Source organism: Osmia lignaria, unplaced genomic scaffold (genome assembly GCF_051020975.1).
Source record: "Osmia lignaria lignaria isolate PbOS001 unplaced genomic scaffold, iyOsmLign1 scaffold0002, whole genome shotgun sequence".
In the NCBI taxonomy this organism is placed as follows: Eukaryota; Metazoa; Arthropoda; class Insecta; order Hymenoptera; family Megachilidae; genus Osmia; species Osmia lignaria.
This window is the reverse complement of record NW_027478159.1, coordinates 29,541,832-29,613,920: the sequence shown is the minus strand read 5'-3', so window position 1 is coordinate 29,613,920 and position 72,089 is coordinate 29,541,832.

The following is a 72,089-nucleotide window of genomic DNA, read 5'->3' as shown; positions in this document are numbered from 1 at the left end:
TCCGTCAGGCCCCTTCCCTTGAGATAAATATGCAAATATCTCGGAAACGAAGCGAGCTATGGCAAAATGTTAAGAGACCGTTGTTGTAGAGAATTAAGTTTCCTACTTTTTATGTTCTATGATATTTTTTGATCAGACGCGTAGTTCTCGAGATATATCAAGATATTTAAAAGTTCCGATGCCGCACCAACATAATAGAGATACAGAAACACCGTGGCCCCTTTCTTTGAGATAACTCTGCACTATTGCGAGCTGCAAATGCCACTTCCAGCTTAGCTGTGCAGAAGAAGAACAACAAGAAGAAGAAATATCTCGAAATATGTCCGTCAGGCCCCTTCCCTTGAGATAAATCTGCAAATATCTCGGAAACGAAGAGAGCTATCGCAAAATGTTAAGAGACCTTTTTTGTAGAGAATTATGTTTCCTACAATTTATGTTCTATGATATTTTTTGATCAGAAGCGTAGTTTTCGAGATATATCGAGATATTTAAAAGTTCCGAAGCCGCACCAACATGATAGAGATACAGAAACACCGTGGCCCCTTTCTTTGAGATAACTCTGCACTAGTGCGAGCCGCAAATGCCACTTCCAGCTTAGCTGTGCAGAAGAAGAACAACAAGAAGAAGAAATATCTCGAAATATGTCCGTCAGGCCCCTTCCCTTGAGATAAATCTGCAAATATCTCGGAAACGAAGCGAGCTATGGCAAAATGTTAAGAGACCTTTTTTGTAGAGAATTAAGTTTCCTACTTTTTATGTTCTATAATATTTTTTGATCAGATGCGTAGTTCTCGAGATATATCAAGATATTTAAAAGTTCCGAAGCCGCACCAACATAATAGAGATACAGAAACACCGTGGCCCCTTTCGTTGAGATAACTCTGCCCTAGTGCGAGCCGCAAATGCCACTTCCAGCTTAGCTGTGCAGAAGAAGAACAACAAGAAGAAGAAATATCTCGAAATATGTCCGTCAGGCCCCTTCCCTTGAGATAAATCTGCAAATATCTCGGAAACGAAGAGAGCTATGGCAAAATGTTAAGAGACCTTTTTTATAGAGAATAATGTTTCCTACAATTTACGTTCTATGATATTTTTTGATCAGAAGCGTAGTTCTCGAGATATATCAAGATATTTAAAAGTTCCGAAGCCGCACCAACATAATAGAGATACAGAAACACCGTGGCCCCTTTCTTTGAGATAACTCTGCACTAGTGCGAGCCGCAAATGCCACTTCCAGCTTAGCTGTGCAGAAGAAGAACAACAAGAAGAAGAAATATCTCGAAATATGTCCGTCAGGCCCCTTCCCTTGAGATAAATATGCAAATATCTCGGAAACGAAGCGAGCTATGGCAAAATGTTAAGAGACCGTTGTTGTAGAGAATTAAGTTTCCTACTTTTTATGTTCTATGATATTTTTTGATCAGACGCGTAGTTCTCGAGATATATCAAGATATTTAAAAGTTCCGATGCCGCACCAACATAATAGAGATACAGAAACACCGTGGCCCCTTTCTTTGAGATAACTCTGCACTATTGCGAGCTGCAAATGCCACTTCCAGCTTAGCTGTGCAGAAGAAGAACAACAAGAAGAAGAAATATCTCGAAATATGTCCGTCAGGCCCCTTCCCTTGAGATAAATCTGCAAATATCTCGGAAACGAAGAGAGCTATGGCAAAATGTTAAGAGACCTTTTTTGTAGAGAATTATGTTTCCTACAATTTATGTTCTATGATATTTTTTGATCAGAAGCGTAGTTTTCGAGATATATCGAGATATTTAAAAGTTCCGAAGCCGCACCAACATAATAGAGATACAGAAACACCGTGGCCCCTTTCTTTGAGATAACTCTGCACTAGTGCGAGCCGCAAATGCCACTTCCAGCTTAGCTGTGCAGAAGAAGAACAACAAGAAGAAGAAATATCTCGAAATATGTCCGTCAGGCCCCTTCCCTTGAGATAAATATGCAAATATCTCGGAAACGAAGCGAGCTATGGCAAAATGTTAAGCGACCTTTTTTGTATAGAATTAAGTTTCCTACTTTTTATGTTCTATGATATTTTTTGATCAGATGCTTAGTTCTCGAGATATATCAAGATATTTAAAAGTTCCGAAGCCACACCAACATAATAGAGATACAGAAACACCGTGGCCCCTTTCTGTGAGATAACGCTGCACTATTGCGAGCTGCAAATGCCACTTCGAGCTTAGCTGTGCAGAAGAAGAACAACAAGAAGAAGAAATATCTCGAAATATGTCCGTCAGACCCCTTCCCTTGAGATGAATCTGCAAATATCTCGGAAACGAAGCGAGCTATGGCAAAATGTTAAGAGACCTTTTTTGTAGAGAATTAAGTTTCCTACTTTTTATGTTCTATGATATTTTTTGATCAGAAGCGTAGTTTTCGAGATATATCGAGATATTTAAAAGTTCCGAAGCCGCACCAACATAATAGAGATACAGAAACACCGTGGCCCCTTTCTTTGAGATAACTCTGCACTAGTGCGAGCCGCAAATGCCACTTCCAGCTTAGCTGTGCAGAAGAAGAACAACAAGAAGAAGAAATATCTCGAAATATGTCCGTCAGGCCCCTTCCCTTGAGATAAATATGCAAATATCTCGGAAACGAAGCGAGCTATGGCAAAATGTTAAGAGACCTTTTTTGTAGAGAATTAAGTTTCCTACTTTTTATGTTCTATGATATTTTTTGATCAGATGCCTAGTTCTCGAGATATATCAAGATATTTAAAAGTTCCGAAGCCGCACCAACATAATAGAGATACAGAAACACCGTGGCCCCTTTCTGTGAGATAACGCTGCACTATTGCGAGCTGCAAATGCCACTTCGAGCTTAGCTGTGCAGAAGAAGAACAACAAGAAGAAGAAATATCTCGAAATATGTCCGTCAGACCCCTTCCCTTGAGATGAATCTGCAAATATCTCGGAAACGAAGCGAGCTATGGCAAAATGTTAAGAGACCTTTTTTGTAGAGAATTAAGTTTCCTACTTTTTATGTTCTATGATATTTTTTGATCAGAAGCGTAGTTTTCGAGATATATCGAGATATTTAAAAGTTCCGAAGCCGCACCAACATAATAGAGATACAGAAACACCGTGGCCCCTTTCTTTGAGATAACTCTGCACTAGTGCGAGCCGCAAATGCCACTTCCAGCTTAGCTGTGCAGAAGAAGAACAACAAGAAGAAGAAATATCTCGAAATATGTCCGTCAGGCCCCTTCCCTTGAGATAAATATGCAAATATCTCGGAAACGAAGCGAGCTATGGCAAAATGTTAAGAGACCTTTTTTGTAGAGAATTAAGTTTCCTACTTTTTATGTTCTATGATATTTTTTGATCAGATGCCTAGTTCTCGAGATATATCAAGATATTTAAAAGTTCCGAAGCCGCACCAACATAATAGAGATACAGAAACACCGTGGCCCCTTTCTTTGAGATAACTCTGCACTATTGCGAGCTGGAAATGCCACTTCCAGTTTAGCTGTGCAGAAGAAGAACAACAAGAAGAAGAAATATCTCGAAATATGTCCGTTAGGCCCCTTCCCTTGAGATAAATCTGCAAATATCTCGGAAACGAAGCGAGCTATGGCAAAATGTTAAGAGACCTTTTTTGTAGAGAATTAAGTTTCCTACTTTTTATGTTCTATGATATTTTTTGATCAGAAGCGTAGTTTTCGAGATATATCGAGATATTTAAAAGTTCCGAAGCCGCACCAACATAATAGAGATACAGAAACACCGTGGCCCCTTTCTTTGAGATAACTCTGCACTAGTGCGAGCCGCAAATGCCACTTCCAGCTTAGCTGTGCAGAAGAAGAACAACAAGAAGAAGAAATATCTCGAAATATGTCCGTCAGGCCCCTCCCCTTGAGATATATCTGCAAATATCTCGGAAACGAAGCGAGCTATGGCAAAATGTTAAGAGACCTTCTTTGTAGAGAATTAAGTTTCCTACTTTTTATGTTCTATGATATTTTTTGATCAGATGCGTAGTTCTCGAGATATATCAAGATATTTAAAAGTTCCGAAGCCGCACCAACATAATAGAGATACAGAAACACCGTGGCCCCTTTCTTTGAGATAACTCTGCACTAGTGCGAGCCGCAAATGCCACTTCCAGCTTAGCTGTGCAGAAGAAGAACAACAAGAAGAAGAAATATCTCGAAATATGTCCGTCAGGCCCCTTCCCTTGAGATAAATCTGCAAATATCTCGGAAACGAAGCGAGCTATGGCAAAATGTTAAGAGACCTTTTTTGTAGAGAATTAAGTTTCCTACTTTTTACGTTCTATGATATTTTTTGATCAGATGCGTAGTTCTCGAGATATATCAAGATATTTAAAAGTTCCGAAGCCGCACCAACATAATAGAGATACAGAAACACCGTGGCCCCTTTCTTTGAGATAACTCTGCACTACTGCGAGCTGGAAATGCCACTTCCAGTTTAGCTGTGCAGAAGAAGAACAACAAGAAGAAGAAATATCTCGAAATATGTCCGTTAGGCCCCTTCCCTTGAGATAAATATGCAAATATCTCGGAAACGAAGCGAGCTATGGCAAAATGTTAAGAGACCTTTTTTGTAGAGAATTATGTTTCCTACAATTTATGTTGTATGATATTTTTTGATCAGAAGCGTAGTTTTCGAGATATATCGAGATATTTAAAAGTTCCGAAGCCGCACCAACATAATAGAGATACAGAAACACCGTGGCCCCTTTCTTTGAGATAACTCTGCACTAGTGCGAGCCGCAAATGCCACTTCCAGCTTAGCTGTGCAGAAGAAGAACAACAAGAAGAAGAAATATCTCGAAATATGTCCGTCAGGCCCCTTCCCTTGAGATGAATCTGCAAATATCTCGGAAACGAAGCGAGCTATGGCAAAATGTTAAGAGACCTTTTTTGTAGAGAATTGAGTTTCCTACTTTTTATGTTCGATGATATTTTTTGATCAGATGCGTAGTTCTCGAGATATATCAAGATATTTAAAAGTTCCGAAGCTGCACCAACATAATAGAGGTACAGAAACACCGTGGCCTCTTTCTTTGAGATAACTCTGCACTATTGCGAGCTGCAAATGCCACTTCGAGCTTAGCTGTGCAGAAGAAGAACAACAAGAAGAAGAAATATCTCGAAATATGTCCGTCAGGCCCCTTCCCTTGAGATAAATATGCAAATATCTCGGAAACGAAGCGAGCTATGGCAAAATGTTAAGAGACCGTTGTTGTAGAGAATTAAGTTTCCTACTTTTTATGTTCTATGATATTTTTTGATCAGATGCGTAGTTCTCGAGATATATCAAGATATTTAAAAGTTCCGAAGCCGCACCAACATAATAGAGATACAGAAACACCGTGGCCCCTTTCTTTGAGATAACTCTGCACTACTGCGAGCTGGAAATGCCACTTCCAGTTTAGCTGTGCAGAAGAAGAACAACAAGAAGAAGAAATATCTCGAAATATGTCCGTTAGGCCCCTTCCCTTGAGATAAATCTGCAAATATCTCGGAAACGAAGCGAGCTATGGCAAAATGTTAAGAGACCTTTTTTGTAGAGAATTAAGTTTCCTACTTTTTATGTTCTATGATATTTTTTGATCAGAAGCGTAGTTTTCGAGATATATCGAGATATTTAAAAGTTCCGAAGCCGCACCAACATAATAGAGATACAGAAACAACGTGGCCCCTTTCTTTCAGATAACTCTGCACTAGTGCGAGCCGCAAATGCCACTTCCAGCTTAGCTGTGCAGAAGAAGAACAACAAGAAGAAGAAATATCTCGAAATATGTCCGTCAGGCCCCTTCCCTTGAGATAAATATGCAAATATCTCGGAAACGAAGCGAGCTATGGCAAAATGTTAAGAGACCTTTTTTGTAGAGAATTAAGTTTCCTACTTTTTATGTTCGATGATATTTTTTGATCAGATGCGTAGTTCTCGAGATATATCAAGATATTTAAAAGTTCCGAAGCCGCACCAACATAATAGAGATACAGAAACACCGTGGCCCCTTTCTTTGAGATAACTCTGCACTAGTGCGAGCCGCAAATGCCACTTCCAGCTTAGCTGTGCAGAAGAAGAACAACAAGAAGAAGAAATATCTCGAAATATGTCCGTCAGGCCCCTTCCCTTGAGATAAATCTGCAAATATCTCGGAAACGAAGCGAGCTATGGCAAAATGTTAAGAGACCTTTTTTGTAGAGAATTAAGTTTCCTACTTTTTACGTTCTATGATATTTTTTGATCAGATGCGTAGTTCTCGAGATATATCAAGATATTTAAAAGTTCCGAAGCCGCACCAACATAATAGAGATACAGAAACACCGTGGCCCCTTTCTTTGAGATAACTCTGCACTACTGCGAGCTGGAAATGCCACTTCCAGTTTAGCTGTGCAGAAGAAGAACAACAAGAAGAAGAAATATCTCGAAATATGTCCGTTAGGCCCCTTCCCTTGAGATAAATATGCAAATATCTCGGAAACGAAGCGAGCTATGGCAAAATGTTAAGAGACCTTTTTTGTAGAGAATTATGTTTCCTACAATTTATGTTGTATGATATTTTTTGATCAGAAGCGTAGTTTTCGAGATATATCGAGATATTTAAAAGTTCCGAAGCCGCACCAACATAATAGAGATACAGAAACACCGTGGCCCCTTTCTTTGAGATAACTCTGCACTAGTGCGAGCCGCAAATGCCACTTCCAGCTTAGCTGTGCAGAAGAAGAACAACAAGAAGAAGAAATATCTCGAAATATGTCCGTCAGGCCCCTTCCCTTGAGATGAATCTGCAAATATCTCGGAAACGAAGCGAGCTATGGCAAAATGTTAAGAGACCTTTTTTGTAGAGAATTGAGTTTCCTACTTTTTATGTTCGATGATATTTTTTGATCAGATGCGTAGTTCTCGAGATATATCAAGATATTTAAAAGTTCCGAAGCTGCACCAACATAATAGAGGTACAGAAACACCGTGGCCTCTTTCTTTGAGATAACTCTGCACTATTGCGAGCTGCAAATGCCACTTCGAGCTTAGCTGTGCAGAAGAAGAACAACAAGAAGAAGAAATATCTCGAAATATGTCCGTCAGGCCCCTTCCCTTGAGATAAATATGCAAATATCTCGGAAACGAAGCGAGCTATGGCAAAATGTTAAGAGACCGTTGTTGTAGAGAATTAAGTTTCCTACTTTTTATGTTCTATGATATTTTTTGATCAGACGCGTAGTTCTCGAGATATATCAAGATATTTAAAAGTTCCGATGCCGCACCAACATAATAGAGATACAGAAACACCGTGGCCCCTTTCTTTGAGATAACTCTGCACTATTGCGAGCTGCAAATGCCACTTCCAGCTTAGCTGTGCAGAAGAAGAACAACAAGAAGAAGAAATATCTCGAAATATGTCCGTCAGGCCCCTTCCCTTGAGATAAATCTGCAAATATCTCGGAAACGAAGAGAGCTATGGCAAAATGTTAAGAGACCTTTTTTGTAGAGAATTATGTTTCCTACAATTTATGTTCTATGATATTTTTTGATCAGAAGCGTAGTTTTCGAGATATATCGAGATATTTAAAAGTTCCGAAGCCGCACCAACATAATAGAGATACAGAAACACCGTGGCCCCTTTCTTTGAGATAACTCTGCACTAGTGCGAGCCGCAAATGCCACTTCCAGCTTAGCTGTGCAGAAGAAGAACAACAAGAAGAAGAAATATCTCGAAATATGTCCGTCAGGCCCCTTCCCTTGAGATAAATATGCAAATATCTCGGAAACAAAGCGAGCTATGGCAAAATGGTAAGAGACCTTTTTTGTAGAGAATTGAGTTTCCTACTTTTTATGTTCGATGATATTTTTTGATCAGATGCGTAGTTCTCGAGATATATCAAGATATTTAAAAGTTCCGAAGCTGCACCAACATAATAGAGGTACAGAAACACCGTGGCCCCTTTCTTTGAGATAACTCTGCACTAGTGCGAGCCGCAAATGCCACTTCCAGCTTAGCTGTGCAGAAGAAGAACAACAAGAAGAAGAAATATCTCGAAATATGTCCGTCAGGCCCCTTCCCTTGAGATAAATCTGCAAATATCTCGGAAACAAAGCGAGCTATGGCAAAATGTTAAGAGACCTTTTTTGTAGAGAATTAAGTTTCCTACTTTTTATGTTCTATGATATTTTTTGATCAGATGCGTAGTTTTCGAGATATATCAAGATATTTAAAAGTTCCGAGGCCGCACCAACATAATAGAGATACAGAAACACCGTGGCCCCTTTCTTTGAGATAACTCTGCACTAGTGCGAGCCGCAAATGCCACTTCCAGCTTAGCTGTGCAGAAGAAGAACAACAAGAAGAAGAAATATCTCGAAATATGTCCGTCAGGCCCCTTCCCTTGAGATAAATATGCAAATATCTCGGAAACGAAGCGAGCTATGGCAAAATGTTAAGAGACCTGTTTTGTAGAGAATTAAGTTTCCTACTTTTTATGTTCTATGATATTTTTCGATCAGATGCGTAGTTCTCGCGATATATCAAGATATTTAAAAGTTCCGAAGCCGCACCAACATAATAGAGATACAGAAACACCGTGGCCCCTTTCTTTGAGATAACTCTGCACTAGTGCGAGCCGCAAATGCCACTTCCAGCTTAGCTGTGCAGAAGAAGAACAACAAGAAGAAGAAATATCTCGAAATATGTCCGTCAGGCCCCTTCCCTTGAGATAAATCTGCAAATATCTCGGAAACGAAGCGAGCTATGGCAAAATGTTAAGAGACCTTTTTTGTAGAGAATTAAGTTTCCTACTTTTTATGTTCTATGATATTTTTTGGTCAGATGCGTAGTTCTCGAGATATATCAAGATATTTAAAAGTTCCGAAGCCGCACCAACATAATAGAGATACAGAAACACCGTGGCCCCTTTCTTTGAGATAACTCTGCACTATTGCGAGCTGGAAATGCCACTTCCAGTTTAGCTGTGCAGAAGAAGAACAACAAGAAGAAGAAATATCTCGAAATATGTCCGTTAAGCCCCTTCCCTTGAGATAAATCTGCAAATATCTCGGAAACGAAGCGAGCTATGGCAAAATGTTAAGAGACCTTTTTTGTAGAGAATTAAGTTTCCTACTTTTTATGTTCTATGATATTTTTTGATCAGAAGCGTAGTTTTCGAGATATATCGAGATATTTAAAAGTTCCGAAGCCGCACCAACATAATAGAGATACAGAAACACCGTGGCCCCTTTCTTTGAGATAACTCTGCACTAGTGCGAGCCGCAAATGCCACTTCCAGCTTAGCTGTGCAGAAGAAGAACAACAAGAAGAAGAAATATCTCGAAATATGTCCGTCAGGCCCCTTCCCTTGAGATAAATCTGCAAATATCTCGGAAACGAAGCGAGCTATGGCAAAATGTTAAGAGACCTTTTTTGTAGAGAATTAAGTTTCCTACTTTTTATGTTCTATGATATTTTTTGGTCAGATGCGTAGTTCTCGAGATATATCAAGATATTTAAAAGTTCCGAAGCCGCACCAACATAATAGAGATACAGAAACACCGTGGCCCCTTTCTTTGAGATAACTCTGCACTATTGCGAGCTGGAAATGCCACTTCCAGTTTAGCTGTGCAGAAGAAGAACAACAAGAAGAAGAAATATCTCGAAATATGTCCGTTAAGCCCCTTCCCTTGAGATAAATCTGCAAATATCTCGGAAACGAAGCGAGCTATGGCAAAATGTTAAGAGACCTTTTTTGTAGAGAATTAAGTTTCCTACTTTTTATGTTCTATGATATTTTTTGATCAGAAGCGTAGTTTTCGAGATATATCGAGATATTTAAAAGTTCCGAAGCCGCACCAACATAATAGAGATACAGAAACACCGTGGCCCCTTTCTTTGAGATAACTCTGCACTAGTGCGAGCCGCAAATGCCACTTCCAGCTTAGCTGTGCAGAAGAAGAACAACAAGAAGAAGAAATATCTCGAAATATGTCCGTCAGGCCCCTTCCCTTGAGATAAATATGCAAATATCTCGGAAACGAAGCGAGCTATGGCAAAATGTTAAGAGACCTTTTTTGTAGAGAATTAAGTTTCCTACTTTTTATGTTCGATGATATTTTTTGATCAGATGCGTAGTTCTCGAGATATATCAAGATATTTAAAAGTTCCGAAGCTGCACCAACATAATAGAGGTACAGAAACACCGTGGCCTCTTTCTTTGAGATAACTCTGCACTATTGCGAGCTGCAAATGCCACTTCGAGCTTAGCTGTGCAGAAGAAGAACAACAAGAAGACGAAATATCTCGAAATATGTCCGTCAGGCCCCTTCCCTTGAGATAAATATGCAAATATCTCGGAAACGAAGCGAGCTATGGCAAAATGTTAAGAGACCGTTGTTGTAGAGAATTAAGTTTCCTACTTTTTATGTTCTATGATATTTTTTGATCAGACGCGTAGTTCTCGAGATATATCAAGATATTTAAAAGTTCCGATGCCGCACCAACATAATAGAGATACAGAAACACCGTGGCCCCTTTCTTTGAGATAACTCTGCACTATTGCGAGCTGGAAATGCCACTTCCAGTTTAGCTGTGCAGAAGAAGAACAACAAGAAGAAGAAATATCTCGAAATATGTCCGTTAAGCCCCTTCCCTTGAGATAAATCTGCAAATATCTCGGAAACGAAGCGAGCTATGGCAAAATGTTAAGAGACCTTTTTTGTAGAGAATTAAGTTTCCTACTTTTTATGTTCTATGATATTTTTTGATCAGAAGCGTAGTTTTCGAGATATATCGAGATATTTAAAAGTTCCGAAGCCGCACCAACATAATAGAGATACAGAAACACCGTGGCCCGTTTCTTTGAGATAACTCTGCACTAGTGCGAGCCGCAAATGCCACTTCCAGCTTAGCTGTGCAGAAGAAGAACAACAAGAAGAAGAAATATCTCGAAATATGTCCGTCAGGCCCCTTCCCTTGAGATAAATATGCAAATATCTCGGAAACGAAGCGAGCTATGGCAAAATGTTAAGAGACCTTTTTTGTAGAGAATTAAGTTTCCTACTTTTTATGTTCTATGAGATTTTTTGATCAGATGCGTAGTTCTCCAGATATATCAAGATATTTAAAAGTTCCGAAGCCGCACCAACATAATAGAGATACAGAAACACCGTGGCCCCTTTCTTTGAGATAACTCTGCACTATTGCGAGCTGGAAATGCCACTTCCAGTTTAGCTGTGCAGAAGAAGAACAACAAGAAGAAGAAATATCTCGAAATATGTCCGTTAGGCCCCTTCCCTTGAGATAAATCTGCAAATATCTCGGAAACCAAGCGAGCTATGGCAAAATGTTGAGAGACCTTTTTTGTAGAGAATTAAGTTTCCTACTTTTTATGTTCTATGATATTTTTTGATCAGAAGCGTAGTTTTCGAGATATATCGAGATATTTAAAAGTTCCGAAGCCGCACCAACATAATAGAGATACAGAAACACCGTGGCCCCTTTCTTTGAGATAACTCTGCACTAGTGCGAGCCGCAAATGCCACTTCCAGCTTAGCTGTGCAGAAGAAGAACAACAAGAAGAAGAAATATCTCGAAATATGTCCGTCAGGCCCCTTCCCTTGAGATAAATATGCAAATATCTCGGAAACGAAGCGAGCTATGGCAAAATGTTAAGAGACCTTTTCTGTAGAGAATTAAGTTTCCTACTTTTTATGTTCTAAGATATTTTTTGATCAGATGCGTAGTTCTCGAGATATATCAAGATATTTAAAAGTTCCGAAGCCGCACCAACATAATAGAGATACAGAAACACCGTGGCCCCTTTCTTTCAGATAACTCTGCACTATTGCGAGCTGCAAATGCCACTTCCAGCTTAGCTGTGCAGAGGAAGAACAACAAGAAGAAGAAATATCTCGAAATATGTCCGTCAGGCCCCTTCCCTTGAGATATATCTGCAAATATCTCGGAAACGAAGCGAGCTATGGCAAAATGTTAAGAGACATTTTTTGTAGAGAATTATGTTTCCTACAATTTATGTTCTATGATATTTTTTGATCAGATGCGTAGTTCTCGAGATATATCAAGATATTTAAAAGTTCCAAAGCCGCACCAACATAATAGAGATACAGAAACACCGTGGCCCCTTTCTTTGAGATATCTCTGCACTAGTGCGAGCCGCAAATGCCACTTCCAGCTTAGCTGTGCAGAAGAAGAACAACAAGAAGAAGAAATATCTCGAAATATGTCCGTCAGGCCCCTTCCCTTGAGATATATCTGCAAATATCTCGGAAACGAAGCGAGCTATGGCAAAATGTTAAGAGACATTTTTTGTAGAGAATTATGTTTCCTACAATTTATGTTCTATGATATTTTTTGATCAGATGCGTAGTTCTCGAGATATATCAAGATATTTAAAAGTTCCAAAGCCGCACCAACATAATAGAGATACAGAAACACCGTGGCCCCTTTCTTTGAGATATCTCTGCACTAGTGCGAGCCGCAAATGCCACTTCCAGCTTAGCTGTGCAGAAGAAGAACAACAAGAAGAAGAAATATCTCGAAATATGTCCGTCAGGCCCCTTCCCTTGAGATAAATATGCAAATATCTCGGAAACGAAGCGAGCTATGGCAAAATGTTAAGAGACCTTTTCTGTAGAGAATTAAGTTTCCTACTTTTTATGTTCTATGATATTTTTCGATCAGATGCGTAGTTCTCGAGATATATCAAGATATTTCAAAGTTCCGAAGCCGCACCAACATAATAGAGATACAGAAACACCGTGGCCCCTTTCTTTGAGATAACTCTGCACTAGTGCGAGCGGCAAATGCCACTTCCAGTTTAGCTGTGCAGAAGAAGAACAACAAGAAGAAGAAATATCTCGAAATATGTCCGTTAGGCCCCTTCCCTTGAGATAAATCTGCAAATATCTCGGAAACCAAGCGAGCTATGGCAAAATGTTGAGAGACCTTTTTTGTAGAGAATTAAGTTTCCTACTTTTTATGTTCTATGATATTTTTTGATCAGAAGCGTAGTTTTCGAGATATATCGAGATATTTAAAAGTTCCGAAGCCGCACCAACATAATAGAGATACAGAAACACCGTGGCCCCTTTCTTTGAGATAACTCTGCACTAGTGCGAGCCGCAAATGCCACTTCCAGCTTAGCTGTGCAGAAGAAGAACAACAAGAAGAAGAAATATCTCGAAATATGTCCGTCAGGCCCCTTCCCTTGAGATAAATATGCAAATATCTCGGAAACGAAGCGAGCTATGGCAAAATGTTAAGAGACCTTTTCTGCAGAGAATTAAGTTTCCTACTTTTTATGTTCTAAGATATGTTTTGATCAGATGCGTAGTTCTCGAGATATATCAAGATATTTAAAAGTTCCGAAGCCGCACCAACATAATAGAGATACAGAAACACCGTGGCCCCTTTCTTTGAGATAACTCTGCACTATTGCGAGCTGCAAATGCCACTTCCAGCTTAGCTGTGCAGAGGAAGAACAACAAGAAGAAGAAATATCTCGAAATATGTCCGTCAGGCCCCTTCCCTTGAGATATATCTGCAAATATCTCGGAAACGAAGCGAGCTATGGCAAAATGTTAAGAGACCGTTGTTGTAGAGAATTAAGTTTCCTACTTTTTATGTTCTATGATATTTTTTGATCAGACGCGTAGTTCTCGAGATATATCAAGATATTTAAAAGTTCCGATGCCGCACCAACATAATAGAGATACAGAAACACCGTGGCCCCTTTCTTTGAGATAACTCTGCACTATTGCGAGCTGGAAATGCCACTTCCAGTTTAGCTGTGCAGAAGAAGAACAACAAGAAGAAGAAATATCTCGAAATATGTCCGTTAAGCCCCTTCCCTTGAGATAAATCTGCAAATATCTCGGAAACGAAGCGAGCTATGGCAAAATGTTAAGAGACCTTTTTTGTAGAGAATTAAGTTTCCTACTTTTTATGTTCTATGATATTTTTTGATCAGAAGCGTAGTTTTCGAGATATATCGAGATATTTAAAAGTTCCGAAGCCGCACCAACATAATAGAGATACAGAAACACCGTGGCCCGTTTCTTTGAGATAACTCTGCACTAGTGCGAGCCGCAAATGCCACTTCCAGCTTAGCTGTGCAGAAGAAGAACAACAAGAAGAAGAAATATCTCGAAATATGTCCGTCAGGCCCCTTCCCTTGAGATAAATATGCAAATATCTCGGAAACGAAGCGAGCTATGGCAAAATGTTAAGAGACCTTTTTTGTAGAGAATTAAGTTTCCTACTTTTTATGTTCTATGAGATTTTTTGATCAGATGCGTAGTTCTCCAGATATATCAAGATATTTAAAAGTTCCGAAGCCGCACCAACATAATAGAGATACAGAAACACCGTGGCCCCTTTCTTTGAGATAACTCTGCACTATTGCGAGCTGGAAATGCCACTTCCAGTTTAGCTGTGCAGAAGAAGAACAACAAGAAGAAGAAATATCTCGAAATATGTCCGTTAGGCCCCTTCCCTTGAGATAAATCTGCAAATATCTCGGAAACCAAGCGAGCTATGGCAAAATGTTGAGAGACCTTTTTTGTAGAGAATTAAGTTTCCTACTTTTTATGTTCTATGATATTTTTTGATCAGAAGCGTAGTTTTCGAGATATATCGAGATATTTAAAAGTTCCGAAGCCGCACCAACATAATAGAGATACAGAAACACCGTGGCCCCTTTCTTTGAGATAACTCTGCACTAGTGCGAGCCGCAAATGCCACTTCCAGCTTAGCTGTGCAGAAGAAGAACAACAAGAAGAAGAAATATCTCGAAATATGTCCGTCAGGCCCCTTCCCTTGAGATAAATATGCAAATATCTCGGAAACGAAGCGAGCTATGGCAAAATGTTAAGAGACCTTTTCTGTAGAGAATTAAGTTTCCTACTTTTTATGTTCTAAGATATTTTTTGATCAGATGCGTAGTTCTCGAGATATATCAAGATATTTAAAAGTTCCGAAGCCGCACCAACATAATAGAGATACAGAAACACCGTGGCCCCTTTCTTTCAGATAACTCTGCACTATTGCGAGCTGCAAATGCCACTTCCAGCTTAGCTGTGCAGAGGAAGAACAACAAGAAGAAGAAATATCTCGAAATATGTCCGTCAGGCCCCTTCCCTTGAGATATATCTGCAAATATCTCGGAAACGAAGCGAGCTATGGCAAAATGTTAAGAGACATTTTTTGTAGAGAATTATGTTTCCTACAATTTATGTTCTATGATATTTTTTGATCAGATGCGTAGTTCTCGAGATATATCAAGATATTTAAAAGTTCCAAAGCCGCACCAACATAATAGAGATACAGAAACACCGTGGCCCCTTTCTTTGAGATATCTCTGCACTAGTGCGAGCCGCAAATGCCACTTCCAGCTTAGCTGTGCAGAAGAAGAACAACAAGAAGAAGAAATATCTCGAAATATGTCCGTCAGGCCCCTTCCCTTGAGATAAATATGCAAATATCTCGGAAACGAAGCGAGCTATGGCAAAATGTTAAGAGACCTTTTCTGTAGAGAATTAAGTTTCCTACTTTTTATGTTCTATGATATTTTTCGATCAGATGCGTAGTTCTCGAGATATATCAAGATATTTCAAAGTTCCGAAGCCGCACCAACATAATAGAGATACAGAAACACCGTGGCCCCTTTCTTTGAGATAACTCTGCACTAGTGCGAGCGGCAAATGCCACTTCCAGTTTAGCTGTGCAGAAGAAGAACAACAAGAAGAAGAAATATCTCGAAATATGTCCGTTAGGCCCCTTCCCTTGAGATAAATCTGCAAATATCTCGGAAACCAAGCGAGCTATGGCAAAATGTTGAGAGACCTTTTTTGTAGAGAATTAAGTTTCCTACTTTTTATGTTCTATGATATTTTTTGATCAGAAGCGTAGTTTTCGAGATATATCGAGATATTTAAAAGTTCCGAAGCCGCACCAACATAATAGAGATACAGAAACACCGTGGCCCCTTTCTTTGAGATAACTCTGCACTATTGCGAGCTGCAAATGCCACTTCCAGCTTAGCTGTGCAGAGGAAGAACAACAAGAAGAAGAAATATCTCGAAATATGTCCGTCAGGCCCCTTCCCTTGAGATATATCTGCAAATATCTCGGAAACGAAGCGAGCTATGGCAAAATGTTAAGAGACATTTTTTGTAGAGAATTATGTTTCCTACAATTTATGTTCTATGATATTTTTTGATCAGATGCGTAGTTCTCGAGATATATCAAGATATTTAAAAGTTCCAAAGCCGCACCAACATAATAGAGATACAGAAACACCGTGGCCCCTTTCTTTGAGATATCTCTGCACTAGTGCGAGCCGCAAATGCCACTTCCAGCTTAGCTGTGCAGAAGAAGAACAACAAGAAGAAGAAATATCTCGAAATATGTCCGTCAGGCCCCTTCCCTTGAGATAAATATGCAAATATCTCGGAAACGAAGCGAGCTATGGCAAAATGTTAAGAGACCTTTTCTGTAGAGAATTAAGTTTCCTACTTTTTATGTTCTATGATATTTTTCGATCAGATGCGTAGTTCTCGAGATATATCAAGATATTTCAAAGTTCCGAAGCCGCACCAACATAATAGAGATACAGAAACACCGTGGCCCCTTTCTTTGAGATAACTCTGCACTAGTGCGAGCGGCAAATGCCACTTCCAGTTTAGCTGTGCAGAAGAAGAACAACAAGAAGAAGAAATATCTCGAAATATGTCCGTTAGGCCCCTTCCCTTGAGATAAATCTGCAAATATCTCGGAAACCAAGCGAGCTATGGCAAAATGTTGAGAGACCTTTTTTGTAGAGAATTAAGTTTCCTACTTTTTATGTTCTATGATATTTTTTGATCAGAAGCGTAGTTTTCGAGATATATCGAGATATTTAAAAGTTCCGAAGCCGCACCAACATAATAGAGATACAGAAACACCGTGGCCCCTTTCTTTGAGATAACTCTGCACTAGTGCGAGCCGCAAATGCCACTTCCAGCTTAGCTGTGCAGAAGAAGAACAACAAGAAGAAGAAATATCTCGAAATATGTCCGTCAGGCCCCTTCCCTTGAGATAAATATGCAAATATCTCGGAAACGAAGCGAGCTATGGCAAAATGTTAAGAGACCTTTTCTGCAGAGAATTAAGTTTCCTACTTTTTATGTTCTAAGATATTTTTTGATCAGATGCGTAGTTCTCGAGATATATCAAGATATTTAAAAGTTCCGAAGCCGCACCAACATAATAGAGATACAGAAACACCGTGGCCCCTTTCTTTGAGATAACTCTGCACTATTGCGAGCTGCAAATGCCACTTCCAGCTTAGCTGTGCAGAGGAAGAACAACAAGAAGAAGAAATATCTCGAAATATGTCCGTCAGGCCCCTTCCCTTGAGATATATCTGCAAATATCTCGGAAACGAAGCGAGCTATGGCAAAATGTTAAGAGACATTTTTTGTAGAGAATTATGTTTCCTACAATTTATGTTCTATGATATTTTTTGATCAGATGCGTAGTTCTCGAGATATATCAAGATATTTAAAAGTTCCAAAGCCGCACCAACATAATAGAGATACAGAAACACCGTGGCCCCTTTCTTTGAGATATCTCTGCACTAGTGCGAGCCGCAAATGCCACTTCCAGCTTAGCTGTGCAGAAGAAGAACAACAAGAAGAAGAAATATCTCGAAATATGTCCGTCAGGCCCCTTCCCTTGAGATAAATATGCAAATATCTCGGAAACGAAGCGAGCTATGGCAAAATGTTAAGAGACCTTTTCTGTAGAGAATTAAGTTTCCTACTTTTTATGTTCTATGATATTTTTCGATCAGATGCGTAGTTCTCGAGATATATCAAGATATTTCAAAGTTCCGAAGCCGCACCAACATAATAGAGATACAGAAACACCGTGGCCCCTTTCTTTGAGATAACTCTGCACTAGTGCGAGCGGCAAATGCCACTTCCAGCTTAGCTGTGCAGAAGAAGAACAACAAGAAGAAGAAATATCTCGAAATATGTCCGTCAGGCCACTTCCCTTGAGATAAATCTGCAAATATCTCGGAAACGAAGCGAGCTATGGCAAAATGTTAAGAGACCTTTTTTGTAGAGAATTAAGTTTCCTACTTTTTATGTTCGATGATATTTTTTGATCAGATGCGTAGTTCTCGAGATATATCAAGATATTTAAAAGTTCCGAAGCTGCACCAACATAATAGAGGTACGGAAACACCGTGGCCTCTTTCTTTGAGATAACTCTGCACTATTGCGAGCTGCAAATGCCACTTCGAGCTTAGCTGTGCAGAAGAAGAACAACAAGAAGAAGAAATATCTCGAAATATGTCCGTCAGGCCCCTTCCCTTGAGATATATCTGCAAATATCTCGGAAACGAAGCGAGCTATGGCAAAATGTTAAGAGACATTTTTTGTAGAGAATTATGTTTCCTACAATTTATGTTCTATGATATTTTTTGATCAGATGCGTAGTTCTCGAGATATATCAAGATATTTAAAAGTTCCAAAGCCGCACCAACATAATAGAGATACAGAAACACCGTGGCCCCTTTCTTTGAGATAACTCTGCACTAGTGCGAGCCGCAAATGCCACTTCCAGCTTAGCTGTGCAGAAGAAGAACAACAAGAAGAAGAAATATCTCGAAATATGTCCGTCAGGCCCCTTCCCTTGAGATAAATATGCAAATATCTCGGAAACGAAGCGAGCTATGGCAAAATGTTAAGAGACCTTTTTTGTAGAGAATTATGTTTCCTACAATTTATGTTCTATGATATTTTTTGATCAGAAGCGTAGTTTTCGAGATATATCGAGATATTTAAAAGTTCCGAAGCCGCACCAACATAATAGAGATACAGAAACACCGTGGCCCCTTTCTTTGAGATAACTCTGCACTAGTGCGAGCCGCAAATGCCACTTCCAGCTTAGCTGTGCAGAAGAAGAACAACAAGAAGAAGAAATATCTCGAAATATGTCCGTCAGGCCCCTTCCCTTGAGATAAATATGCAAATATCTCGGAAACGAAGCGAGCTATGGCAAAATGTTAAGAGACCTGTTTTGTAGAGAATTAAGTTTCCTACTTTTTATGTTCTATGATATTTTTCGATCAGATGCGTAGTTCTCGAGATATATCAAGATATTTAAAAGTTCCGAAGCCGCACCAACATAATAGAGATACAGAAACACCGTGGCCCCTTTCTTTGAGATAACTCTGCACTAGTGCGAGCCGCAAATGCCACTTCCAGCTTAGCTGTGCAGAAGAAGAACAACAAGAAGAAGAAATATCTCGAAATATGTCCGTCAGGCCCCTTCCCTTGAGATAAATCTGCAAATATCTCGGAAACGAAGCGAGCTATGGCAAAATGTTAAGAGACCTTTTTTGTAGAGAATTAAGTTTCCTACTTTTTATGTTCTATGATATTTTTTGATCAGATGCGTAGTTCTCGAGATATATCAAGATATTTAAAAGTTCCGAAGCCGCACCAACATAATAGAGATACAGAAACACCGTGGCCCCTTTCTTTGAGATAACTCTGCACTAGTGCGAGCCGCAAATGCCACATCCAGCTTAGCTGTGCAGAAGAAGAACAACAAGAAGAAGAAATATCTCGAAATATGTCCGTCAGGCCCCTTCCCTTGAGATAAATATGCAAATATCTCGGAAACGAAGCGGGCTATGGCAAAATGTTAAGAGACCTGTTTTGTAGAGAATTAAGTTTCCTACTTTTTATGTTCTATGATATTTTTTGATCAGAAGCGTAGTTTTCGAGATATATCGAGATATTTAAAAGTTCCGAAGCCGCACCAACATAATAGAGATACAGAAACACCGTGGCCCGTTTCTTTGAGATAACTCTGCACTAGTGCGAGCCGCAAATGCCACTTCCAGCTTAGCTGTGCAGAAGAAGAACAACAAGAAGAAGAAATATCTCGAAATATGTCCGTCAGGCCCCTTCCCTTGAGATAAATATGCAAATATCTCGGAAACGAAGCGAGCTATGGCAAAATGTTAAGAGACCTTTTTTGTAGAGAATTAAGTTTCCTACTTTTTATGTTCTATGATATTTTTTGATCAGATGCGTAGTTCTCCAGATATATCAAGATATTTAAAAGTTCCGAAGCCGCACCAACATAATAGAGATACAGAAACACCGTGGCCCCTTTCTTTGAGATAACTCTGCACTATTGCGAGCTGGAAATGCCACTTCCAGTTTAGCTGTGCAGAAGAAGAACAACAAGAAGAAGAAATATCTCGAAATATGTCCGTTAGGCCCCTTCCCTTGAGATAAATCTGCAAATATCTCGGAAACCAAGCGAGCTATGGCAAAATGTTAAGATACCTTTTTTGTAGAGAATTAAGTTTCCTACTTTTTATGTTCTATGATATTTTTTGATCAGAAGCGTAGTTTTCGAGATATATCGAGATATTTAAAAGTTCCGAAGCCGCACCAACATAATAGAGATACAGAAACACCGTGGCCCGTTTCTTTGAGATAACTCTGCACTAGTGCGAGCCGCAAATGCCACTTCCAGCTTAGCTGTGCAGAAGAAGAACAACAAGAAGAAGAAATATCTCGAAATATGTCCGTCAGGCCCCTTCCCTTGAGATAAATATGCAAATATCTCGGAAACGAAGCGAGCTATGGCAAAATGTTAAGAGACCTTTTTTGTAGAGAATTAAGTTTCCTACTTTTTATGTTCTATGATATTTTTTGATCAGATGCGTAGTTCTCCAGATATATCAAGATATTTGAAAGTTCCGAAGCCGCACCAACATAATAGAGATACAGAAACACCGTGGCCCCTTTCTTTGAGATAACTCTGCACTATTGCGAGCTGGAAATGCCACTTCCAGTTTAGCTGTGCAGAAGAAGAACAACAAGAAGAAGAAATATCTCGAAATATGTCCGTTAGGCCCCTTCCCTTGAGATATATCTGCAAATATCTCGGAAACCAAGCGAGCTATGGCAAAATGTTAAGAGACCTTTTTTGTAGAGAATTAAGTTTCCTACTTTTTATGTTCTATGATATTTTTTGATCAGAAGCGTAGTTTTCGAGATATATCGAGATATTTAAAAGTTCCGAAGCCGCACCAACATAATAGAGATACAGAAACACCGTGGCCCCTTTCTTTGAGATAACTCTGCACTAGTGCGAGCCGCAAATGCCACTTCCAGCTTAGCTGTGCAGAAGAAGAACAACAAGAAGAAGAAATATCTCGAAATATGTCCGTCAGGCCCCTTCCCTTGAGATAAATATGCAAATATCTCGGAAACGAAGCGAGCTATGGCAAAATGTTAAGAGACCTTTTCTGTAGAGAATTAAGTTTCCTACTTTCTATGTTCTAAGATATTTTTTGATCAGATGCGTAGTTCTCGAGATATATCAAGATATTTAAAAGTTCCGAAGCCGCACCAACATAATAGAGATACAGAAACACCGTGGCCCCTTTCTTTGAGATAACTCTGCACTATTGCGAGCTGCAAATGCCACTTCCAGCTTAGCTGTGCAGAGGAAGAACAACAAGAAGAAGAAATATCTCGAAATATGTCCGTCAGGCCCCTTCCCTTGAGATATATCTGCAAATATCTCGGAAACGAAGCGAGCTATGGCAAAATGTTAAGAGACCTTTTCTGTAGAGAATTAAGTTTCCTACTTTTTATGTTCTATGATATTTTTCGATCAGATGCGTAGTTCTCGAGATATATCAAGATATTTCAAAGTTCCGAAGCCGCACCAACATAATAGAGATACAGAAACACCGTGGCCCCTTTCTTTGAGATAACTCTGCACTAGTGCGAGCGGCAAATGCCACTTCCAGCTTAGCTGTGCAGAAGAAGAACAACAAGAAGAAGAAATATCTCGAAATATGTCCGTCAGGCCACTTCCCTTGAGATAAATCTGCAAATATCTCGGAAACGAAGCGAGCTATGGCAAAATGTTAAGAGACCTTTTTTGTAGAGAATTAAGTTTCCTACTTTTTATGTTCGATGATATTTTTTGATCAGATGCGTAGTTCTCGAGATATATCAAGATATTTAAAAGTTCCGAAGCTGCACCAACATAATAGAGGTACGGAAACACCGTGGCCTCTTTCTTTGAGATAACTCTGCACTATTGCGAGCTGCAAATGCCACTTCGAGCTTAGCTGTGCAGAAGAAGAACAACAAGAAGAAGAAATATCTCGAAATATGTCCGTCAGGCCCCTTCCCTTGAGATATATCTGCAAATATCTCGGAAACGAAGCGAGCTATGGCAAAATGTTAAGAGACATTTTTTGTAGAGAATTATGTTTCCTACAATTTATGTTCTATGATATTTTTTGATCAGATGCGTAGTTCTCGAGATATATCAAGATATTTAAAAGTTCCAAAGCCGCACCAACATAATAGAGATACAGAAACACCGTGGCCCCTTTCTTTGAGATAACTCTGCACTAGTGCGAGCCGCAAATGCCACTTCCAGCTTAGCTGTGCAGAAGAAGAACAACAAGAAGAAGAAATATCTCGAAATATGTCCGTCAGGCCCCTTCCCTTGAGATAAATATGCAAATATCTCGGAAACGAAGCGAGCTATGGCAAAATGTTAAGAGACCTTTTTTGTAGAGAATTATGTTTCCTACAATTTATGTTCTATGATATTTTTTGATCAGAAGCGTAGTTTTCGAGATATATCGAGATATTTAAAAGTTCCGAAGCCGCACCAACATAATAGAGATACAGAAACACCGTGGCCCCTTTCTTTGAGATAACTCTGCACTAGTGCGAGCCGCAAATGCCACTTCCAGCTTAGCTGTGCAGAAGAAGAACAACAAGAAGAAGAAATATCTCGAAATATGTCCGTCAGGCCCCTTCCCTTGAGATAAATATGCAAATATCTCGGAAACGAAGCGAGCTATGGCAAAATGTTAAGAGACCTGTTTTGTAGAGAATTAAGTTTCCTACTTTTTATGTTCTATGATATTTTTCGATCAGATGCGTAGTTCTCGAGATATATCAAGATATTTAAAAGTTCCGAAGCCGCACCAACATAATAGAGATACAGAAACACCGTGGCCCCTTTCTTTGAGATAACTCTGCACTAGTGCGAGCCGCAAATGCCACTTCCAGCTTAGCTGTGCAGAAGAAGAACAACAAGAAGAAGAAATATCTCGAAATATGTCCGTCAGGCCCCTTCCCTTGAGATAAATCTGCAAATATCTCGGAAACGAAGCGAGCTATGGCAAAATGTTAAGAGACCTTTTTTGTAGAGAATTAAGTTTCCTACTTTTTATGTTCTATGATATCTTTTGATCAGATGCGTAGTTCTCGAGATATATCAAGATATTTAAAAGTTCCGAAGCCGCACCAACATAATAGAGATACAGAAACACCGTGGCCCCTTTCTTTGAGATAACTCTGCACTAGTGCGAGCCGCAAATGCCACTTCCAGCTTAGCTGTGCAGAAGAAGAACAACAAGAAGAAGAAATATCTCGAAATATGTCCGTCAGGCCCCTTCCCTTGAGATAAATATGCAAATATCTCGGAAACGAAGCGGGCTATGGCAAAATGTTAAGAGACCTGTTTTGTAGAGAATTAAGTTTCCTACTTTTTATGTTCTATGATATTTTTCGATCAGATGCGTAGTTCTCGAGATATATCAAGATATTTAAAAGTACCGAAGCCGCACCAACATAATAGAGATACAGAAACACCGTGGCCCCTTTCTTTGAGATAACTCTGCACTATTGCGAGCTGGAAATGCCACTTCCAGTTTAGCTGTGCAGAAGAAGAACAACAAGAAGAAGAAATATCTCGAAATATGTCCGTTAGGCCCCTTCCCTTGAGATAAATCTGCAAATATCCCGGAAACGAAGCGAGCTATGGCAAAATGTTAAGAGACCTTTTTTGTAGAGAATTAAGTTTCCTACTTTTTATGTTCTATGATATTTTTTGATCAGAAGCGTAGTTTTCGAGATATATCGAGATATTTAAAAGTTCCGAAGCCGCACCAACATAATAGAGATACAGAAACACCGTGGCCCCTTTCTTTGAGATAACTCTGCACTAGTGCGAGCCGCAAATGCCACTTCCAGCTTAGCTGTGCAGAAGAAGAACAACAAGAAGAAGAAATATCTCGAAATATGTCCGTCAGGCCCCTTCCCTTGAGATAAATCTGCAAATATCTCGGAAACGAAGCGAGCTATGGCAAAATGTTAAGAGACCTTTTTTGTAGAGAATTAAGTTTCCTACTTTTTATGTTGTATGATATTTTTTGATCAGATGCGTAGTTCTCGAGATATATCAAGATATTTAAAAGTTCCGAAGCCGCACCAACATAATAGAGATACAGAAACACCGTGGCCCCTTTCTTCGAGATAACCCTGCACTATTGCGAGCTGCAAATGCCACTTCCAGCTTAGCTGTGCAGAAGAAGAACAACAAGAAGAAGAAATATCTCGAAAAATGTCCGTCAGGCCCCTTCCCTTGAGATAAATCTGCAAATATCTCGGAAACGAAGCGAGCTATGGCAAAATGTTAAGAGACCTTTTTTGTAGAGAATTAAGTTTCCTACTTTTTATGTTCTATGATATTTTTTGATCAGAAGCGTAGTTTTCGAGATATATCGAGATATTTAAAAGTTCCGAAGCCGCACCAACATAATAGAGATACAGAAACACCGTGGCCCCTTTCTTTGAGATAACTCTGCACTAGTGCGAGCCGCAAATGCCACTTCCAGCTTAGCTGTGCAGAAGAAGAACAACAAGAAGAAGAAATATCTCGAAATATGTCCGTCAGGCCCCTTCCCTTGAGATAAATCTGCAAATATCTCGGAAACGAAGCGAGCTATGGCAAAATGTTGAGAGACCTTTTTTGTAGAGAATTAAGTTTCCTACTTTTTATGTTGTATGATATTTTTTGATCAGATGCGTAGTTCTCGAGATATATCAAGATATTTAAAAGTTCCGAAGCCGCACCAACATAATAGAGATACAGAAACACCGTGGCCCCTTTCTTCGAGATAACCCTGCACTATTGCGAGCTGCAAATGCCACTTCCAGCTTAGCTGTGCAGAAGAAGAACAACAAGAAGAAGAAATATCTCGAAAAATGTCCGTCAGGCCCCTTCCCTTGAGATAAATCTGCAAATATCTCGGAAACGAAGCGAGCTATGGCAAAATGTTAAGAGACCTTTTTTGTAGAGAATTAAGTTTCCTACTTTTTATGTTCTATGATATTTTTTGATCAGAAGCGTAGTTTTCGAGATATATCGAGATATTTAAAAGTTCCGAAGCCGCACCAACATAATAGAGATACAGAAACACCGTGGCCCCTTTCTTTGAGATAACTCTGCACTAGTGCGAGCCGCAAATGCCACTTCCAGCTTAGCTGTGCAGAAGAAGAACAACAAGAAGAAGAAATATCTCGAAATATGTCCGTCAGGCCCCTTCCCTTGAGATAAATCTGCAAATATCTCGGAAACGAAGCGAGCTATGGCAAAATGTTGAGAGACCTTTTTTGTAGAGAATTAAGTTTCCTACTTTTTATGTTGTATGATATTTTTTTATCAGATGCGTAGTTCTCGAGATATATCGAGATATTTAAAAGTTCCGAAGCCGCACCAACATAATAGAGATACAGAAACACCGTGGCCCCTTTCTTTGAGATAACTCTGCACTAGTGCGAGCCGCAAATGGCACTTCCAGCTTAGCTGTGCAGAAGAAGAACAACAAGAAGAAGAAATATCTCGAAATATGTCCGTCAGGCCACTTCCCTTGAGATAAATCTGCAAATATCTCGGAAACGAAGCGAGCTATGGCAAAATGTTAAGAGACCTTTTTTGTAGAGAATTAAGTTTCCTACTTTTTATGTTCGATGATATTTTTTGATCAGATGCGTAGTTCTCGAGATATATCAAGATATTTAAAAGTTCCGAAGCTGCACCAACATAATAGAGGTACGGAAACACCGTGGCCTCTTTCTTTGAGATAACTCTGCACTATTGCGAGCTGCAAATGCCACTTCGAGCTTAGCTGTGCAGAAGAAGAACAACAAGAAGAAGAAATATCTCGAAATATGTCCGTCAGGCCCCTTCCCTTGAGATATATCTGCAAATATCTCGGAAACGAAGCGAGCTATGGCAAAATGTTAAGAGACATTTTTTGTAGAGAATTATGTTTCCTACAATTTATGCTCTATGATATTTTTTGATCAGAAGCGTAGTTTTCGAGATATATCGAGATATTTAAAAGTTCCGAAGCCGCACCAACATAATAGAGATACAGAAACACCGTGGCCCCTTTCTTTGAGATAACTCTGCACTAGTGCGAGCCGCAAATGCCACTTCCAGCTTAGCTGTGCAGAAGAAGAACAACAAGAAGAAGAAAAAGCTCGAAATATGTCCGTCAGGCCCCTTCCCTTGAGATAAATATGCAAATATCTCGGAAACGAAGCGAGCTATGGCAAAATGTTAAGAGACCTGTTTTGTAGAGAATTAAGTTTCCTACTTTTTATGTTCTATGATATTTTTCGATCAGATGCGTAGTTCTCGAGATATATCAAGATATTTAAAAGTTCCGAAGCCGCACCAACATAATAGAGATACAGAAACACCGTGGCCCCTTTCTTTGAGATAACTCTGCACTAGTGCGAGCCGCAAATGCCACTTCCAGCTTAGCTGTGCAGAAGAAGAACAACAAGAAGAAGAAATATCTCGAAAAATGTCCGTCAGGCCCCTTCCCTTGAGATAAATCTGCAAATATCTCGGAAACGAAGCGAGCTATGGCAAAATGTTAAGAGACCTTTTTTGTAGAGAATTAAGTTTCCTACTTTTTATGTTCTATGATATTTTTTGATCAGAAGCGTAGTTTTCGAGATATATCGAGATATTTAAAAGTTCCGAAGCCGCACCAACATAATAGAGATACAGAAACACCGTGGCCCCTTTCTTTGAGATAACTCTGCACTAGTGCGAGCCGCAAATGCCACTTCCAGCTTAGCTGTGCAGAAGAAGAACAACAAGAAGAAGAAATATCTCGAAATATGTCCGTCAGGCCCCTTCCCTTGAGATAAATCTGCAAATATCTCGGAAACGAAGCGAGCTATGGCAAAATGTTGAGAGACCTTTTTTGTAGAGAATTAAGTTTCCTACTTTTTATGTTGTATGATATTTTTTGATCAGATGCGTAGTTCTCGAGATATATCAAGATATTTAAAAGTTCCGAAGCCGCACCAACATAATAGAGATACAGAAACACCGTGGCCCCTTTCTTCGAGATAACCCTGCACTATTGCGAGCTGCAAATGCCACTTCCAGCTTAGCTGTGCAGAAGAAGAACAACAAGAAGAAGAAATATCTCGAAAAATGTCCGTCAGGCCCCTTCCCTTGAGATAAATCTGCAAATATCTCGGAAACGAAGCGAGCTATGGCAAAATGTTAAGAGACCTTTTTTGTAGAGAATTAAGTTTCCTACTTTTTATGTTCTATGATATTTTTTGATCAGAAGCGTAGTTTTCGAGATATATCGAGATATTTAAAAGTTCCGAAGCCGCACCAACATAATAGAGATACAGAAACACCGTGGCCCCTTTCTTTGAGATAACTCTGCACTAGTGCGAGCCGCAAATGCCACTTCCAGCTTAGCTGTGCAGAAGAAGAACAACAAGAAGAAGAAATATCTCGAAATATGTCCGTCAGGCCCCTTCCCTTGAGATAAATATGCAAATATCTCGGAAACGAAGCGAGCTATGGCAAAATGTTAAGAGACCTGTTTTGTAGAGAATTAAGTTTCCTACTTTTTATGTTCTATGATATTTTTCGATCAGATGCGTAGTTCTCGAGATATATCAAGATATTTAAAAGTTCCGAAGCCGCACCAACATAATAGAGATACAGAAACACCGTGGCCCCTTTCTTTGAGATAACTCTGCACTAGTGCGAGCCGCAAATGCCACTTCCAGCTTAGCTGTGCAGAAGAAGAACAACAAGAAGAAGAAATATCTCGAAATATGTCCGTCAGGCCCCTTCCCTTGAGATAAATCTGCAAATATCTCGGAAACGAAGCGAGCTATGGCAAAATGTTAAGAGACCTTTTTTGTAGAGAATTAAGTTTCCTACTTTTTATGTTCTATGATATTTTTTTATCAGATGCGTAGTTCTCGAGATATATCAAGATATTTAAAAGTTCCGAAGCCGCACCAACATAATAGAGATACAGAAACACCGTGGCCCCTTTCTTTGAGATAACTCTGCACTAGTGCGAGCCGCAAATGCCACTTCCAGCTTAGCTGTGCAGAAGAAGAACAACAAGAAGAAGAAATATCTCGAAATATGTCCGTCAGGCCCCTTCCCTTGAGATAAATATGCAAATATCTCGGAAACGAAGCGAGCTATGGCAAAATGTTAAGAGACCTGTTTTGTAGAGAATTAAGTTTCCTACTTTTTATGTTCTATGATATTTTTCGATCAGATGCGTAGTTCTCGAGATATATCAAGATATTTAAAAGTTCCGAAGCCGCACCAACATAATAGAGGTACGGAAACACCGTGGCCTCTTTCTTTGAGATAACTCTGCACTATTGCGAGCTGCAAATGCCACTTCGAGCTTAGCTGTGCAGAAGAAGAACAACAAGAAGAAGAAATATCTCGAAATATGTCCGTCAGGCCCCTTCCCTTGAGATAAATATGCAAATATCTCGGAAACGAAGCGAGCTATGGCAAAATGTTAAGAGACCGTTGTTGTAGAGAATTAAGTTTCCTACTTTTTATGTTCTATGATATTTTTTGATCAGACGCGTAGTTCTCGAGATATATCAAGATATTTAAAAGTTCCGATGCCGCACCAACATAATAGAGATACAGAAACACCGTGGCCCCTTTCTTTGAGATAACTCTGCACTATTGCGAGCCGCAAATGCCACTTCCAGCTTAGCTGTGCAGAAGAAGAACAACAAGAAGAAGAAATATCTCGAAATATGTCCGTCAGGCCCCTTCCCTTGAGATATATCTGCAAATATCTCGGAAACGAAGCGAGCTATGGCAAAATGTTAAGAGACATTTTTTGTAGAGAATTATGTTTCCTACAATTTATGTTCTATGATATTTTTTGATCAGATGCGTAGTTCTCGAGATATATCAAGATATTTAAAAGTTCCAAAGCCGCACCAACATAATAGAGATACAGAAACACCGTGGCCCCTTTCTTTGAGATAACTCTGCACTAGTGCGAGCCGCAAATGCCACTTCCAGCTTAGCTGTGCAGAAGAAGAACAACAAGAAGAAGAAATATCTCGAAATATGTCCGTCAGGCCCCTTCCCTTGAGATAAATATGCAAATATCTCGGAAACGAAGCGAGCTATGGCAAAATGTTAAGAGACCTTTTTTGTAGAGAATTAAGTTTCCTACTTTTTATGTTCTATGATATTTTTTGATCAGATGCGTAGTTCTCGAGATATATCAAGATATTTAAAAGTTCCGAAGCCGCACCAACATAATAGAGATACAGAAACACCGTGGCCCCTTTCTTTGAGATAACTCTGCACTATTGCGAGCTGGAAATGCCACTTCCAGTTTAGCTGTGCAGAAGAAGAACAACAAGAAGAAGAAATATCTCGAAATATGTCCGTTAGGCCCCTTCCCTTGAGATAAATCTGCAAATATCCCGGAAACGAAGCGAGCTATGGCAAAATGTTAAGAGACCTTTTTTGTAGAGAATTAAGTTTCCTACTTTTTATGTTCTATGATATTTTTTGATCAGAAGCGTAGTTTTCGAGATATATCGAGATATTTAAAAGTTCCGAAGCCGCACCAACATAATAGAGATACAGAAACACCGTGGCCCCTTTCTTCGAGATAACCCTGCACTATTGCGAGCTGCAAATGCCACTTCCAGCTTAGCTGTGCAGAAGAAGAACAACAAGAAGAAGAAATATCTCGAAAAATGTCCGTCAGGCCCCTTCCCTTGAGATAAATCTGCAAATATCTCGGAAACGAAGCGAGCTATGGCAAAATGTTAAGAGACCTTTTTTGTACAGAATTAAGTTTCCTACTTTTTATGTTCTATGATATTTTTTGATCAGAAGCGTAGTTTTCGAGATATATCGAGATATTTAAAAGTTCCGAAGCCGCACCAACATAATAGAGATACAGAAACACCGTGGCCCCTTTCTTTGAGATAACTCTGCACTAGTGCGAGCCGCAAATGCCACTTCCAGCTTAGCTGTGCAGAAGAAGAACAACAAGAAGAAGAAATATCTCGAAATATGTCCGTCAGGCCCCTTCCCTTGAGATAAATATGCAAATATCTCGGAAACGAAGCGAGCTATGGCAAAATGTTAAGAGACCTGTTTTGCAGAGAATTAAGTTTCCTACTTTTTATGTTCTATGATATTTTTCGATCAGATGCGTAGTTCTCGAGATATATCAAGATATTTAAAAGTTCCGAAGCCGCACCAACATAATAGAGATACAGAAACACCGTGGCCCCTTTCTTTGAGATAACTCTGCACTAGTGCGAGCCGCAAATGCCACTTCCAGCTTAGCTGTGCAGAAGAAGAACAACAAGAAGAAGAAATATCTCGAAATATGTCCGTCAGGCCCCTTCCCTTGAGATAAATCTGCAAATATCTCGGAAACGAAGCGAGCTATGGCAAAATGTTAAGAGACCTTTTTTGTAGAGAATTAAGTTTCCTACTTTCTATGTTCTATGATATTTTTTGATCAGATGCGTAGTTCTCGAGATATATCAAGATATTTAAAAGTTCCGAAGCCGCACCAACATAATAGAGATACAGAAACACCGTGGCCCCTTTCTTTGAGATAACTCTGCACTATTGCGAGCTGGAAATGCCACTTCCAGTTTAGCTGTGCAGAAGAAGAACAACAAGAAGAAGAAATATCTCGAAATATGTCCGTTAGGCCCCTTCCCTTGAGATAAATCTGCAAATATCCCGGAAACGAAGCGAGCTATGGCAAAATGTTAAGAGACCTTTTTTGTAGAGAATTGAGTTTCCTACTTTTTATGTTCTATGATATTTTTTGATCAGAAGCGTAGATTTCGAGATATATCGAGATATTTAAAAGTTCCGAAGCCGCACCAACATAATAGAGATACAGAAACACCGTGGCCCCTTTCTTTGAGATAACTCTGCACTAGTGCGAGCCGCAAATGCCACTTCCAGCTTAGCTGTGCAGAAGAAGAACAACAAGAAGAAGAAATATCTCGAAATATGTCCGTCAGGCCCCTTCCCTTGAGATAAATATGCAAATATCTCGGAAACGAAGCGAGCTATGGCAAAATGTTAAGAGACCTGTTTTGTAGAGAATTAAGTTTCCTACTTTTTATGTTCTATGATATTTTTCGATCAGATGCGTAGTTCTCGAGATATATCAAGATATTTAAAAGTTCCGAAGCCGCACCAACATAATAGAGGTACGGAAACACCGTGGCCTCTTTCTTTGAGATAACTCTGCACTATTGCGAGCTGCAAATGCCACTTCGAGCTTAGCTGTGCAGAAGAAGAACAACAAGAAGAAGAAATATCTCGAAATATGTCCGTCAGGCCCCTTCCCTTGAGATAAATATGCAAATATCTCGGAAACGAAGCGAGCTATGGCAAAATGTTAAGAGACCGTTGTTGTAGAGAATTAAGTTTCCTACTTTTTATGTTCTATGATATTTTTTGATCAGACGCGTAGTTCTCGAGATATATCAAGATATTTAAAAGTTCCGATGCCGCACCAACATAATAGAGATACAGAAACACCGTGGCCCCTTTCTTTGAGATAACTCTGCACTATTGCGAGCCGCAAATGCCACTTCCAGCTTAGCTGTGCAGAAGAAGAACAACAAGAAGAAGAAATATCTCGAAATATGTCCGTCAGGCCCCTTCCCTTGAGATATATCTGCAAATATCTCGGAAACGAAGCGAGCTATGGCAAAATGTTAAGAGACATTTTTTGTAGAGAATTATGTTTCCTACAATTTATGTTCTATGATATTTTTTGATCAGATGCGTAGTTCTCGAGATATATCAAGATATTTAAAAGTTCCAAAGCCGCACCAACATAATAGAGATACAGAAACACCGTGGCCCCTTTCTTTGAGATAACTCTGCACTAGTGCGAGCCGCAAATGCCACTTCCAGCTTAGCTGTGCAGAAGAAGAACAACAAGAAGAAGAAATATCTCGAAATATGTCCGTCAGGCCCCTTCCCTTGAGATAAATCTGCAAATATCTCGGAAACGAAGCGAGCTATGGCAAAATGTTAAGAGACCTTTTTTGTAGAGAATTAAGTTTCCTACTTTTTATGTTCTATGATATTTTTTGATCAGATGCGTAGTTCTCGAGATATATCAAGATATTTAAAAGTTCCGAAGCCGCACCAACATAATAGAGATACAGAAACACCGTGGCCCCTTTCTTCGAGATAACCCTGCACTATTGCGAGCTGCAAATGCCACTTCCAGCTTAGCTGTGCAGAAGAAGAACAACAAGAAGAAGAAATATCTCGAAAAATGTCCGTCAGGCCCCTTCCCTTGAGATAAATCTGCAAATATCTCGGAAACGAAGCGAGCTATGGCAAAATGTTAAGAGACCTTTTTTGTAGAGAATTAAGTTTCCTACTTTTTATGTTCTATGATATTTTTTGATCAGAAGCGTAGTTTTCGAGATATATCGAGATATTTAAAAGTTCCGAAGCCGCACCAACATAATAGAGATACAGAAACACCGTGGCCCCTTTCTTTGAGATAACTCTGCACTAGTGCGAGCCGCAAATGCCACTTCCAGCTTAGCTGTGCAGAAGAAGAACAACAAGAAGAAGAAATATCTCGAAATATGTCCGTCAGGCCCCTTCCCTTGAGATAAATATGCAAATATCTCGGAAACGAAGCGAGCTATGGCAAAATGTTAAGAGACCTGTTTTGCAGAGAATTAAGTTTCCTACTTTTTATGTTCTATGATATTTTTCGATCAGATGCGTAGTTCTCGAGATATATCAAGATATTTAAAAGTTCCGAAGCCGCACCAACATAATAGAGATACAGAAACACCGTGGCCCCTTTCTTTGAGATAACTCTGCACTAGTGCGAGCCGCAAATGCCACTTCCAGCTTAGCTGTGCAGAAGAAGAACAACAAGAAGAAGAAATATCTCGAAATATGTCCGTCAGGCCCCTTCCCTTGAGATAAATCTGCAAATATCTCGGAAACGAAGCGAGCTATGGCAAAATGTTAAGAGACCTTTTTTGTAGAGAATTAAGTTTCCTACTTTCTATGTTCTATGATATTTTTTGATCAGATGCGTAGTTCTCGAGATATATCAAGATATTTAAAAGTTCCGAAGCCGCACCAACATAATAGAGATACAGAAACACCGTGGCCCCTTTCTTTGAGATAACTCTGCACTATTGCGAGCTGGAAATGCCACTTCCAGCTTAGCTGTGCAGAAGAAGAACAACAAGAAGAAGAAATATCTCGAAATATGTCCGTCAGGCCCCTTCCCTTGAGATAAATATGCAAATATCTCGGAAACGAAGCGAGCTATGGCAAAATGTTAAGAGACCTGTTTTGTAGAGAATTAAGTTTCCTACTTTTTATGTTCTATGATATTTTTCGATCAGATGCGTAGTTCTCGAGATATATCAAGATATTTAAAAGTTCCGAAGCCGCACCAACATAATAGAGATACAGAAACACCGTGGCCCCTTTCTTTGAGATAACTCTGCACTAGTGCGAGCCGCAAATGCCACTTCCAGCTTAGCTGTGCAGAAGAAGAACAACAAGAAGAAGAAATATCTCGAAATATGTCCGTCAGGCCCCTTCCCTTGAGATAAATATGCAAATATCTCGGAAACGAAGCGAGCTATGGCAAAATGTTAAGAGACCTGTTTTGTAGAGAATTAAGTTTCCTACTTTTTATGTTCTATGATATTTTTTGATCAGATGCGTAGTTCTCGAGATATATCAAGATATTTAAAAGTTCCGAAGCCGCACCAACATAATAGAGATACAGAAACACCGTGGCCCCTTTCTTTGAGATAACTCTGCACTATTGCGAGCTGGAAATGCCACTTCCAGTTTAGCTGTGCAGAAGAAGAACAACAAGAAGAAGAAATATCTCGAAATATGTCCGTTAGGCCCCTTCCCTTGAGATAAATCTGCAAATATCTCGGAAACGAAGCGAGCTATGGCAAAATGTTAAGAGACCTTTTTTGTAGAGAATTATGTTTCCTACTTTTTATGTTCTATGATATTTTTTGATCAGATGCGTAGTTCTCGAGATATATCAAGATATTTAAAAGTTCCGAAGCCGCACCAACATAATAGAGATACAGAAACACCGTGGCCCCTTTCTTTGAGATATCTCTGCACTATTGCGAGCTGCAAATGCCACTTCCAGCTTAGCTGTGCAGAGGAAGAACAACAAGAAGAAGAAATATCTCGAAATATGTCCGTCAGGCCCCTTCCCTTGAGATATATCTGCAAATATCTCGGAAACGAAGCGAGCTATGGCAAAATGTTAAGAGACATTTTTTGTAGAGAATTATGTTTCCTACAATTTATGTTCTATGATATTTTTTGATCAGATGCGTAGTTCTCGAGATATATCAAGATATTTAAAAGTTCCAAAGCCGCACCAACATAATAGAGATACAGAAACACCGTGGCCCCTTTCTTTGAGATAACTCTGCACTAGTGCGAGCCGCAAATGCCACTTCCAGCTTAGCTGTGCAGAAGAAGAACAACAAGAAGAAGAAATATCTCGAAATATGTCCGTCAGGCCCCTTCCCTTGAGATAAATCTGCAAATATCTCGGAAACAAAGCGAGCTATGGCAAAATGTTAAGAGACCTTTTTTGTAGAGAATTAAGTTTCCTACTTTTTATGTTCTATGATATTTTTTGATCAGATGCGTAGTTCTCGAGATATATCAAGATATTTAAAAGTTCCGAAGCCGCACCAACATAATAGAGATACAGAAACACCGTGGCCCCTTTCTTTGAGATAACTCTGCACTATTGCGAGCTGGAAATGCCACTTCCAGTTTAGCTGTGCAGAAGAAGAACAACAAGAAGAAGAAATATCTCGAAATATGTCCGTTAGGCCCCTTCCCTTGAGATAAATCTGCAAATATCTCAGAAACGAAGCGAGCTATGGCAAAATGTTGAGAGACCTTTTTTGTCGAGAATTATGTTTCCTACAATTTATGTTCTATGATATTTTTTGATCAGAAGCGTAGTTTTCGAGATATATCGAGATATTTAAAAGTTCCGAAGCTGCACCAACATAATAGAGATACAGAAACACCGTGGCCCCTTTCTTTGAGATAACTCTGCACTAGTGCGAGCCGCAAATGCCACTTCCAGCTTAGCTGTGCAGAAGAAGAACAAGAAGAAGAAGAAATATCTCGAAATATGTCCGTCAGGCCCCTTCCCTTGAGATAAATATGCAAATATCTCGGAAACGAAGCGAGCTATGGCAAAATGTTAAGAGACCTTTTTTGTAGAGAATTAAGTTTCCTACTTTTTATGTTCGATGATATTTTTTGATCAGATGCGTAGTTCTCGAGATATATCAAGATATTTAAAAGTTCCGAAGCCGCACCAACATAATAGAGATACAGAAACACCGTGGCCCCTTTCTTTGAGATAACTCTGCACTATTGCGAGCTGCAAATGCCACTTCCAGCTTAGCTGTGCAGAGGATGAACAACAAGAAGAAGAAATATCTCGAAATATGTCCGTCAGGCCAGTTCCTTTGAGCTGAATCTGCAAATATCTCGGAAACGAAGCGAGCTATGGCAAAATGTTAAGAGACGTTTTTTGTAGAGAATTATGTTTCCTACAATTTATGTTCTATGATATTTTTTGATCAGAAGCGTAGTTTTCGAGATGTATCGAGATATTTAAAAGTTCCGAAGCCGCACCAACATAATAAAGATACAGAAACACCGTGGCCCCTTTCTTTGAGATAACTGTGCACTAGTGCGAGCCGCAAATGCCACTTCCAGCTTAGCTGTGCAGAAGAAGAACAACAAGAAGAAGAAATATCTCGAAATATGTCCGTCAGGCCCCTTCCCTTGAGATAAATCTGCAAATATCTCGGAAACGAAGCGAGCTATAGCAAAATGTTAAGAGACCGTTTTTGTAGAGAATTAAGTTTCCTACTTTTTACGTTCTATGATATTTTTTGATGAGACGCGTAGTTCTCGAGATATATCAAGATATTTAAAAGTTCCGAAGCCGCACCAACATAATAGAGATACAGAAACACCGTGGCCCCTTTCTTTGAGATAACTCTGCACTAGTGCGAGCCGCAAATGCCACTTCCAGCTTAGCTGTGCAGAAGAAGAACAACAAGAAGAAGAAATATCTCGAAATATGTCCGTCAGGCCCCTTCCCTTGAGATAAATATGCAAATATCTCGGAAACGAAGCGAGCTATGGCAAAATGTTAAGAGACCTTTTTTGTAGGGAATTAAGTTTCCTACTTTTCATGTTCTATGATATTTTTTGATCAGATGCGTAGTTCTCGAGATATATCAAGATATTTAAAAGTTCCGAAGCCGCACCAACATAATAGAGATACAGAAACACCGTGGCCCCTTTCTTTGAGATAACTCTGCACTCGTGCGAGCCGCAAATGCCACTTCCAGCTTAGCTGTGCAGAAGAAGAACAACAAGAAGAAGAAATATCTCGAAATATGTCCGTCAGGCCCCTTGCCTTGAGATAAATCTGCAAATATCTCGGAAACGAAGCGAGCTATGGCAAAATGTTAAGAGACCTTTTGTGTAGAGAATTATGTTTCCTACAATTTATGTTCTATGATATTTTTTGATCAGACCCGTAGTTCTCGAGATATATCAAGATATTTAAAAGTTCCGAAGCCGCACCAACATAATAGAGATACAGAAACACCGTGGCCCCTTTCTTTGAGATATCTCTGCACTATTGCGAGCTGCAAATGCCACTTCCAGCTTAGCTGTGCAGAAGAAGAACAACAAGAAGAAGAAATATCTCGAAATATGTCCGTCAGGCCCCTTCCCTTGAGATAAATCTGCAAATATCTCGGAAACGAAGCGAGCTATGGCAAAATGTTAAGAGACCGTTTTTGTAGAGAATTAGGTTTCCTACTTTTTATGTTCTATGATATTTTTTGATCAGACGCGTAGTTCTCGAGATATATCAAGATATTTAAAAGTTCCGAAGCCGCACCAACATAATAGAGATACAGAAACACCGTGGCCCCTTTCTTTGAGATAACTCTGCACTAGTGCGAGCCGCAAATGCCACTTCCAGCCTAGCTGTGCAGAAGAAGAACAACAAGAAGAAGAAATATCTCGAAATATGTCCGTCAGGCCCCTTCCCTTGAGATAAATCTGCAAATATCTCGGAAACGAAGCGAGCTATGGCAAAATGTTAAGAGACCTTTTTTGTAGAGAATTAAGTTTCCTACTTTTTATGTTCTATGATATTTTTTGATCAGATGCGTAGTTCTCGAGATATATCAAGATATTTAAAAGTTCCGAAGCCGCACCAACATAATAGAGATACAGAAACACCGTGGCCCCTTTCTTTGAGATAACTCTGCACTATTGCGAGCTGCAAATGCCACTTCCAGCTTAGCTGTGCAGAAGAAGAACAACAAGAAGAAGAAATATCTCGAAATATGTCCGTCAGGCCCCTTCCCTTGAGATAAATCTGCAAATATCTCGAAAACGAAGAGAGCTATGGCAAAATGTTAAGAGACCTTTTTTGTAGAGAATTAAGTTTCCTACTTTTTATGTTCTACGATATTTTTTGATCAGATGCGTAGTTCTCGAGATATATCAAGATATTTAAAAGTTCCGAAGCCGCACCAACATAATAGAGATACAGAAACACCGTGGCCCCTTTCTTTCAGATAACTATGCACTATTGCGAGCTGCAAATGCCACTTCCAGCTTAGCTGTGCAGAAGAAGAACAACAAGAAGAAGAAATATCTCGAAATATGTCCGTCAGGCCCCTTCCCTTGAGATAAATATGCAAATATCTCGGAAACGAAGCGAGCTATGGCAAAATGTTAAGAGACCTTTTTTGTAGAGAATTAAGTTTCCTACTTTTTATGTTCTATGATATTTTTTGATCAGATGCGTAGTTCTCGAGATATATCAAGATATTTAAAAGTTCCGAAGCCGCACCAACATAATAGAGATACAGAAACACCGTGGCCCCTTTCTTTGAGATAACTCTGCACTATTGCGAGCTGCAAATGCCACTTCCAGCTTAGCTGTGCAGAGGAAGAACAACAAGAAGAAGAAATATCTCGAAATATGTCCGTCAGGCCAGTTCCTTTGAGCTGAATCTGCAAATATCTCGGAAACGAAGCGAGCTATGGCAAAATGTTAAGAGACGTTTTTTGTAGAGAATTGTTTCCTACAATTTATGTTCTATGATATTTTTTGATCAGAAGCGTAGTTTTCGAGATATATCGAGATATTTAAAATATTCCGAAGCCGCACCAACATAATGGAGATACAGAAACACCGTGGCCCCTTTCTTTGAGATAACTCTGCACTATTGCGAGCTGTAAATGCCACTTCCAGCTTAGCTGTGCAGAAGAAGAACAACAAGAAGAAGAAATATCTCGAAATATGTCCGTCAGGCCCCTTCCCTTGAGATAAATCTGCAAATATCTCGGAAACGAAGCGAGCTATGGCAAAATGTTAAGAGACCTTATTTGTAGAGAATTAAGTTTCCTACTTTTTATGTTCTATGATATTTTTTGATCAGATGCGTAGTTCTCGAGATATATCAAGATATTTAAAAGTTCCGAAGCCGCACCAACATAATAGAGATACAGAAACACCGTGGCCCCTTTCTTTGAGATAACTCTGCACTATTGCGAGCTGCAAATGCCACTTCCAGCTTAGCTGTGCAGAAGAAGAACAACAAAAAGAAGAAATATCTCGAAATATGTCCGTCAGGCCCCTTCCCTTGAGATAAATCTGCAAATATCTCGGAAACGAAGCGAGCTATGGCAAAATGTTAAGAGACCTCTTTTGTAGAGAATTAAGTTTCCTACTTTTTATGTTCTATGATATTTTTCGATCAGATGCGTAGTTCTCGAGATATATCAAGATATTTAAAAGTTCCGAAGCCGCACCAACATAATAGAGATACAGAAACACCGTGGCCCCTTTCTTTGAGATAACTCTGCACTATTGCGAGCTGCAAATGCCACTTCCAGCTTAGCTGTGCAGAAGAAGAACAACAAGAAGAAGAAATATCTCGAAATATGTCCGTCAGACCCCTTCCCTTGAGATAAATCTGCAAATATCTCGGAAACGAAGTGAGCTACGGCAAAATGTTAAGAGACCTTTTTTGTAGAAAATTAGGTTTCCTACTTTTTACGTTCTATGATATTTTTTGATCAGATGCGTAGTTCTCGAGATATATCAAGATATTTAAAAGTTCCGAAGCCGCACCAACATAATAGAGATACAGAAACACCGTGGCCCCTTTCTTTGCGATAACTCTGCACTATTGCGAGCTGCAAATGCCACTTCCAGCTTAGCTGTGCAGAAGAAGAACAACAAGAAGAAGAAATATCTCGAAATATGTCCGTCAGGCCCCTTCCCTTGAGATAAATCTGCAAATATCTCGGAAACGAAGCCAGCTATGGCAAAATGTTAAGAGACCTTTTTTGTAGAGAATTAAGTTTCCTACTTTTTATGTTCTATGATCATTTTCGATCAGAGGCGTAGTTCTCGAGATATATCAAGATATTTAAAAGTTCCGAAGCCGCACCAACATAATAGAGATACAGAAACACCGTGGCCCCTTTCTTTGAGATAACTCTGCACGATTGCGAGCTGGAAATGCCACTTCCAGTTTAGCTGTGCAGAAGAAGAACAACAAGAAGAAGAAATATCTCGAAATATGTCCATCAGGACCCTTCCCTTGAGATAAATCTGCAAATATCTCGGAAACGAAGCGAGCTATTGCAAAACGTTAAGAGACCTTTTTTGTAGAGAATTAAGTTTCCTACTTTTTATGTTCTATGATATTTTTTGATCAGATGCGTAGTTCTCGAGATATATCAAGATATTTAAAAGCTCCGAAGCTGCACCAACATAATAGAGGTACAGAAACACCGTGGCCCCTTTCTTTGAGATAACTCTGCACTATTGCGAGCTGCAAATGCCACTTCCAGCTTAGCTGTGGAGAAGAAGAACAACAAGAATAAGAAATATTTCGAAATATGTCCGTCAGGCCCCTTCCCTTGAGATATATCTGCAAATATCTCGGAAACTAAGCGAGCTACGGCAAAAAGTTAAGAGACCTTTTTTGTAGAAAATTAGGTTTCCTACTTTTTATGTTCTATGATATTTTTTGATCAGATGCGTAGTTCTCGAGATATATCAAGATATTTAAAAGTTCCGAAGCCGCACCAACATAATAGAGATACAGAAACACCGTGGCCCCTTTCTTTGCGATAACTCTGCACTATTGCGAGCTGCAAATGCCACTTCCAGCTTAGCTGTGCAGAAGAAGAACAACAAGAAGATGAAATATCTCGAAATATGTCCGTCAGGCCCATTCCCTTGAGATAAATCTGCAAATATCTCGGAAACGAAGCGAGCTAGGCCAAAATGTTAAGAGACCTTATTTGTAGAGAATTAAGTTTCCTACTTTTTATGTTCGATGATATTTTTTGATCAGATGCGCAGTTCTCGAGATATATCGAGATATTTAAAAGTTCCGAAGCCGCACCAACATAATAGAGATACAGAAACACCGTGGCCCCTTTCTTTGAGGTAACTGTGCACTATTGCGAGCTGCAAATGCCACTTCCAGCTTAGCTGTGCAGAAGAAGAACAACAAGAAGAAGAAATATCTCGAAATATGTCCGTCAGGCCCCTTCCCTTGAGATAAATCGGCAAATATCTCGGAAACGAAGCGAGCTACGGCAAAATGTTAAGAGACCTTTTTTGTAGAAAATTAGGTTTCCTACTTTTTATGTTCTATGATATTTTTTGATCAGATGCGTAGTTCTCGAGATATATCAAGATATTTAAAAGTTCCGAAGCCGCACCAACATAATAGAGATACAGAAACACCGTGGCCCCTTTCTTTGCGATAACTCTGTACTATTGCGAGCTGCAAATGCCACTTCCAGCTTAGCTGTGCAGAAGAAGAACAACAAGAAGAAGAAATATCTCGAAATATGTCCGTCAGGCCCCTTCCCTTGAGATAAATCGGCAAGTATCTCGGAAACGAAGCGAGCTACGGCAAAATGTTAAGAGACCTTTTTTGTAGAAAATTAGGTTTCCTACTTTTTATGTTCTATGATATTTTTTGATCAGATGCGTAGTTCTCGAGATATATCAAGATATTTAAAAGTTCCGAAGCCGCACCAACATAATAGAGATACAGAAACACCGTGGCCCCTCTCTTTGAGATAACTCTGCACTATTGCGAGCTGCAAATGCCACTTCCAGTTTAGCTGTGCAGAAGAAGAACAACAAGAAGAAGAAATATCTCGAAATATGTCCGTTAGGCCCCTTCCCTTGAGATAAATCGGCAAGTATCTCGGAAACGAAGCGAGCTACGGCAAAATGTTAAGAGACCTTTTTTGTAGAAAATTAGGTTTCCTACTTTTTATGTTCTATGATATTTTTTGATCAGATGCGTAGTTCTCGAGATATATCAAGATATTTAAAAGTTCCGAAGCCGCACCAACATAATAGAGATACAGAAACACCGTGGCCCCTTTCTTTGCGATAACTCTGCACTATTGCGAGCTGCAAATGCCACTTCCAGCTTAGCTGTGCAGAAGAAGAACAACAAGAAGAAGAAATATCTCGAAATATGTCCGTCAGACCCCTTCCCTTGAGATAAATCTGCAAATATCTCGGAAACGAAGCGAGCTATGGCAAAATGTTAAGAGACCTTATTTGTAGAGAATTAAGTTTCCTACTTTTTATGTTCTATGATATTTTTTGATCAGATGCGTAGTTCTCGAGATATATCAAGATATTTAAAAGTTCCGAAGCCGCACCAACATAATAGAGATACAGAAACACCGTGGCCCCTTTCTTTGAGATAACTCTGCACTATTGCGAGCTGTAAATGCCACGTCCAGCTTAGCTGTGCAGAAGAAGAACAACAAGAAGAAGAAATATCTCGAAATATGTCCGTCAGGCCCCTTCCCTTGAGATAAATCTGCATATATCTCGGAAGGGAAGCGAGCCATGGCAAAATGTTAAGAGACCTTTTTTGTAGAGAATTATGTTTCCTACAATTTATGTTCTATGATATTTTTTGATCAGAAGCGTAGTTTTCGAGAGATATCAAGATATTTAAAAGTTCCGAAGCCGCACCAACATAATAGAGATACAGAAACACCGTGGCCCCTTTCTTTGAGATAACTCTGCACTATTGCGAGCTGCAAATGCAACTTCCAGCTTAGCTGTGCAGAAGAAGAACAACAAGAAGAAGAAATATCTCGAAATATGTCCGTCAGGCCCCTTCCCTCGAGATAAATCTGCAAATATCTCGGAAACGAAGCGAGCTATGGCAAAACGTTAAGAGACCTTTTTTGTAGAGAATTAAGTTTCCTACTTTTTATGTTCTATGATATTTTTTGATCAGATGCGTAGTTCTCGAGATATATCAAGATATTTAAAAGCTCCGAAGCTGCACCAACATAATAGAGGTACAGAAACACCGTGGCCCCTTTCTTTGAGATAACTCTGCACTATTGCGAGCTGCAAATGCCACTTCCAGCTTAGCTGTGGAGAAGAAGAACAACAAGAATAAGAAATATTTCGAAATATGTCCGTCAGGCCCCTTCCCTTGAGATAAATCTGCAAATATCTCGGAAACTAAGCGAGCTACTGCAAAAAGTTAAGAGACCTTTTTTGTAGAAAATTAGGTTTCCTACTTTTTATGTTCTATGATATTTTTTGATCAGATGCGTAGTTCTCGAGATATATCAAGATATTTAAAAGTTCCGAAGCCGCATCAACATAATAGAGATACAGAAACACCGTGGCCCCTTTCTTTGCGATAACTCTGCACTATTGCGAGCTGCAAATGCCACTTCCAGCTTAGCTGTGCAGAAGAAGAACAACAAGAAGATGAAATATCTCGAAATATGTCCGTCAGGCCCATTCCCTTGAGATAAATCTGCAAATATCTCGGAAACGAAGCGAGCTATGCCAAAATGTTAAGAGACCTTATTTGTAGAGAATTAAGTTTCCTACTTTTTATGTTCTATGATATTTTTTGATCAGATGCGTAGTTCTCGAGATATATCGAGATATTTAAAAGTTCCGAAGCCGCACCAACATAGTAGAGATACAGAAACACCGTGGCCCCTTTCTTTGAGATAACTGTGCACTATTGCGAGCTGCAAATGCCACTTCCAGCTTAGCTGTGCAGAAGAAGAACAACAAGAAGAAGAAATATCTCGAAATATGTCCGTCAGGCCCCTTCCCTTGAGATAAATCGGCAAATATCTCGGAAACGAAGCGAGCTACGGCAAAATGTTAAGAGACCTTTTTTGTAGAAAATTAGGTTTCCTACTTTTTATGTTCTATGATATTTTTTGATCAGATGCGTAGTTCTCGAGATATATCAAGATATTTAAAAGTTCCGAAGCCGCACCAACATAATAGAGATACAGAAACACCGTGGCCCCTTTCTTTGAGATAACTCTGCACTATTGCGAGCTGCAAATGCCACTTACAGCTTAGCTGTGCAGAAGAAGACCAACAAGAAGAAGAAATATCTCGAAATATGTCCGTCAGGCCCCTTCCCTTGAGATAAATCTGCAAATATCTCGGAAACGAAGCGAGCTATGGCAAAATGTTAAGAGACCTTATTTGTGGAGAATTAAGTTTCCTACTTTTTATGTTCTATGATATTATTTGATCAGATGCGTAGTTCTCGAGATATATCAAGATATTTAAAAGTTCCGAAGCCGCACCAACATAATAGAGATACAGAAACACCGTGGCCCCTTTCTTTGAGATAACTCTGCACTATTGCGAGCTGCAAATGCCACTTCCAGCTTAGCTGTGCAGAAGAAGAACAACAAGAAGAAGAAATATCTCGAAATATGTCCGTCAGGCCCCTTCCCTTGAGATAAATCTGCATATATCTCGGAAGGGAAGCGAGCTATGGCAAAATGTTAAGAGACCTTTTTTGTAGAGAATTATGTTTCCTACAATTTATGTTGTATGATATTTTTAATCAGAAGCGTAGTTTTCGAGATATATCAAGATATTTAAAAGTTCCGAAGCCGCACCAACATAATAGAGATACAGAAACACCGTGGCCCCTTTCTTTCAGATAACTCTGCACTATTGCGAGCTGGAAATGCCACTTCCAGTTTAGCTGTGCAGAAGAAGAACAACAAGAAGAAGAAATATCTCGAAATATGTCCGTCAGGCCCCTTCCCTTGAGATAAATCTGCATATATCTCGGAAACGAAGCGAGCTATGGCAAAATGTTGAGAGACCTTTTTTGTAGAGAATTAAGTTTTCTACTTTTTATGTTCTATGATATTTTTTTATCAGATGCGTAGTTCTCGAGATATATCAAGATATTTAAAAGTTCCGAAGCCGCACCAACATAATAGAGATACAGAAACACCGTGGCCCCTTTCTTTGAGATAACTCGGCACTACTGCGAGCTGGAAATGCCACTTCCAGTTTAGCTGTGCAGAAGAAGAACAACAAGAAGAAGAAATATCTCGAAATATGTCCGTCAGGCCCCTTCCCTTGAGATAAATCTGCAAGTATCTTGGAAACGAAGCGAGCTATGGCAAAATGTTAAGAGACCTTTTTTGTAGAGAATTAAGTTTCCTACTTTTTATGTTCTATGATATTTTTTGATCAGATGCGTAGTTCTCGAGATATATCAAGATATTTAAAAGTTCCGAAGCCGCACCAACATAATAGAGATACAGAAACACCGTGGCCCCTTTCTTTGAGATAACTCTGCACTATTGCGAGCTGCAAATGCCACTTCCAGCTTAGCTGTGCAGAAGAAGAACAACAAGAAGAAGAAATATCTCGAAATATGTCCGTCAGGCCCCTTCCCTTGAGATAAATCTGCAAGTATCTTGGAAACGAAGCGAGCTATGGCAAAATGTTAAGAGACCTTTTTTGTAGAGAATTAGGTTTCCTACTTTTCATGTTCTATGATATTTTTTGATCAGATGCGTAGTTCTCGAGATATATCAAGATATTTAAAAGTTCCGAAGCCGCACCAACATAATAGAGATACAGAAACACCGTGGCCCCTTTCTTTGAGATAACTCTGCACTATTGCGAGCTGCAAAAGCCACTTCCAGCTTAGCTGTGCAGAAGAAGAACAACAAGAAGAAGAAATATCTCGAAATATGTCCGTCAGGCCCCTTCCCTTGAGATAAATCTGCAAGTATCTTGGAAATGAAGCGAGCTATGGCAAAATGTTAAGAGACCTTTTTTGTAGAGAATTAGGTTTCCTACTTTTTATGTTCTATGATATTTTTTGATCAGATGCGTAGTTCTCGAGATATATCAAGATATTTAAAAGTTCCGAAGCCGCACCAACATAATAGAGATACAGAAACACCGTGGCCCCTTTCTTTGAGATAACTCTGCACTATTGCGAGCTGCAAATGCCACTTCCAGCTTAGCTGTGCAGAAGAAGAACAACAAGAAGAAGAAATATCTCGAAATATGTCCGTCAGGCCCCTTCCCTTGAGATAAATCTGCATATATCTCGGAAACGAAGCGAGCTATGGCAAAATGTTGAGAGACCTTTTTTGTAGAGAATTAAGTTTTCTACTTTTTATGTTCTATGATATTTTTTGATCAGATGCGTAGTTCTCGAGATATATCAAGATATTTAAAAGTTCCGAAGCCGCACCAACATAATAGAGATACAGATACACCGTGGCCCCTTTCTTTGAGATAACTCTGCACTATTGCGAGCTGCAAATGCCACTTCCAGCTTAGCTGTGCAGAAAAAGACCAACAAGAAGAAGAAATGTCTCGAAATATGTCCGTCAGGCCCCTTCCCTTGAGATAAATCTGCAAATATCTCGGAAACGAAGCGAGCTATGGCAAAATGTTAAGAGACCTTATTTGTGGAGAATTAAGTTTCCTACTTTTTATGTTCTATGATATTATTTGATCAGATGCGTAGTTCTCGAGATATATCAAGATATTTAAAAGTTCCGAAGCCGCACCAACATAATAGAGATACAGAAACAACGTGGCCCCTTTCTTTGAGATAACTCTGCACTATTGCGAGCTGCAAATGCCACTTCCAGCTTAGCTGTGCAGAAGAAGAACAACAAGAAGAAGAAATATCTCGAAATATGTCCGTCAGGCCCCTTCCCTTGAGATAAATCTGCAAGTATCTTGGAAACGAAGCGAGCTATGGCAAAATGTTAAGAGACCTTTTTTGTAGAGAATTAGGTTTCCTACTTTTTATGTTCTATGATATTTTTTGATCAGATGCGTAGTTCTCGAGATATATCAAGATATTTAAAAGTTCCGAGGCCGCACCAACATAATAGAGATACAGAAACACCGTGGCCCCTTTCTTTGAGATAACTCTGCACTATTGCGAGCTGCAAATGCCACTTCCAGCTTAGCTGTGCAGAAGAAGAACAACAAGAAGAAGAAATATCTCGAAATATGTCCGTCAGGCCCCTTCCCTTGAGATAAATCTGCAAGTATCTTGGAAACGAAGCGAGCTATGGCAAAATGTTAAGAGACCTTTTTTGTAGAGAATTAGGTTTCCTACTTTTTATGTTCTATGATATTTTTTGATCAGATGCGTAGTTCTCGAGATATATCAAGATATTTAAAAGTTCCGAAGCCGCACCAACATAATAGAGATACAGAAACACCGTGGCCCCTTTCTTTGAGATAACTCTGCACTATTGCGAGCTGCAAATGCCACTTCCAGCTTAGCTGTGCAGAAGAAGAACAACAAGAAGAAGAAATATCTCGAAATATGTCCGTCAGGCCCCTTCCCTTGAGATAAATCTGCATATATCTCGGAAACGAAGCGAGCTATGGCAAAATGTTGAGAGACCTTTTTTGTAGAGAATTAAGTTTTCTACTTTTTATGTTCTATGATATTTTTTGATCAGATGCGTAGTTCTCGAGATATATCAAGATATTTAAAAGTTCCGAAGCCGCACCAACATAATAGAGATACAGAAACACCGTGGCCCCTTTCTTTGAGATAACTCGGCACTACTGCGAGCTGGAAATGCCACTTCCAGTTTAGCTGTGCAGAAGAAGAACAACAAGAAGAAGAAATATCTCGAAATATGTCCGTCAGGCCCCTTCCCTTGAGATAAATCTGCAAGTATCTTGAAAACGAAGCGAGCTATGGCAAAATGTTAAGAGACCTTTTTTGTAGAGAATTAAGTTTCCTACTTTTTATGTTCTATGATATTTTTTGATCAGATGCGTAGTTCTCGAGATATATCAAGATATTTAAAAGTTCCGAAGCCGCACCAACATAATAGAGATACAGAAACACCGTGGCCCCTTTCTTTGAGATAACTCTGCACTATTGCGAGCTGCAAATGCCACTTCCAGCTTAGCTGTGCAGTAGAAGAACAACAAGAAGAAGAAATATCTCGAAATATGTCCGTCAGGCCCCTTGCCTTGAGATAAATCTGCAAATATCTCGGAAACGAAGCGAGCTATGGCAAAATGTTAAGAGACCTTATTTGTAGAGAATTAAGTTTCCTACTTTTTATGTTCTATGATATTTTTTGATCAGATGCGTAGTTCTCGAGATATATCAAGATATTTAAAAGTTCCGAAGCCGCACCAACATAATAGAGATACAGAAACACCGTGGCCCCTTTCTTTGAGATAACTCGGCACTACTGCGAGCTGGAAATGCCACTTCCAGTTTAGCTGTGCAGAAGAAGAACAACAAGAAGAAGAAATATCTCGAAATATGTCCGTCAGGCCCCTTCCCTTGAGATAAATCTGCAAGTATCTTGAAAACGAAGCGAGCTATGGCAAAATGTTAAGAGACCTTTTTTGTAGAGAATTAAGTTTCCTACTTTTTATGTTCTATGATATTTTTTGATCAGATGCGTAGTTCTCGAGATATATCAAGATATTTAAAAGTTCCGAAGCCGCACCAACATAATAGAGATACAGAAACACCGTGGCCCCTTTCTTTGAGATAACTCTGCACTATTGCGAGCTGCAAATGCCACTTCCAGCTTAGCTGTGCAGTAGAAGAACAACAAGAAGAAGAAATATCTCGAAATATGTCCGTCAGGCCCCTTGCCTTGAGATAAATCTGCAAATATCTCGGAAACGAAGCGAGCTATGGCAAAATGTTAAGAGACCTTATTTGTAGAGAATTAAGTTTCCTACTTTTTATGTTCTATGATATTTTTTGATCAGATGCGTAGTTCTCGAGATATATCAAGATATTTAAAAGTTCCGAAGCCGCACCAACATAATAGAGATACAGAAACACCGTGGCCCCTTTCTTTGAGATAACTCTGCGCTATTGCGAGCTGGAAATGCCACTTCCAGTTTAGCTGTGCAGAAGAAGAACAACAAGAAGAGGAAATATCTCGAAATATGTCCGTCAGGCCCCTTCCCTTGAGATATATCTGCAAATATCTCGGAAACAAAACGAGCTATGGCAAAATGTTAAGAGACCTTTTTTGTAGAGAATTATGTTTCCTACAATTTATGTTCTATGATATTTTTTGATCAGAAGCGTAGTTTTCGAGATATATTGTGATATTTAAAAGATCCGAAGCTGCACCAACATAATAGAGATACAGAAACACCGTGGCCCCTTTCTTTGAGATAACTCTGCACTAGTGCGAGCCGCAAATGCCGCTTCCAGCTTAGCTGTGCAGAAGAAGAACAACAAGAAGAAGAAATATCTCGAAATATGTCCGTCAGGCCCCTTCCCTCGAGATAAATCTGCAAATATCTCGGAAACGAAGCGAGCTATGGCAAAATGTTAAGAGACCTTTTTTGTAGAGAATTAAGTTTCCTACTTTTTATCTTCTATGATATTTTTTGATCGGATGCGTAGTTCTCGAGATATATCAAGATATTTAAAAGTTCCGAGGCCGCACCAACATAATAGAGATACAGAAACACCGTGGCCCCTTTCTTTGAGATAACTCTGCACTATTGCGAGCTGCAAATGCCACTTCCAGCTTAGCTGTGCAGAAGAAGAACAACAAGAAGAAGAAATATCTCGAAATATGTCCGTCAGGCCCCTTCCCTTGAGATAAATCTGCAAGTATCTTGGAAACGAAGCGAGCTATGGCAAAATGTTAAGAGACCTTTTTTGTAGAGAATTAGGTTTCCTACTTTTTATGTTCTATGATATTTTTTGATCAGATGCGTAGTTCTCGAGATATATCAAGATATTTAAAAGTTCCGAAGCCGCACCAACATAATAGAGATACAGAAACACCGTGGCCCCTTTCTTTGAGATAACTCTGCACTATTGCGAGCTGCAAATGCCACTTCCAGCTTAGCTGTGCAGAAGAAGAACAACAAGAAGAAGAAATATCTCGAAATATGTCCGTCAGGCCCCTTCCCTTGAGATAAATCTGCATATATCTCGGAAACGAAGCGAGCTATGGCAAAATGTTGAGAGACCTTTTTTGTAGAGAATTAAGTTTTCTACTTTTTATGTTCTATGATATTTTTTGATCAGATGCGTAGTTCTCGAGATATATCAAGATATTTAAAAGTTCCGAAGCCGCACCAACATAATAGAGATACAGAAACACCGTGGCCCCTTTCTTTGAGATAACTCGGCACTACTGCGAGCTGGAAATGCCACTTCCAGTTTAGCTGTGCAGAAGAAGAACAACAAGAAGAAGAAATATCTCGAAATATGTCCGTCAGGCCCCTTCCCTTGAGATAAATCTGCAAGTATCTTGAAAACGAAGCGAGCTATGGCAAAATGTTAAGAGACCTTTTTTGTAGAGAATTAAGTTTCCTACTTTTTATGTTCTATGATATTTTTTGATCAGATGCGTAGTTCTCGAGATATATCAAGATATTTAAAAGTTCCGAAGCCGCACCAACATAATAGAGATACAGAAACACCGTGGCCCCTTTCTTTGAGATAACTCTGCACTATTGCGAGCTGCAAATGCCACTTCCAGCTTAGCTGTGCAGTAGAAGAACAACAAGAAGAAGAAATATCTCGAAATATGTCCGTCAGGCCCCTTGCCTTGAGATAAATCTGCAAATATCTCGGAAACGAAGCGAGCTATGGCAAAATGTTAAGAGACCTTATTTGTAGAGAATTAAGTTTCCTACTTTTTATGTTCTATGATATTTTTTGATCAGATGCGTAGTTCTCGAGATATATCAAGATATTTAAAAGTTCCGAAGCCGCACCAACATAATAGAGATACAGAAACACCGTGGCCCCTTTCTTTGAGATAACTCTGCGCTATTGCGAGCTGGAAATGCCACTTCCAGTTTAGCTGTGCAGAAGAAGAACAACAAGAAGAGGAAATATCTCGAAATATGTCCGTCAGGCCCCTTCCCTTGAGATATATCTGCAAATATCTCGGAAACAAAACGAGCTATGGCAAAATGTTAAGAGACCTTTTTTGTAGAGAATTAAGTTTTCTACTTTTTATGTTCTATGATATTTTTTGATCAGATGCGTAGTTCTCGAGATATATCAAGATATTTAAAAGTTCCGAAGCCGCACCAACATAATAGAGATACAGAAACACCGTGGCCCCTTTCTTTGAGATAACTCGGCACTACTGCGAGCTGGAAATGCCACTTCCAGTTTAGCTGTGCAGAAGAAGAACAACAAGAAGAAGAAATATCTCGAAATATGTCCGTCAGGCCCCTTCCCTTGAGATAAATCTGCAAGTATCTTGAAAACGAAGCGAGCTATGGCAAAATGTTAAGAGACCTTTTTTGTAGAGAATTAAGTTTCCTACTTTTTATGTTCTATGATATTTTTTGATCAGATGCGTAGTTCTCGAGATATATCAAGATATTTAAAAGTTCCGAAGCCGCACCAACATAATAGAGATACAGAAACACCGTGGCCCCTTTCTTTGAGATAACTCTGCACTATTGCGAGCTGCAAATGCCACTTCCAGCTTAGCTGTGCAGTAGAAGAACAACAAGAAGAAGAAATATCTCGAAATATGTCCGTCAGGCCCCTTGCCTTGAGATAAATCTGCAAATATCTCGGAAACGAAGCGAGCTATGGCAAAATGTTAAGAGACCTTATTTGTAGAGAATTAAGTTTCCTACTTTTTATGTTCTATGATATTTTTTGATCAGATGCGTAGTTCTCGAGATATATCAAGATATTTAAAAGTTCCGAAGCCGCACCAACATAATAGAGATACAGAAACACCGTGGCCCCTTTCTTTGAGATAACTCTGCGCTATTGCGAGCTGGAAATGCCACTTCCAGTTTAGCTGTGCAGAAGAAGAACAACAAGAAGAGGAAATATCTCGAAATATGTCCGTCAGGCCCCTTCCCTTGAGATATATCTGCAAATATCTCGGAAACAAAACGAGCTATGGCAAAATGTTAAGAGACCTTTTTTGTAGAGAATTATGTTTCCTACAATTTATGTTCTATGATATTTTTTGATCAGAAGCGTAGTTTTCGAGATATATTGTGATATTTAAAAGATCCGAAGCTGCACCAACATAATAGAGATACAGAAACACCGTGGCCCCTTTCTTTGAGATAACTCTGCACTAGTGCGAGCCGCAAATGCCGCTTCCAGCTTAGCTGTGCAGAAGAAGAACAACAAGAAGAAGAAATATCTCGAAATATGTCCGTCAGGCCCCTTCCCTCGAGATAAATCTGCAAATATCTCGGAAACGAAGCGAGCTATGGCAAAATGTTAAGAGACCTTTTTTGTAGAGAATTAAGTTTCCTACTTTTTATCTTCTATGATATTTTTTGATCGGATGCGTAGTTCTCGAGATATATCAAGATATTTAAAAGTTCCGAAGCCGCACCAACATAATAGAGATACAGAAACACCGTGGCCCCTTTCTTTGAGATAACTCTGCACTATTGCGAGCTGCAAATGCCACTTCCAGCTTAGCTGTGCAGAAGAAGAACAACAAAAAGAAGAAATATCTCGAAATATGTCCGTCAGGCCCCTTCCCTTGAGATAAATCTGCAAATATCTCGGAAACGAAGCGAGCTATGGCAAAATGTTAAGAGACCTCTTTTGTAGAGAATTAAGTTTCCTACTTTTTATGTTCTATGATATTTTTCGATCAGATGCGTAGTTCTCGAGATATATCAAGATATTTAAAAGTTCCGAAGCCGCACCAACATAATAGAGATACAGAAACACCGTGGCCCCTTTCTTTGAGATAACTCTGCACTATTGCGAGCTGCGAATGCCACTTCCAGCTTAGCTGTGCAGAAGAAGAACAACAAGAAGAAGAAATATCTCGAAATATGTCCGTCAGACCCCTTCCCTTGAGATAAATCTGCAAATATCTCGGAAACGAAGTGAGCTACGGCAAAATGTTAAGAGACCTTTTTTGTAGAAAATTAGGTTTCCTACTTTTTACGTTCTATGATATTTTTTGATCAGATGCGTAGTTCTCGAGATATATCAAGATATTTAAAAGTTCCGAAGCCGCACCAACATAATAGAGATACAGAAACACCGTGGCCCCTTTCTTTGAGATAACTCTGCACTATTGCGAGCTGCAAATGCCACTTCCAGCTTAGCTGTGCAGTAGAAGAACAACAAGAAGAAGAAATATCTCGAAATATGTCCGTCAGGCCCCTTGCCTTGAGATAAATCTGCAAATATCTCGGAAACGAAGCGAGCTATGGCAAAATGTTAAGAGACCTTATTTGTAGAGAATTAAGTTTCCTACTTTTTATGTTCTATGATATTTTTTGATCAGATGCGTAGTTCTCGAGATATATCAAGATATTTAAAAGTTCCGAAGCCGCACCAACATAATAGAGATACAGAAACACCGTGGCCCCTTTCTTTGAGATAACTCTGCGCTATTGCGAGCTGGAAATGCCACTTCCAGTTTAGCTGTGCAGAAGAAGAACAACAAGAAGAGGAAATATCTCGAAATATGTCCGTCAGGCCCCTTCCCTTGAGATATATCTGCAAATATCTCGGAAACAAAACGAGCTATGGCAAAATGTTAAGAGACCTTTTTTGTAGAGAATTATGTTTCCTACAATTTATGTTCTATGATATTTTTTGATCAGAAGCGTAGTTTTCGAGATATATTGTGATATTTAAAAGATCCGAAGCTGCACCAACATAATAGAGATACAGAAACACCGTGGCCCCTTTCTTTGAGATAACTCTGCACTAGTGCGAGCCGCAAATGCCGCTTCCAGCTTAGCTGTGCAGAAGAAGAACAACAAGAAGAAGAAATATCTCGAAATATGTCCGTCAGGCCCCTTCCCTCGAGATAAATCTGCAAATATCTCGGAAACGAAGCGAGCTATGGCAAAATGTTAAGAGACCTTTTTTGTAGAGAATTAAGTTTCCTACTTTTTATCTTCTATGATATTTTTTGATCGGATGCGTAGTTCTCGAGATATATCAAGATATTTAAAAGTTCCGAAGCCGCACCAACATAATAGAGATACAGAAACACCGTGGCCCCTTTCTTTGAGATAACTCTGCACTATTGCGAGCTGCAAATGCCACTTCCAGCTTAGCTGTGCAGAAGAAGAACAACAAAAAGAAGAAATATCTCGAAATATGTCCGTCAGGCCCCTTCCCTTGAGATAAATCTGCAAATATCTCGGAAACGAAGCGAGCTATGGCAAAATGTTAAGAGACCTCTTTTGTAGAGAATTAAGTTTCCTACTTTTTATGTTCTATGATATTTTTCGATCAGATGCGTAGTTCTCGAGATATATCAAGATATTTAAAAGTTCCGAAGCCGCACCAACATAATAGAGATACAGAAACACCGTGGCCCCTTTCTTTGAGATAACTCTGCACTATTGCGAGCTGCAAATGCCACTTCCAGCTTAGCTGTGCAGAAGAAGAACAACAAGAAGAAGAAATATCTCGAAATATGTCCGTCAGACCCCTTCCCTTGAGATAAATCTGCAAATATCTCGGAAACGAAGTGAGCTACGGCAAAATGTTAAGAGACCTTTTTTGTAGAAAATTAGGTTTCCTACTTTTTACGTTCTATGATATTTTTTGATCAGATGCGTAGTTCTCGAGATATATCAAGATATTTAAAAGTTCCGAAGCCGCACCAACATAATAGAGATACAGAAACACCGTGGCCCCTTTCTTTGCGATAACTCTGCACTATTGCGAGCTGCAAATGCCACTTCCAGCTTAGCTGTGCAGAAGAAGAACAACAAGAAGAAGAAATATCTCGAAATATGTCCGTCAGGCCCCTTCCCTTGAGATAAATCTGCAAATATCTCGGAAACGAAGCGAGCTATGGCAAAATGTTAAGAGACCTTTTTTGTAGAGAATTAAGTTTCCTACTTTTTATGTTCTATGATCATTTTCGATCAGAGGCGTAGTTCTCGAGATATATCAAGATATTTAAAAGTTCCGAAGCCGCACCAACATAATAGAGATACAGAAACACCGTGGCCCCTTTCTTTGAGATAACTCTGCACGATTGCGAGCTGGAAATGCCACTTCCAGTTTAGCTGTGCAGAAGAAGAACAACAAGAAGAAGAAATATCTCGAAATATGTCCATCAGGACCCTTCCCTTGAGATAAATCTGCAAATATCTCGGAAACGAAGCGAGCTATTGCAAAACGTTAAGAGACCTTTTTTGTAGAGAATTAAGTTTCCTACTTTTTATGTTCTATGATATTTTTTGATCAGATGCGTAGTTCTCGAGATATATCAAGATATTTAAAAGCTCCGAAGCTGCACCAACATAATAGAGGTACAGAAACACCGTGGCCCCTTTCTTTGAGATAACTCTGCACTATTGCGAGCTGCAAATGCCACTTCCAGCTTAGCTGTGGAGAAGAAGAACAACAAGAATAAGAAATATTTCGAAATATGTCCGTCAGGCCCCTTCCCTTGAGATATATCTGCAAATATCTCGGAAACTAAGCGAGCTACGGCAAAAAGTTAAGAGACCTTTTTTGTAGAAAATTAGGTTTCCTACTTTTTATGTTCTATGATATTTTTTGATCAGATGCGTAGTTCTCGAGATATATCAAGATATTTAAAAGTTCCGAAGCCGCACCAACATAATAGAGATACAGAAACACCGTGGCCCCTTTCTTTGCGATAACTCTGCACTATTGCGAGCTGCAAATGCCACTTCCAGCTTAGCTGTGCAGAAGAAGAACAACAAGAAGATGAAATATCTCGAAATATGTCCGTCAGGCCCATTCCCTTGAGATAAATCTGCAAATATCTCGGAAACGAAGCGAGCTAGGCCAAAATGTTAAGAGACCTTATTTGTAGAGAATTAAGTTTCCTACTTTTTATGTTCTATGATATTTTTTGATCAGATGCGCAGTTCTCGAGATATATCGAGATATTTAAAAGTTCCGAAGCCGCACCAACATAATGGAGATACAGAAACACCGTGGCCCCTTTCTTTGAGGTAACTGTGCACTATTGCGAGCTGCAAATGCCACTTCCAGCTTAGCTGTGCAGAAGAAGAACAACAAGAAGAAGAAATATCTCGAAATATGTCCGTCAGGCCCCTTCCCTTGAGATAAATCGGCCAATATCTCGGAAACGAAGCGAGCTACGGCAAAATGTTAAGAGACCTTTTTTGTAGAAAATTAGGTTTCCTACTTTTTATGTTCTATGATATTTTTTGATCAGATGCGTAGTTCTCGAGATATATCAAGATATTTAAAAGTTCCGAAGCCGCACCAACATAATAGAGATACAGAAACACCGTGGCCCCTCTCTTTGAGATAACTCTGCACTATTGCGAGCTGCAAATGCCACTTCCAGTTTAGCTGTGCAGAAGAAGAACAACAAGAAGAAGAAATATCTCGAAATATGTCCGTTAGGCCCCTTCCCTTGAGATAAATCGGCAAGTATCTCGGAAACGAAGCGAGCTACGGCAAAATGTTAAGAGACCTTTTTTGTAGAAAATTAGGTTTCCTACTTTTTATGTTCTATGATATTTTTTGATCAGATGCGTAGTTCTCGAGATATATCAAGATATTTAAAAGTTCCGAAGCCGCACCAACATAATAGAGATACAGAAACACCGTGGCCCCTTTCTTTGAGATAACTCTGCACTATTGCGAGCTGTAAATGCCACGTCCAGCTTAGCTGTGCAGAAGAAGAACAACAAGAAGAAGAAATATCTCGAAATATGTCCGTCAGGCCCCTTCCCTTGAGATAAATCTGCATATATCTCGGAAGGGAAGCGAGCCATGGCAAAATGTTAAGAGACCTTTTTTGTAGAGAATTATGTTTCCTACAATTTATGTTCTATGATATTTTTTGATCAGAAGCGTAGTTTTCGAGAGATATCAAGATATTTAAAAGTTCCGAAGCCGCACCAACATAATAGAGATACAGAAACACCGTGGCCCCTTTCTTTGAGATAACTCTGCACTATTGCGAGCTGCAAATGCAACTTCCAGCTTAGCTGTGCAGAAGAAGAACAACAAGAAGAAGAAATATCTCGAAATATGTCCGGCAGGCCCCTTCCCTTGAGATAAATCTGCAAATATCTCGGAAACGAAGCGAGCTATGGCAAAATGTTAAGCGACTTTATTTGTAGAGAATTAAGTTTCCTACTTTTTACGTTCTATGATATTTTTTAATCAGATGCGTAGTTCTCGAGATATATAAAGATATTTTAAAGTTCCGAAGCCGCACCAACATAATAGAGATACAGAAACACCGTGGCCCCTTTCTTCGAGATAACTCTGCACTATTGCGAGCTGCAAATGCCACTTCCAGCTTAGCTGTGCAGAAGAAGAACAACAAGAAGAAGAAATATCTCGAAAAATGTACGTCAGGCCCCTTCCCTTGAGATAAATCTGCAAATATCTCGGAAACGAAGCGAGCTATGGCAAAATGTTTAGAGACCTTATTTGTAGAGAATTATGTTTCCTACAATTTATGTTCTATGATATTTTTTGATCAGAAGCGTAGTTTTCGAGATATATTGTGATATTTAAAAGATCCGAAGCTGCACCAACATAATAGAGATACAGAAACACCGTGGCCCCTTTCTTTGAGATAACTCTGCACTAGTGCGAGCCGCAAATGCCGCTTCCAGCTTAGCTGTGCAGAAGAAGAACAACAAGAAGAAGAAATATCTCGAAATATGTCCGTCAGGCCCCTTCCCTCGAGATAAATCTGCAAATATCTCGGAAACGAAGCGAGCTATGGCAAAATGTTAAGAGACCTTTTTTGTAGAGAATTAAGTTTCCTACTTTTTATCTTCTATGATATTTTTTGATCGGATGCGTAGTTCTCGAGATATATCAAGATATTTAAAAGTTCCGAAGCCGCACCAACATAATAGAGATACAGAAACACCGTGGCCCCTTTCTTTGAGATAACTCTGCACTATTGCGAGCTGCAAATGCCACTTCCAGCTTAGCTGTGCAGAAGAAGAACAACAAAAAGAAGAAATATCTCGAAATATGTCCGTCAGGCCCCTTCCCTTGAGATAAATCTGCAAATATCTCGGAAACGAAGCGAGCTATGGCAAAATGTTAAGAGACCTCTTTTGTAGAGAATTAAGTTTCCTACTTTTTATGTTCTATGATATTTTTCGATCAGATGCGTAGTTCTCGAGATATATCAAGATATTTAAAAGTTCCGAAGCCGCACCAACATAATAGAGATACAGAAACACCGTGGCCCCTTTCTTTGAGATAACTCTGCACTATTGCGAGCTGCAAATGCCACTTCCAGCTTAGCTGTGCAGAAGAAGAACAACAAGAAGAAGAAATATCTCGAAATATGTCCGTCAGACCCCTTCCCTTGAGATAAATCTGCAAATATCTCGGAAACGAAGTGAGCTACGGCAAAATGTTAAGAGACCTTTTTTGTAGAAAATTAGGTTTCCTACTTTTTACGTTCTATGATATTTTTTGATCAGATGCGTAGTTCTCGAGATATATCAAGATATTTAAAAGTTCCGAAGCCGCACCAACATAATAGAGATACAGAAACACCGTGGCCCCTTTCTTTGCGATAACTCTGCACTATTGCGAGCTGCAAATGCCACTTCCAGCTTAGCTGTGCAGAAGAAGAACAACAAGAAGAAGAAATATCTCGAAATATGTCCGTCAGGCCCCTTCCCTTGAGATAAATCTGCAAATATCTCGGAAACGAAGCGAGCTATGGCAAAATGTTAAGAGACCTTTTTTGTAGAGAATTAAGTTTCCTACTTTTTATGTTCTATGATCATTTTCGATCAGAGGCGTAGTTCTCGAGATATATCAAGATATTTAAAAGTTCCGAAGCCGCACCAACATAATAGAGATACAGAAACACCGTGGCCCCTTTCTTTGAGATAACTCTGCACGATTGCGAGCTGGAAATGCCACTTCCAGTTTAGCTGTGCAGAAGAAGAACAACAAGAAGAAGAAATATCTCGAAATATGTCCATCAGGACCCTTCCCTTGAGATAAATCTGCAAATATCTCGGAAACGAAGCGAGCTATTGCAAAACGTTAAGAGACCTTTTTTGTAGAGAATTAAGTTTCCTACTTTTTATGTTCTATGATATTTTTTGATCAGATGCGTAGTTCTCGAGATATATCAAGATATTTAAAAGCTCCGAAGCTGCACCAACATAATAGAGGTACAGAAACACCGTGGCCCCTTTCTTTGAGATAACTCTGCACTATTGCGAGCTGCAAATGCCACTTCCAGCTTAGCTGTGGAGAAGAAGAACAACAAGAATAAGAAATATTTCGAAATATGTCCGTCAGGCCCCTTCCCTTGAGATATATCTGCAAATATCTCGGAAACTAAGCGAGCTACGGCAAAAAGTTAAGAGACCTTTTTTGTAGAAAATTAGGTTTCCTACTTTTTATGTTCTATGATATTTTTTGATCAGATGCGTAGTTCTCGAGATATATCAAGATATTTAAAAGTTCCGAAGCCGCACCAACATAATAGAGATACAGAAACACCGTGGCCCCTTTCTTTGCGATAACTCTGCACTATTGCGAGCTGCAAATGCCACTTCCAGCTTAGCTGTGCAGAAGAAGAACAACAAGAAGATGAAATATCTCGAAATATGTCCGTCAGGCCCATTCCCTTGAGATAAATCTGCAAATATCTCGGAAACGAAGCGAGCTAGGCCAAAATGTTAAGAGACCTTATTTGTAGAGAATTAAGTTTCCTACTTTTTATGTTCTATGATATTTTTTGATCAGATGCGCAGTTCTCGAGATATATCGAGATATTTAAAAGTTCCGAAGCCGCACCAACATAATGGAGATACAGAAACACCGTGGCCCCTTTCTTTGAGGTAACTGTGCACTATTGCGAGCTGCAAATGCCACTTCCAGCTTAGCTGTGCAGAAGAAGAACAACAAGAAGAAGAAATATCTCGAAATATGTCCGTCAGGCCCCTTCCCTTGAGATAAATCGGCCAATATCTCGGAAACGAAGCGAGCTACGGCAAAATGTTAAGAGACCTTTTTTGTAGAAAATTAGGTTTCCTACTTTTTATGTTCTATGATATTTTTTGATCAGATGCGTAGTTCTCGAGATATATCAAGATATTTAAAAGTTCCGAAGCCGCACCAACATAATAGAGATACAGAAACACCGTGGCCCCTTTCTTTGCGATAACTCTGCACTATTGCGAGCTGCAAATGCCACTTCCAGCTTAGCTGTGCAGAAGAAGAACAACAAGAAGAAGAAATATCTCGAAATATGTCCGTCAGGCCCCTTCCCTTGAGATAAATCGGCAAGTATCTCGGAAACGAAGCGAGCTACGGCAAAATGTTAAGAGACCTTTTTTGTAGAAAATTAGGTTTCCTACTTTTTATGTTCTATGATATTTTTTGATCAGATGCGTAGTTCTCGAGATATATCAAGATATTTAAAAGTTCCGAAGCCGCACCAACATAATAGAGATACAGAAACACCGTGGCCCCTTTCTTTGCGATAACTCTGCACTATTGCGAGCTGCAAATGCCACTTCCAGCTTAGCTGTGCAGAGGAAGAACAACAAGAAGAAGAAGTATCTCGAAATATGTCCGTCAGGCCCGTTCCTTTGAGCTGAATCTGCAAATATCTCGGAAACGAAGCGAGCTATGGCAAAATGTTAAGAGACCTTTTTTGTAGAGAATTAAGTTTCCTACTTTTTATGTTCTATGATATTTTTTGATCAGATGCGTAGTTCTCGAGATATATCAAGATATTTAAAAGTTCCGAAGCCGCACCAACATAATAGAGATACAGAAACACCGTGGCCCCTTTCTTTGAGATAACTCTGCACTATTGCGAGCTGCAAATGCCACTTCCAGCTTAGCTGTGCAGAAGAAGAACAACAAGAAGAAGAAATATCTCGAAATATGTCCGTCAGGCCCCTTCCCTTGAGATAAATCTGCAAATATCTCGGAAACGAAGAGAGCTATGGCAAAATGTTAAGAGACCTTTTTTGTAGAGAATTAAGTTTCCTACTTTTCATGTTCTATGATATTTTTTGATCAGATGCGTAGTTCTCGAGATATATCAAGATATTTAAAAGTTCCGAAGCAGCACCAACATAATAGAGATACAGAAACACCGTGGCCCCTTTCTTTGAGATAACTCTGCACTATTGCGAGCTGTAAATGCCACTTCCAGCTTAGCTGTGCAGAAGAAGAACAACAAGAAGAAGAAATATCTCGAAATATGTCCGGCAGGCCCCTTCCCTTGAGATATGTCTGCAAATATCTCGGAAACGAATCGAGCTATGGCAAAATGTTAAGAGACCTTTTTTGTAGAGAATTAAGTTTCCTACTTTTTATGTTCTATGATATTCTTTGATCAGATGCGTAGTTCTCGAGATATATCAAGATATTTAAAAGTTCCGAAGCCGCACCAACATAATAGAGATACAGAAACACCGTGGCCCCTTTCTTTGAGATAACTCTGCACTATTGCGAGCTGCAAATGCCACTTCCAGCTTAGCTGTGCAGAGGAAGAACAACAAGAAGAAGAAATATCTCGAAATATGTCCGTCAGGCCAGTTCCTTTGATCTGAATCTGCAAATATCTCGGAAACGAAGCGAGCTATGGCAAAATGTTAAGAGACGTTTTTTGTAGAGAATTATGTTTCCTACAATTTATGTTCTATGATATTTTTTGATCAGAAGCGTAGTTTTCGAGATATATCGAGATATTTAAAAGTTCCGAAGCCGCACCAACATAATAGAGATACAGAAACACCGTGGCTCCTTTCTTTGAGATAACTCTGCACTAGTGCGAGCCGCAAATGCCACTTCCAGCTTAGCTGTGCAGAAGAAGAACAACAAGAAGAAGAAATATCTCGAAATATGTCCGTCAGGCCCCTTCCCTTGAGATAAATCTGCAAATATCTCGGAAACGAAGCGAGCTATGGCAAAATGTTAAGAGACCTTTTTTGTAGAGAATTAAGTTTCCTACTTTTTATGTTCTATGATATTTTTTGATCAGATGCGTAGTTCTCGAGATATATCAAGATATTTAAAAGTTCCGAAGCCGCACCAACATAATAGAGATACAGAAACACCGTGGCCCCTTTCTTTGAGATAACTCTGCACTATTGCGAGCTGCAAATGCCACTTCCAGCTTAGCTGTGCAGAAGAAGAACAACAAGAAGAAGAAATATCTCGAAATATGTCCGTCAGGCCCCTTCCCTTGAGATAAATCTGCAAATATCTCGGAAACGAAGAGAGCTATGGCAAAATGTTAAGAGACCTTTTTTGTAGAGAGTTAAGTTTCCTACTTTTCATGTTCTATGATATTTTTTGATCAGATGCGTAGTTCTCGAGATATATCAAGATCTTTAAAAGTTCCGAAGCCGCACCAACATAATAGAGATACAGAAACACCGTGGCCCCTTTCTTTGAGATAACTCTGCACTATTGCGAGCTGCAAATGCCACTTCCAGCTTAGCTGTGCAGAGGAAGAACAACAAGAAGAAGAAATATCTCGAAATATGTCCGTCAGGCCAGTTCCTTTGATCTGAATCTGCAAATATCTCGGAAACGAAGCGAGCTATGGCAAAATGTTAAGAGACGTTTTTTGTAGAGAATTATGTTTCCTACAATTTATGTTCTATGATATTTTTTGACCAGAAGCGTAGTTTTCGAGATATATCGAGATATTTAAAAGTTCCGAAGCCGCACCAACATAATAGAGATACAGAAACACCGTGGCCCCTTTCTTTGAGATAACTCTGCACTATTGCGACCTGCAAATGCCACTTCCAGCTCAGCTGTGCAGAAGAAGAACAACAAGAAGAAGAAATATCTCGAAATATGTCCGTCAGGCCCCTTCCCTTGAGATAAATCTGCAAATATCTCGGAAACGAAGCGAGCTATGGCAAAATGTTAAGAGACCTTTTTTGTAGAGAATTAAGTTTCCTACTTTTTATGTTCTATGATATTTTTTGATCAGATGCGTAGTTTTCGAGATATATCAAGATATTTAAAAGTTCCGAAGCCGCACCAACATAATAGAGATACAGAAACACCGTGGCCCCTTTCTTTGAGATAACTCTGCACTATTGCGAGCTGCAAATGCCACTTCCAGCTTAGCTGTGCAGAGGAAGAACAACAAGAAGAAGAAGTATCTCGAAATATGTCCGTCAGGCCCGTTCCTTTGAGCTGAATCTGCAAATATCTCGGAAACGAAGCGAGCTATGGCAAAATGTTGAGAGACGTTTTTTGTAGAGAATTATGTTTCCTACAATTTATGTTCTATGATATTTTTTGATCAGAAGCGTAGTTTTCGAGATATATCGAGATATTTAAAAGTTCCGAAGCCGCACCAACATAATAAAGATACAGAAACACCGTGGCCCCTTTCTTTGAGATAACTCTGCACTAGTGCGAGCCGCAAATGCCACTTCCAGCTTAGCTGTGCAGAAGAAGAACAACAAGAAGAAGAAATATCTCGAAATATGTCCGACAGGCCCCTTCCCTTGAGATAAATCTGCAAATATCTCGGAAACGAAGCGAGCTATGGCAAAACGTTAAGAGACCTTTTTTGTAGAGAATTAAGTTTCCTACTTTTTATGTTCTATGATATTTTTCGATCAGAGGCGTAGTTCTCGAGATATATCAAGATATTTAAAAGTTCCGAAGCCGCACCAACATAATAGAGATACAGAAACACCGTGGCCCCTTTCTTAGAGATAACTCTGCACGATTGCGAGCTGGAAATGCCACTTCCAGTTTAGCTGTGCAGAAGAAGAACAACAAGAAGAAGAAATATCTCGAAATATGTCCATCAGGACCCTTCCCTTGAGATAAATCTGCAAATATCTCGGAAACGAAGTGAGCTATGGCAAAATGTTAAGAGACCTTTTTTGTAGAGAATTAAGTTTCCTACTTTTTATGTTCTATGATATTTTTTGATCAGATGCGTAGTTCTCGAGATATATCCAGATATTTAAAAGTTCCGAAGCCGCACCAACATAATAGAGATACAGAAACACCGTGGCCCCTTTCTTTGAGATAGCTTTGCACTATCGCGAGCTGCAAATGCCACTTCCAGCTTAGCTGTGCAGAAGAAGAACAACAAGAAGAAGAAATATCTCGAAATATGTCCGTCAGGCCCCTTCCCTTGAGATAAATCTGCAAATATCTCGGAAACGAAGAGAGCTATGGCAAAATGTTAAGAGACCTTTTTTGTAGAGAATTAAGTTTCCTACTTTTCATGTTCTATGATATTTTTTGATCAGATGCGTAGTTCTCGAGATATATCAAGATATTTAAAAGTTCCGAAGCAGCACCAACATAATAGAGATACAGAAACACCGTGGCCCCTTTCTTTGAGATAACTCTGCACTATTGCGAGCTGTAAATGCCACTTCCAGCTTAGCTGTGCAGAAGAAGAACAACAAGAAGAAGAAATATCTCGAAATATGTCCGGCAGGCCCCTTCCCTTGAGATATATCTGCAAATATCTCGGAAACGAAGCGAGCTATTGCAAAATGTTAAGAGACCTTTTTTGTAGAGAATTAAGTTTCCTACTTTTTATGTTCTATGATATTTTTTGATCAGATGCGTAGTTCTCGAGATATATCAAGATATTTAAAAGTTCCGAAGCCGCACCAACATAATAGAGATACAGAAACACCGTGGCCCCTTTCTTTGAGATAACTCTGCACTATTGCGAGCTGCAAATGCCACTTCCAGCTTAGCTGTGCAGAGGAAGAACAACAAGAAGAAGAAGTATCTCGAAATATGTCCGTCAGGCCCGTTCCTTTGAGCTGAATCTGCAAATATCTCGGAAACGAAGCGAGCTATGGCAAAATGATAAGAGACGTTTTTTGTAGTGAATTATGTTTCCTACAATTTATGTTCTATGATATTTTTTGATCAGAAGCGTAGTTTTCGAGATATATCGAGATATTTAAAAGTTCCGAAGCCGCACCAACATAATAGAGATACAGAAACACCGTGGCTCCTTTCTTTGAGATAACTCTGCACTAGTGCGAGCCGCAAATGCCACTTCCAGCTTAGCTGTGCAGAAGAAGAACAACAAGAAGAAGAAATATCTCGAAATATGTCCGTCAGGCCCCTTCCCTTGAGATAAATCTGCAAATATCTCGGAAACGAAGCGAGCTATGGCAAAATGTTAAGAGACCTTTTTTGTAGAGAATTAAGTTTCCTACTTTTTATGTTCTATGATATTTTTTGATCAGATGCGTAGTTCTCGAGATATATCAAGATATTTAAAAGTTCCGAAGCCGCACCAACATAATAGAGATACAGAAACACCGTGGCCCCTTTCTTTGAGATAACTCTGCACTATTGCGAGCTGCAAATGCCACTTCCAGCTTAGCTGTGCAGAAGAAGAACAACAAGAAGAAGAAATATCTCGAAATATGTCCGTCAGGCCCCTTCCCTTGAGATAAATCTGCAAATATCTCGGAAACGAAGAGAGCTATGGCAAAATGTTAAGAGACCTTTTTTGTAGAGAATTAAGTTTCCTACTTTTCATGTTCTATGATATTTTTTGATCAGATGCGTAGTTCTCGAGATATATCAAGATATTTAAAAGTTCCGAAGCAGCACCAACATAATAGAGATACAGAAACACCGTGGCCCCTTTCTTTGAGATAACTCTGCACTATTGCGAGCTGTAAATGCCACTTCCAGCTTAGCTGTGCAGAAGAAGAACAACAAGAAGAAGAAATATCTCGAAATATGTCCGGCAGGCCCCTTCCCTTGAGATATGTCTGCAAATATCTCGGAAACGAATCGAGCTATGGCAAAATGTTAAGAGACCTTTTTTGTAGAGAATTAAGTTTCCTACTTTTTATGTTCTATGATATTTTTTGATCAGATGCGTAGTTCTCGAGATATATCAAGATATTTAAAAGTTCCGAAGCCGCACCAACATAATAGAGATACAGAAACACCGTGGCCCCTTTCTTTGAGATAACTCTGCACTATTGCGAGCTGCAAATGCCACTTCCAGCTTAGCTGTGCAGAGGAAGAACAACAAGAAGAAGAAATATCTCGAAATATGTCCGTCAGGCCAGTTCCTTTGATCTGAATCTGCAAATATCTCGGAAACGAAGCGAGCTATGGCAAAATGTTAAGAGACGTTTTTTGTAGAGAATTATGTTTCCTACAATTTATGTTCTATGATATTTTTTGACCAGAAGCGTAGTTTTCGAGATATATCGAGATATTTAAAAGTTCCGAAGCCGCACCAACATAATAGAGATACAGAAACACCGTGGCCCCTTTCTTTGAGATAACTCTGCACTATTGCGACCTGCAAATGCCACTTCCAGCTCAGCTGTGCAGAAGAAGAACAACAAGAAGAACAAATATCTCGAAATATGTCCGTCAGGCCCCTTCCCTTGAGATAAATCTGCAAATATCTCGGAAACGAAGCGAGCTATGGCAAAATGTTAAGAGACCTTTTTTGTAGAGAATTAAGTTTCCTACTTTTTATGTTCTATGATATTTTTTGATCAGATGCGTAGTTTTCGAGATATATCAAGATATTTAAAAGTTCCGAAGCCGCACCAACATAATAGAGATACAGAAACACCGTGGCCCCTTTCTTTGAGATAACTCTGCACTATTGCGAGCTGCAAATGCCACTTCCAGCTTAGCTGTGCAGAGGAAGAACAACAAGAACAAGAAGTATCTCGAAATAGGTCCGTCAGGCCCGTTCCTTTGAGCTGAATCTGCAAATATCTCGGAAACGAAGCGAGCTATGGCAAAATGTTGAGAGACGTTTTTTGTAGAGAATTATGTTTCCTACAATTTATGTTCTATGATATTTTTTGATCAGAAGCGTAGTTTTCGAGATATATCGAGATATTTAAAAGTTCCGAAGCCGCACCAACATAATAAAGATACAGAAACACCGTGGCCCCTTTCTTTGAGATAACTCTGCACTAGTGCGAGCCGCAAATGCCACTTCCAGCTTAGCTGTGCAGAAGAAGAACAACAAGAAGAAGAAATATCTCGAAATATGTCCGACAGGCCCCTTCCCTTGAGATAAATCTGCAAATATCTCGGAAACGAAGCGAGCTATGGCGAAATGTTAAGAGACCTTTTTTGTAGAGAATTAAGTTTCCTACTTTTTATCTTCTATGATATTTTTTGATCAGATGCGTAGTTCTCGAGATATATCAAGATATTTAAAAGTTCCGAAGCCGCACCAACATAATAGAGATACAGAAACACCGTGGCCCCTTTCTTTGAGATAACTCTGCACTATTGCGCGCTGCAAATGCCACTTCCAGCTTAGCTGTGCAGAAGAAGAACAACAAGAAGAAGAAATATCTCGAAATATGTCCGTCAGGCCCCTTCCCTTGAGATAAATCTGCAAATATCTCGGAAACGAAGCGAGCTATGGCAAAATGTTAAGAGACCTTTTTTGTAGAGAATTAAGTTTGCTACTTTCTATGTTCTATGATATTTTTTGATCAGATGCGTAGTTCTCGAGATATATCAAGATATTTAAAAGTTCCGAAGCCGCACCAACATAATAGAGATACAGAAACACCGTGGCTCCTTTCTTTGAGATAACTCTGCACTAGTACGAGCCGCAAATGCCACTTCCAGCTTAGCTGTGCAGAAGAAGAACAACAAGAAGAAGAAATATCTCGAAATATGTCCGTCAGGCCCCTTCCCTTGAGATAAATCTGCAAATATCTCGGAAACGAAGCGAGCTATGGCAAAATGTTAAGAGACCTTTTTTGTAGAGAATTAAGTTTTCTACTTTTTATGTTCTATGATATTTTTCGATGAGAGGCGTAGTTCTCGAGATATATCAAGATATTTAAAAGTTCCGAAGCCGCACCAACATAATAGAGATACAGAAACACCGTGGCCCCTTTCTTTGAGATAACTCTGCACGATTGCGAGCTGGAAATGCCACTTCCAGTTTAGCTGTGCAGAAGAAGAACAACAAGAAGAAGAAATATCTCGAAATATGTCCATCAGGACCCTTCCCTTGAGATAAATCTGCAAATATCTCGGAAACGAAGCGAGCTACGGCAAAATGTTAAGCGACCTTTTTTGTAGAAAATTAGGTTTCCTACTTTTTATGTTCTATGATATTTTTTGATCAGATGCGTAATTCTCGAGATATATCAAGATATTTAAAAGTTCCGAAGCCGCACCAACATAATAGAGATACAGAAACACCGTGGCCCCTTTCTTTGAGATAACTCTGCACGATTGCGAGCTGGAAATGCCACTTCCAGTTTAGCTGTGCAGAAGAAGAACAACAAGAAGAAGAAATATCTCGAAATATGTCCGTCAGGCCCCTTCCCTTGAGATAAATCTGCAAATATCTCGGAAACGAAGCGAGCTATGGCAAAATGTTAAGAGACCTTTTTTGTAGAGAATTAAGTTTCCTACTTTTTATGTTCTATGATATTTTTCGATCAGAGGCGTAGTTCTCGAGATATATCAAGATATTTAAAAGTTCCGAAGCCGCACCAACATAATAGAGATACAGAAACACCGTGGCTCCTTTCTTTGAGATAACTCTGCACTAGTACGAGCCGCAAATGCCACTTCCAGCTTAGCTGTGCAGAAGAAGAACAACAAGAAGAAGAAATATCTCGAAATATGTCCGTCAGGCCCCTTCCCTTGAGATAAATCTGCAAATATCTCGGAAACGAAGCGAGCTATGGCAAAATGTTAAGAGACCTTTTTTGTAGAGAATTAAGTTTTCTACTTTTTATGTTCTATGATATTTTTCGATGAGAGGCGTAGTTCTCGAGATATATCAAGATATTTAAAAGTTCCGAAGCCGCACCAACATAATAGAGATACAGAAACACCGTGGCCCCTTTCTTTGAGATAACTCTGCACGATTGCGAGCTGGAAATGCCACTTCCAGTTTAGCTGTGCAGAAGAAGAACAACAAGAAGAAGAAATATCTCGAAATATGTCCATCAGGACCCTTCCCTTGAGATAAATCTGCAAATATCTCGGAAACGAAGCGAGCTACGGCAAAATGTTAAGCGACCTTTTTTGTAGAAAATTAGGTTTCCTACTTTTTATGTTCTATGATATTTTTTGATCAGATGCGTAATTCTCGAGATATATCAAGATATTTAAAAGTTCCGAAGCCGCACCAACATAATAGAGATACAGAAACACCGTGGCCCCTTTCTTTGAGATAACTCTGCACGATTGCGAGCTGGAAATGCCACTTCCAGTTTAGCTGTGCAGAAGAAGAACAACAAGAAGAAGAAATATCTCGAAATATGTCCGTCAGGCCCCTTCCCTTGAGATAAATCTGCAAATATCTCGGAAACGAAGCGAGCTATGGCAAAATGTTAAGAGACCTTTTTTGTAGAGAATTAAGTTTCCTACTTTTTATGTTCTATGATATTTTTCGATCAGAGGCGTAGTTCTCGAGATATATCAAGATATTTAAAAGTTCCGAAGCCGCACCAACATAATAGAGATACAGAAACACCGTGGCCGCTCTCTTTGAGATAACTCTGCACTATTGCGAGCTGCAAATGCCACTTCCAGCTTAGCTGTGCAGAAGAAGAACAACAAGAATAAGAAATATTTCGAAATATGTCCGTCAGGCCCCTTCCCTTGAGATAAATCTGCAAATATCTCGGAAACGAAGCGGGCTACGGCAAAATGTTAAGAGACCTTTTTTGCAGAAAATTAGGTTTCCTACTTTTTATGTTCTATGATATTTTTCGATTAGATGCGTAGTTCTCGAGATATATCAAGATATTTAAAAGTTCCGAAGCGGCACCAACATAATAGAGATACAGAAACACCGTGGCCCCTTTCTTTGAGGTAACTCTGCACTATTGCGAGCTGCAAATGCCACTTCCAGCTTAGCTGTGCAGAAGAAGAACAACAAGAAGAAGAAATATCTCGAAATATGTCCGTCAGGCCCCTTCCCTTGAGATAAATCTGCAAATATCTCGGAAAAGAAGCGAGCTATGGCAAAATGTTAAGAGACCTTTTTTGTAGAGAATTATGTTTCCTACAATTTACGTTCTCTGATATTTTTTGATCAGAAGCGTAGTTTTCGAGATATATCAAGATATTTAAAAGTTCCGAAGCCGCACCAACATAATAGAGATACAGAAACACCGTGGCCCCTTTCTTTGAGATAACTCTGCACTATTGCGAGCTGCAAATGCCACTTCCAGCTTAGCTGTGCAGAAGAAGAACAACAAGAATAAGAAATATTTCGAAATATGTCCGTCCAGCCCCTTCCCTTGAGATAAATCTGCAAATATCTCGGAAACGAAGCGAGCTACGGCAAAATGTTAAGAGACCTTTTTTGTAGAAAATTAGGTTTCCTACTTTCTATGTTCTATGATATTTTTTGATCAGATGCGTAGTTCTCGAGATATATCAAGATATTTAAAAGTTCCGAAGCCGCACCAACATAATAGAGATACAGAAACACCGTGGCCCCTTTCTTTGCGATAACTCTGCACTATTGCGAGCTGCAAATGCCACTTCCAGCTTAGCTGTGCAGAAGAAGAACAACAAGAAGAAGAAATATCTCGAAATATGTCCGTCAGGCCCCTTCCCTTGAGATAAATCTGTAAATATCTCGGAAACGAAGCGAGCTATGGCAAAATGTTAAGAGACCTTTTTTGTAGAGAATTAAGTTTCCTACTTTTTATGTTCTATGATATTTTTCGATCAGAGGCGTAGTTCTCGAGATATATCAAGATATTTAAAAGTTCCGAAGCCGCACCAACATAATAGAGATACAGAAACACCGTGGCCCCTCTCTTTGAGATAACTCTGCACGATTGCGAGCTGGAAATGCCACTACCAGTTTAGCTGTGCAGAAGAAGAACAACAAGAAGAAGAAATATCTCGAAATATGTCCGTCAGGACCCTTCCCTTGAGATAAATCTGCAAATATCTCGGAAACGAAGCGAGCTATGGCAAAATGTTAAGAGACCTTTTTTGTAGAGAATTATGTTTCCTATAATTTAGGTTCTCTGATATTTTTTGATCAGAAGCGTAGTTTTCGAGATATATCGAGATATTTAAAGGTTCCGAAGCCGCACCAACATAATAGAGATACAGAAACACCGTGGCCCCTTTCTTTGAGATAACTCTGCACTATTGCGAGCTGCAAATGCCACTTCCAGCTTAGCTGTGCAGAAGAAGAACAACAAGAAGAAGAAATATCTGGAAATATGTCCGTCAGGCCCCTTCCCTTGAGATAAATCTGCAAATATCTCGGAAACCAAGCGAGCTATGGCAAAATGTTAAGAGACCTTTTTTGTAGAGAATTAAGTTTCCTACTTTTTATGTTCTATGATATTTTTTGATCAGATGCGTAGTTCTCGAGATATATCCAGATATTTAAAAGTTCCGAAGCGGCACCAACATAATAGAGATACAGAAACACCGTGGCCCCTTTCTTTGAGGTAACTCTGCACTATTGCGAGCTGCAAATGCCACTTCCAGCTTAGCTGTGCAGAAGAAGAACAACAAGAAGAAGAAATATCTCGAAATATGTCCGTCAGGCCCCTTCCCTTGAGATAAATCTGCAAATATCTCGGAAAAGAAGCGAGCTATGGCAAAATGTTAAGAGACCTTTTTTGTAGAGAATTATGTTTCCTACAATTTACGTTCTCTGATATTTTTTGATCAGAAGCGTAGTTTTCGAGATATATCAAGATATTTAAAAGTTCCGAAGCCGCACCAACATAATAGAGATACAGAAACACCGTGGCCCCTTTCTTTGAGATAACTCTGCACTATTGCGAGCTGCAAATGCCACTTCCAGCTTAGCTGTGCAGAAGAAGAACAACAAGAATAAGAAATATTTCGAAATATGTCCGTCCAGCCCCTTCCCTTGAGATAAATCTGCAAATATCTCGGAAACGAAGCGAGCTACGGCAAAATGTTAAGAGACCTTTTTTGTAGAAAATTAGGTTTCCTACTTTCTATGTTCTATGATATTTTTTGATCAGATGCGTAGTTCTCGAGATATATCAAGATATTTAAAAGTTCCGAAGCCGCACCAACATAATAGAGATACAGAAACACCGTGGCCCCTTTCTTTGCGATAACTCTGCACTATTGCGAGCTGCAAATGCCACTTCCAGCTTAGCTGTGCAGAAGAAGAACAACAAGAAGAAGAAATATCTCGAAATATGTCCGTCAGGCCCCTTCCCTTGAGATAAATCTGTAAATATCTCGGAAACGAAGCGAGCTATGGCAAAATGTTAAGAGACCTTTTTTGTAGAGAATTAAGTTTCCTACTTTTTATGTTCTATGATATTTTTCGATCAGAGGCGTAGTTCTCGAGATATATCAAGATATTTAAAAGTTCCGAAGCCGCACCAACATAATAGAGATACAGAAACACCGTGGCCCCTCTCTTTGAGATAACTCTGCACGATTGCGAGCTGGAAATGCCACTACCAGTTTAGCTGTGCAGA